This window comes from Falco rusticolus, chromosome Z (assembly GCF_015220075.1).
Source record: "Falco rusticolus isolate bFalRus1 chromosome Z, bFalRus1.pri, whole genome shotgun sequence".
In the NCBI taxonomy this organism is placed as follows: domain Eukaryota; kingdom Metazoa; phylum Chordata; class Aves; order Falconiformes; family Falconidae; genus Falco; species Falco rusticolus.
Genome location: NC_051210.1, coordinates 67,493,230 through 67,565,318, shown reverse-complemented (window position 1 = coordinate 67,565,318; position 72,089 = coordinate 67,493,230). Strand labels below are relative to the sequence as shown.

General features: G+C 39.2%; 1 protein-coding gene across 3 annotated transcripts; it reads right to left on the bottom strand.

Annotated features, from left to right (window-relative positions):
• Nucleotides 1-19,981: 19,981 nt before the first annotated feature.
• Nucleotides 19,982-48,387, bottom strand: EMB (embigin). Of its 3 annotated transcripts, none has more exons than XM_037374252.1 (11): nt 47,515-48,387; nt 41,873-41,959; nt 39,673-39,762; nt 38,336-38,425; nt 36,005-36,179; nt 33,308-33,396; nt 29,799-29,926; nt 28,366-28,648; nt 27,548-27,581; nt 25,566-25,639; nt 19,982-24,453 (listed from the first exon to the last, which is right to left on the bottom strand). In XM_037374252.1, exons 1-10 carry the CDS (start codon nt 47,597-47,599, stop codon nt 25,582-25,584), a joined length of 1,119 nt encoding a protein of 372 aa, XP_037230149.1. In that variant the 5' UTR covers nt 47,600-48,387; the 3' UTR covers nt 19,982-24,453; nt 25,566-25,581. The 3 variants fall into 3 exon arrangements, with proteins under 3 accessions (XP_037230149.1, XP_037230150.1, XP_037230151.1); XM_037374253.1 differs by having other exon boundaries at nt 27,548-27,578; XM_037374254.1 differs by lacking the exon at nt 39,673-39,762 and having other exon boundaries at nt 47,515-48,386.
• Between the last annotated feature and the right edge of the window lie 23,702 nt (nt 48,388-72,089).

Here is a 72,089-nt window from a genome sequence, read left to right as displayed (position 1 = left end):
CTTTTCATGTATGGACTCAGAAGGTGGCAGAACTGATACAGTACAACAAACTCTAGTGCTATAGTAACTAATATTAACTCCCAAAAGTTATTTTTACTTCACCTTTTTCCATTTCTTAAGAAAACTTTAAGTTTCTTTTGACACCTAAGTGCTTATGCCATTGGGATTTCCCCCCTTTGTAAATCATGTTTGTATGGTTACTGAGATTAAATACAGGAAGTAACAGTAGTTACGATCCGTACAGTTATTTCTAGACCTATTGTATTCTGAAAGTAACAGATCTAAAAGAACAAATTTCTAAAAAAAACTATTAATGGTAACTTTGAAAGACACCTCAAACATATTGAAGGATTTCCTGTTATTTATTTTATGTCTGGAATAGTGGTACCAGGCAGCTTGGTTTATAAGGAGATAAAGCTGTGTAATAGAAACTACAAAGTCTTTCAAAGGCAATCCTCTAGTTATGGTGTCGTCAGCACCAGCATATGGGGTACACTGGCATGTCACCCCATTTCTTCCTGAAAGACAGTGCATTGTACTTAAGGAGAAAGCTGATAATTAAAGCACAGCAGAACACATATATCTATCAGGAAGATTAAAATTAAAAATATATCATGTAGCATTTAAAGGAACATGATGTAATTTCTTGTGGATCTTTGATAGGCCCTAATGTATTTGTACCATCTGAAACCATTTCAATGGCAATAAAAGGATGCATAAACATTTTATATCTACCCTCAGTTGAGTTATTACAAATAATGAGACTGCTGTACATGATTTAGCAATGATAAAAAGCCTGCAGCACTCTATATCCTGTTTGCAAAATTACTATGGATAACGTAGCAGTTTCCTTTTTGAGTCTTATTTGTCTTTCTTTGAAAGACTAAGCATAAATTTGAAAGACAGACAGTGAAGACTTACTGCCCCCAGGTGTCAGTATGGGAATTCATTTCATTAGGAGGCAGCAATATCCCTTGAGGAAGTATCTTCCTTTTTCTGTCAAAAAAATTAGATTTTATGCTTTTATCTTAGGTATCCAAAGACTTTCACTTTGGTTTAGGATGTACAGTATCATTGTCAGAGTTAGAAATAATTTAGATTATGTCTCAGGCATTGACCAAATGCCCAAGCTGAATTTCTCAAGAAACAGTTTGTTTCTATTTTAACTGGAAGTGGGCAAACTTTGACTATATAATCTGTTATACTGCTAATGGTCTTGAACAAATCAAATCGGATCTTACCCAGCTTATAGTAACTCAGAGAAAAACTGCTGAGAACTGCTGTTTCAGATAAGAAACGGTGAAACAGGAAAACAACAATGAAGGAAGCATGATTTACATCCCAGAAGCACCACAAAAAAAAAAAAAAAAAAAAAAAAAAAAAAAAAAAAAAGCAAAGCAAGGAAAAGGAGTTATCCCTGTTTGATTCTCTAGAGGTTAGGAGAGTAAGGGAACTGTTTACACAATGGAACCACTGGAGAATTAGTGCTTTATGTTCTATAGTCTGCATACTCATTGAGTTAATTCTTTGAACATGACACTTCCTATATTTCCTATGTGACACATGAGTCACTGAGCAGGGAAGTATTACTGTGTGATGAAGTTGGGCTTCCAGTGGGATCCTGGGCTGTCTGGAAGGGTTGTGAAAAGGCAGGTTTTAATAGCAGTTACCCTTCACTACCCCAGGAATCTTCTGCTATCATCTGGAGGCACATCTGCTATATACAGATCCAGCGTGCCAGAAGTCTCTCCCACCTTGTGTGGTATCTTACAGATCAGCAAGCTGAAGCGCCTCTGCCTTCACTCAGGTTCATAGACTCCACTAATCACTCAAGTAGCAGAGGCTTGTGCCGTGAGGTGTCAAGGGTCCCTGCCAGGCCCATCTTGATAAAAGGGCATCAGATCAGCATAGCATTTTCTTAATGCATGTATGTTTATTTAAGATAACAGAAGCATATGTGAGCCATGCTATTCTGGACTACTTTAGGACAAGTTCTTTGTGATGCTCTCAAGATAGTCCATCTATGCTGGAAGGCGCAGTTTGCAGGAAGCTGTGATATATCAGGTGTCATTCTTCCCTTGAGATGTACAAAACCTAATACATTCACCAACATAAGACAGGGAACCATACATAGTTTTCTGTTTTTCGAATGACAGATTAATCAATGTTCTTTAACATTTGTGGTAACTAAAGTTTTAGATATTTAAAGGTTGTGTAACTATTAAATAATTTCCTAACCTACAAGAACATACTACTCTGACTATGATCCTTTCTGCACTCTATTTAGCAATTTATTTATAGTTTCAAACGGGTACAATAGTCTTAGTTAATTCTTTAACTAGACTATTAAGAGATCTTTCATAAAAGCAGTGCTATATTAATTCTAGAAGTATTTCCACTTAAAGAATCCTTAAGTCTATTCTGTATAAGTCTAATTTGCAATTTCCCTGGGAAGAAAGATGCTGCCTATACTGAAGATTTTATTCCTTAGTATCTCTAAATCGAAATAAGAAATGATACATACATAACACTAGATGAGAAATGTGAAGGCAGTAACGTTGTAGAGGATAAAACCCTACCTTTATATTTTCAAAGTGAGAGAAACAAAAAGAAACTCTATATTGACTAAACACAGTATCAGAGCTCCAATGCCTTTATTTGCCAACACTTTTCTACTTTCATCATCCAATTCAGAAGTTCTGCAGTTCTTTTTAAGTGCATGGATTTAAACCTCTAGCATTAAAAATAGAACCGAACATATTATACAAGTCCCTTTTATGAAGTTCACAGACTCACAGAGTGCTTGAGGTTGGAAGAGACCTCTGGATGCCACCTTGTCCAACCCCACTGCTCAGGCAGGGACTTCTACAGCCACTTGCCCAGGACTATGCCCAGACTGCTTTTGAGGATCTCTGAGGATGGAGACTCCATAACCTCCCTGGGCAGCCTGTTCCCATGATCATTCAGCCTTACAGGGGAAGTGTTTTCTGATGTTCAGGAGGATGCTCCTGTGTTTCGGTTTGTGTGCATTACCTCCTGCCTTGTCAGTGAACACTACTGGAAAAAAATCTCAGTTGCCTTTGCACCCTCACTTCAAATATTTGTACAGCCTGATGAGATTCCCCCTGAGCCATCTCTAGGCTGAACAGTCCCAGCTCTCTCAGCCTTTCCTCTTACGGGAGGTTCTACAGTCCCTTCATCATCTTAGTGGCTCTTCTCCAGACTCTGTCTCCAGTAGTTCCAGAACTGGACATGCTTCACAAGTTGCCTCACCAGTGCTGAGCAGAGGAGAAGGATCCACCCCCCTCAGTGTGTGGTTAAGACTCCTTCTAATGCAGCCTAGGATACTGCTGGCCTTCTTTGAGGCAAGAGCACCTTGCTGGCTTATGTTCAACTTGGTGTCTACCAGGATCTCCTGGTACTTTTCTGCAAAACTGCTTTCCAACTATTAGGCTGCTAGCATATACTGGTGCCTGGGTTTGTGCTTCCTTAAGTGTAGGGCTTTGCATTGCCTTTAGTTGAATTTCTTGAGGTTCCTGTCAGACCTGTCTAGTTCCCTCTGGATGGCACCATAGCCTTCTGATCTATCAGCCACTTCTCCCAGTTTTATATTATCAGCAAACTTGCTGAGGTATACTCTGCACCATCATCCAGATTATTATTGAAGATGCTGTATGGCATTGGACCCTGTGTGGACCCCTGTGGTACACTGCTAGTTCCAGACCTCCAACTAGACTTCATGTCACTGGTCACAATTCCCTGGGCCCATCCATTCAGACAGTTTTCAATCCACCTTGCTGTCTGCTCACCTAGCCCATACTTCAGCAGCTTCTCTGCGAGGATCTTGTGGGAGACAGTGTTAAAAGGCTTAATGAGTTCTGGGTGGTCAAGTGTGCAATACTCACTGCTCTTCACTTATCTACCAAGACAGTAATTTCATTTTAGGTTATCTGGCTGGTCAAGCATGACTTCTGCTTTCTGAACTTGTGCTGACTAGTCCTCATCACCTTCTAGTTCTGCATGTCCCTGGAAATGGATTCCAGGATTTGTTATTCCCTCACCTTCCAAAGTATTCCCAGGTGTTGTTTTTAAGTCAACATAATCTAAAGACTGATGTATTTCTGGGTACAGATACAAAACTTGCATACAATAGCTAAATTCTACCATAATTTATATGTGGGGAAGTTGTGCTACGAACAAAAACCCTAGCCCCTAAAAGGTAGTCACAAGTGCTGTCACACTTTTTAGTAAAAAAAGTAAACCCCCAACTGTTTATGTCTAGCAACCTTGACTTACTAGATGAATAATGTTTCCAAACGGGCTTTATTCTAAGGATTCCAGCACTGCTTAAAATAGTGCAGACAGACACATGTTGATTTTGCACAGGAGCAGCTGTTTGGAATGTGGTTTGTTAAAGACGGTAGGTGTTGTCCATCTGCGGGCTGGTGTGGAATGGCAGATCAGCCATCCTTGGATGGCCCCACATGGGTCAGTGACAGTTTCTATGGATGAGAGGCAGCGAAGAGATCTTCTGACAGCATAGCAGCTGGCCTTTGCCCATGTCCATTCCCCAAAGGGCTTTTCGCTTTCATTGCTTTTACGTTCTGTGAGCTCTGTGGTATAGAGGGAATTTAATTGTAGAATGATATTAGGGATCAGTGACAGCTCTTTCCATGATTCATTAAAGGCACTGGAAATATAACATGTTTGCAGAAAGATCTGCTGTTACTCTGTGGTCTTTCGTACAGAAGGAACTGCATTGGAAAACTATATCATATACCTTCAGGATATTGTACTTCTAAGCGGGCATTACGAATAAGCATTGAAGTCTTATCACAACTGATTCATTTACCCTCGCTATCTTTCCACCAGAAATTTTAGAAAATGCCCAGTGCACAGGGTATGCTTTTTTTTTTTTTTTTTTGGTCCTCTGTTCAGAAGCAATGAATTTTTACATTTTGCATGCGTCAGATTAGATACAGAGAATAAATCAGCACAGTTTTGCTGACTGAACTAGAGATCTGCTGGTAATTTGTGTGTGTGTGTGTGTGTGCGTGCGTGCATGTGCACTCACATGTGAAGTGTCCAACACTTGTACGTGCAAAAGTTAAAATTTATTATCTGGGATTTGGCAATTGGTTTGACTTGAAGTCAGAATTAAGTAATCTGTTGATGTTTTGTTGAGATGGTTTAGAAGACAGCCTTGTCCTCAGCAAGATGGCTGAATGGATTGATAAAGTCTTATTCCAGTGGTACAGAATAGAATATATAGATAGATGTAAACATGTATCGCTTTGTCCTTTGTATGTAAGTAAAGAGATTAATCAGCTAAAAAAAAGGGAAATAAGAATGTAACAGATCAGTATAAGAGAGTTTGTGTGCTTATGACATACTTGATTTTGACTTGATCAATTTTTTTTGTTTAGCACAATTATGTTCACAGTAAATAGTTATCTTACTGAGTTTGCCACCAGTACTAATTGCTTGTTACAATATGTAATATATCTTAGCATAGTTTTGGGACATTTTTTCACTTACTTTACAAGAACTTAAAAATACTAGAATCTTTAGTAAACACGATTGTGAAAGAGAAATATAATCTAGAAAACTATGTGAATTTGTGACCAAAGTTCTCTTAGTATTTAAGGCATCTCAGAATACTCATGAGATATGTGAGGCTTTTTTTAAAAAAACAGTCATACTTATTTATCTTGAATATGTCTAACTTGTTATATTCAGAATTAATCTTTGACTTTTCTACATCTTTGTTGTCACCTTATCTGAAATCTTTCCTTCTCTACTTCCAAGATCCTAGATCTTTTAGTCCCTGTATGCGCACTCTCACATGTTATATAGTTATCTTAGTCCGTTTCTAAAGATCACCCAGTTCTTCTGTATTTTATAAATATTTGTAGTAAAGCCATCTTTCCAAAAAAATCTTCCACCTTCACAGTCTATTTCAGTATTGCTGCTTTTAGTAGAAACTTCAGTCTGTTTACCTTTGAGCATTAACCTATTCAGTGTACATCGTTTTCTTTTATCACAGGCTATGAATGTGATTAATTGCAAAGTAATTGTGTCATGTCACTGTCAGACAAACCCCTTCAATAGAAATTGCATGACATGATACAATTTTGTCTCTGAATAAATAAATGCACTACTCACACCTAAACAGTTTACCTACTGCTCATCATAGAGAAACTATGGGATGAGAATGCTTTACTTGTTATGAAACAATTTATTTGCCTGTGATTTAACTAAATTTTCTGAAATGGCCCTCTCATTTCATTTGTTCATTGTAAGATTATAATTCAAGTGTCTTTGCAAGGACATTTAACCATCAGTAATCTTCCTCCAAGATTTGTTACCTCATCATTTTATCCTCCCTAATAAAAAAGTATGTAACAAGGGAATCCTATTAAAAAATCTAGTTCTGCAGAGCTACCAGCCATGTTCCTAGTACATTCTAGCTGCTTCTCAAAAACAGGGAGAAAATATGACTCAGTTTCAATAGCTCATCAGCTTTTAAATAGGTCTTTGATTTGAAGTAGTTGCTTCTGCTTTTGAGCTTGAGTCACACAGTAGTTCTAAAAGTACAGAAATAGTATAAATGTCTAAACAATTTACTGTCCTAGCTGCAGAACTACAAGGAGAGAGAATTTGAATTTTTTGTTTCTGCAAAGAGCATCCAAGTATTTTCTCTCCCATAAAGCCTATTATGCTAATCTTCATTTTTTTTAATTGAAAAATAAGATTAAAAAGAAGACTGAAGTATTATGTTTGTGCTTCTTATTACATACCTTCTTTATTAACTTTCAATCAGTGCAAGAACTATGTCTCCAAATGACTCAGTAGGCATATATAAAGAAAGAGATATGACATAATCCCTTCTAGGGAGGGAAGATCTGCTTGTTGAGATAAACTTGGTAAAAGACAGCATATACCATAAATAGAACAAGGTTTTCAATTTATGTACTATTGTTTTGCCCACTATTCCCACAAATAATCACAAAAATTGTGACACTTTAGGCCCTGCCTTTTATTGCTCTTGGTAATGTTATTTGTACTTTTATCCCATGCCCACCTTGGTTTAGCATATTTTAGTTTGGGAAAGCAACAGAAAAACTGTCAAATTAAATCACTATTTAGTAAACTCATGAATTATTCAGAATTGCCTGAGGCCCCAAAAAGCCCATAACCCTGTAGCACAGGTCATCAAAAGGTATTTCTTTCTCAAAAAGAAATATAACTTTGAGAGAGCCAGCCAGACAAATAACCAGAGAAGACAGATGTATAGCTTTCTGCCTTAACATCTGGGTTTTTTTGCTTTCAGAATGTAGTAAATCTAAGCTCAACAGGAGATGCCAAGGGGAGCAAAGAAGAAAAAGAATGAAGACTGGGTAGCAATTCCACAGAATATATTCCCAATGTTTCATAACTAAAGGTCTGTCTGATTCAGATATATTATCTTTTGATGCATTTTTCTTGAACAAGTATTTGTTCAGCTGTTATAGATCCTGCATAAGCTTTTAACATCTACAGCATCTTGCATCAAGAAGTTTGAAAGCTCGATTACAACGAAGTACAACGACCCTAAATTTCATACTGGAAGAGGCTACAAATACTTGCTCTGTATTCACCTTCTTTGTGCCACTTACAATTCAAGTTTCACATACAGGCCTCCTGAAAATCCTAACAGTCACTTCTGAACTGAAGAACCCTAGTGTAAGTATTTTTGACTGTTGGAAATCCAGGAACACCTGGATTGTGTGTACCAGGCACAACTAAGTAGACTATGGAGAGCATATGGTGGGTTTATGAAATCCTGAGAGTGAATGAGGAATGACTGTATTTTTTACTTTCCAACATACATGCTAGGAAACATTGAATGAAGCTATTGTGGAAAGGCTGAAAACAAACCAAAGGAGGTGGTCTTTTGCCTAGCGCTCAGGTAAACTGTGGGATTTTAAAGCCGTGAGCTGCTGTGGACAGTGAAAGTCTGCATAGGTTGAAAAAGCTTATGAACAAAGCAATGGGGAGAAAATCCCTTGCAAGTTAATAATACACAGACATTGCATTTGGCCAGTAAGACCTAGATCTGCCTGGTTTTGAAGGTCACATTTGGAAAAAGTACTGTTTGCTTATTCTGTTCTAGTTTTTCTCCTTAGGTGTCCACTATGGTCAGCCTTTAGAGCATGTATAGTGCGTTAGATGGACCTCTGATCTATGCAGCCCTTCGCATTAGTGGTTTCATGATTTTAGTTCGGCATCATTTTAGTGATGACTTCGCTTTCTGTAAACTTTTGCCAAAATTAAGAAAACATGAAAACTCAGATTAACATCGTGGTCTTTTATTAGGGACATCTAGGATGATGACTGCCTTCTGAAGACTGCAGAATTTTTGTGGTCTGTTGACCCATGAAGTGGGCATACTCTTCTAGCTGAAGTGGGAGCTGCCCACAGTTAATTAGGGTCTTCTAACTGAAAAAACCCTTTAGCAACATGTGCTCCTCTCTTTGCCAGCTCACTTGCCGTGAAGCGAGGATGCTGACAGTAATATCTTTGAAACAAATCTGCCCTTCGGAATTACTGCAGCAAACATTGCTGTTTCTTATAATGAAAATTTTCCACAATAGAAAGCTTCATCTGGCAAATATAGCTCAAATGCAGCTTGCTGTAAGTGATTATTTCTTTCAAGATTTTAAAATTAATGGGGTGCATTTTAATTTATCTTAAAGTCTAGCAAGAGCTAGAATGTGTACAAATCCAAATGCAGATGCTGGTTTCTCAATATACAGAAAAATCCCTTTTCTTTCTACACACCTAATTGTATTATTTGTTAGGGTTTACTAGAAAATAATGTAGATGTGAGTCTTTTTTCGGCTTTATCCTTCCACAAAATTATTTGCCAAATATTTTCAATTCCACCTGTATTGTTGAGATAGAAAAAGACCTTCATAAAAACTGTGAAAGCATCAAGTAAGTGTTGACGTATTATGTCTTCTTAAAACTGCAGTTTGTATGGTGATTTCTCCAGTGCAGGTATTACATATAACTCAGGAGGCAGAGGCTAACATTGGTAAGTGTTGTTTTGTTGTCCATTTTAAATCAGGTATCCGATCCTGTAATTCTGTTTGGCACTCTGAGTGTAGTAGATCTAGACCAGAGAGGAGAGAATGATAATGTCCAAATAGACACATATAATCCAGTGTCTGAACGCCTGAAATCAAACAAACATCATTAGTTTAAAAATAAAAGTGCATTTTAAACCTTATTTGCCTAAATACTATTATGTCTTTGACTTATGTGTTATAATTTATGCTAGAATAATTTGATACTGAGATTCCCATGTCTGTCAAGCTATTTGGGAAGAGGTTATTGCCTTGGAGAAGCCTGTCATTTAAAAAGTCAAAACCATGGATGTGACTTAACCTCACTAATGAGAAGAGGTGGATGACTGTCACGACGGAGGGCTGATTGCCAGTGCAGCTAAGCTGACCTTCTAGCTAGTTACTGTCAAAAGGGTGCCAACACCTTCGTGTGGGCTGCACCCTCATTCACCTGATTTTCATCAACTGTCTGACTCCCTGATGCGGTAGCTTCCAAATTTTTTTGATCACACACTCCATCAGTAAAAAATTTTTGAGCACACCCCCGTGATATTTGTATATTTATATTTTAATAAATCATATAAATTTACTACTGTAGTAATATATTATGTATACTATAAAGCATGCACAAAAATAGGGATTTAAAAGGATGGGATTAAGAGGACATAAACACTTGTTTTAAAATAAATTTTAAAAACCTTTTTAGTAGCAATACAAAAAAAATATTTTCTTCCTGAACTTCAATGGACTTTCCTGTGTGTGCACCCCACATTGGAGATCAGTGCACTTGTGAGTCAGATCACAGGCAGACACTTTTAGAAAACTAACCTTATAAAACAAAGTGATGGATTATTTTTTGCCAGATAAACTCTCTGAACAGGCCCACTGAGAGCTCACATAAGCACCAGTGGGACAGGAAGGGCCACGTCAGAAACAGGGAGATGTGACCATCCCATTTGTGGCAGCTTGGTCATCAGAGCCAGAGCATCAGCCTGCACCCTACCTAACTGCAGGAACTATGTCAGCCCAGAGTTCTAGGCTCTCTTTCCTTTTTCTGCTCATTTGCAAATCGGCTCTAATTAACCCTTCTCAGGACAAATTTAACTCCTGCGTATGACACCATTTTGTTACAATATTGCAGCCTTAGTCCTTGAACCTTGAGAGAAGCATGTACTGCGCTCCAGACACTGGGATTCGCAACGAGAATTATACAGTATATCTTTATGTTCTGACCTCCCTAAGAAGTAAAGCTGTGTATTACAGACAAGATTTAAAAGCATAAAATGAACTTTTTCTATCAAAGTAAAGGTTAAGAATGTGATTCCTCATTATAGGGCTCAAGTATACGGGGACTCCTTTGACTTGTTTCTATCCCCTTTACTTGCATCTTCCTGCATAGAGAAGCAGACAGCTCTATATATCATCATTCAAGCCAGAACTCCACTTTTCCTTCTCTCCGTACTTGTATGAGCCTTCTATACAGCCACAGTGGTCAGGGTTGATGAGCAGGACAGGGCTTCTCCTCACAGTTGCACTTCTATCAAGCCTCAGCATACCTTGCTACCACATGCACAATAGCACTCCTAGGTGTCACTGCTACTACAGAAGTGCAATGAGCAGTTTGAGCCTACCTGGAGGCTGAGACCTACAGGAGGGCCTAGTACCCACAGCACCAGGCATTGTCTCCTTTTTACCATTGACATTACATGCCTCAAAGAGATGTACAGAAAGATTCATCGTGCTGAATTCGGAACCACCTGCACCCCATAGGACATATACTGAGCTTTCTACTAGGAAATATTGAAGACAGTGGTACTTGGAAACTTGCTGCCAGCATATTTAAAATGCATAACTGCAAGAACTGTCAGTGAGATGAACTCAGACATCCATGTAACCTAAACTAATGTGTTTAATTTGGGCAAAAGTAAATTGACAGAAAGTCTGGCTTTGGGGACACTGCCCACAGCCTAATTCTGCTTCCTGCCCTGTAGGAAGATGCATCTGTTCTTACTGTCCTGTCTACACTGACATAATATAAACTTTTCTTTGGAGACAAAACTCCATTTTTGAGGGACTGGAAAAAGACAATGGCAAAATGGAAGAACAAACATCTTAAAAACAAACAGACAATTTGTAAACTTAGAGATTTTCTGTCTGAACCCTTTTTTATGGAATTAATCTCTGACAACTGATTTTGCTTGTCCAGTTCTGCAGACCAAAAATAATGTTCTTGCTCTGCTACTTCAACTTCCTGCCTCAGTTTGTCCTTTCCAGATTCATTTGCTTGGATTGAGAAAGCTATCAATTATGCAGCTTAGTCAATGTATGCTACTCCTTGCAGCTGTCAGTGCTATCCAAAAAGAGTCTCGTGTATATTAATGCTGTAATTTTATTAAAGCTTTTGAGCAAATAATATGATACCTGGTGGGACGCTGAGGAAGAGAATATAAGATATTAGGACTAATAAGTGAGAGTGGCGCAAACCACAGGATGATGGTGAAAGTCCTTCAATCATGTTCCAATTTCTGTTTCCTCATGGAGAAACAATATTACATAAAAAAACCCACCTTCAAGCCCATCAGTAACTTCAGCATCTCTTCAATAAATTATTACCAATTTGATATTTCCCTCTTTAATTGCTGGTTCATTATATAAAATACTAATTACTGTTCCTGCTTATTAGGCTGGACAGTTGGGCCTCCCTTACAAACATACTGCTATAAGATTTGTATCATTTTGAAAAGGCTTCTCTGAGGTAGCGGAGAAGTTTTTCTGAACTGCTGGTAAGTTGGAGAAGACAGTAGAAATTAAAGTGATTTCCTTGGTTAAGTCAGCAGACAGAGGTGGCTTGCAGGCTGCGCACTAATATATCTATGCTGTCTTCAGGTTTGTCAGCTGAAATTAATGACTCACTGCAAACTAGAAAGGACTGTTTTCAGTGAGCTGCTGGGGGATAAAACAGCTTTGCAAGGTCACATTCTGTGCACACTGTGTTCCTCATTAACCTCCGTCGGGCCTTAATCATCAGTGAAAAACAAAATCCCAGTGTAGACATATGATAAAAGGCAGTAGTATCTGATTGTATTTGGAAGACTAACAGGAGGTAAGTTAGCTTACTCTATGAACAACATATTTACCTAGATAAGACTTTGGCAGAACAAACCTGGTTTTTAGTGGAATTAAAGGAAGGAAAATATGAATATATTCCATACCCAAAAAAAGGTGTGGTCCTACTATATTCACTTTATAACATATCTTTTAAAAAAAACCCATAGATTTCATATGCATTTTAACTTGCTAATATCCATCAATATTAGCTATAAATAAAAGGTTTCTTTATATAAAATGATAGTCATCTAAATTATCTACATTCTTAAGACAACAACTTTTGTTGTCTTAAAATTTTTTTTTTTGTCCATTTAGACTGATAAAAGACAGTTTGTAATAGGTGGAAAAAGAGGAAAAAGAGCAGAGACTTCAGATTCTTTGCCAGAAGATAGCATACTGTGACCTTTACCCAGAACATCTTGGCCCAAACGAAGTCAAAAACCGTGTTCAAAAAAGTACCACATTGTGTCTTCATTTCTTTCAGAAACTTCAACTTGGTGTTAAATTTCTTCAGATAGGAAAGGAATTGTGTTTCTTTCAAGGGACTGAGAAGAAAGCACATAAAGCACACTTTTAAAAAACTCCATAAACATTTTAGAACTAAAGAGACTGCATACTAAAGAAAAGTCTGAATAAAGCCAAAATAATCAGATTTATTTAAGATAATAACATGTACTTAGACATTACAGTAGAAAATGTATATTTTTCACAAACTAGAGATTGGCATGTTTGTTTCAAATAACACATTCTTAACCAATGGACTAGAAAATGTGTGTAGTTCACATGATATACCTTGGTATGATGATGCTACACTAGTTATCAACACATTATGCCAGATGTTATACAAAAAGTATACAACATACATTATAAAAATACATAGTGATGTATCATATATATATGTAAAATATATTATTAAAATATGTAATATTTTGTATATTTTTCTATACAAAAATAACACAGTCCACTTCCCAGTGAGTTTATAGACAGCTATGAAGTGGACATGTTTTTGGCAGCCCCTTGAAGCTGCTATCTTTCTCAGAAAGGAAGAAGTTCCTGAGAGTTGCTCAGGAGTGTGTGGCTTTTGTGTTTTAGTCTCCCTGGTGGAATGCTCTAGGATCAAAATACATTTTGATTATGCCAATGTTTTTCAGTTTTGACATACTGTACTTTAAGAAATAAAGTACAAAATAAAACTATTCTGATACTTAAGTAACTGAATTTCCACAGGAAGCAGTCCTGTCTCCTGTGGCATGCGTGTTGCTATTAGTGGAGTCTGAATACTGGCAGAAAGAAAACTGAGTACTAAAATGGGTATAGAAATATGGAGATGTTACATAATTCTCAGATCAGAAAACACATCACTTAAAAGCATCAGAAACGAGTACGACGGGCACACTTGCAGTGTGAGTGCTATTTCACCTTTGCTGTCAGAGGCCCAGCTGTGTGCCACAGGCCGGTGGCTGCAGCTCCAGTGCCCAGGGCATCCCGGTGCTCAGGGCATCCCGGTGCTCGGGGCATCCCGGTGCTCGCGGCATCCCGGTGCTCGGGGCATCCCGGTGCTCGGGGCATCCCAGCTCCCGCCCCCGTAGCAGCTGCCGCTCCCCAGGCGCAGGGCTCTAAGCGCTGCGGGGCTCGGCAGAACAGCCCCCGGTGCTGAACCTGAGGGGCTGCCATCGACGGTGCGAGAGCGACACCTTCCGGCCAAGGCAGAGATTCGCACAACCCGAAGACACTCCCTGGCTCGGGTGGCGCAGTGGTGGCGAGGGGGGCTAATTACTGTCTCTCCTGCAGTCTCCGATTGCTTTTAAAATATCGATACTTAATTGCTCTCCACTGATATAATTGATCCTCCTAATGCTGACAATCTTAATGCTCCACTGCTGGTATCTGGCCACTGGTGTGTTAGAATTGGGCTGAACTAAATAAACCAACTGTTCAAAAGTGAAAACTTTTTTTTTCCACCCTTTTTTTATCCTAATGAATATTGATTACCAAAATCAACGGAGAGAATAGTACAACTCTAGTGATGTATGATAACGATATCTTCATTACCTTGTCCTAATACTGCATGGCAAGCAAGTAAGTGCTCAGCATGCCACAGACTGAACTTCTCATGCAACACAGGGTTTCATAGATTATGACATGGATGATAAATTCTAACACCCAGCTTCTTTCACTGTCTGAAAATGGATGGACAGCCTAGGCTGCTGAGTGTCTGAAGTGTGCCAAGATAATCTAGTTCAGATAAACTTTATTATTATTCTTTCCACCTATTGAATTTGCTGGAAGTCTTTAGAAAGTCACCACAAGTTTTACTTTACTGAAATGTTACCTATTAGAGGTAGGTGAGAGCAGAGGGAATAGAATAACAGGGGGTCTTGTTAGTTGACTCAGCTGATGTGTCGGTTCTGTACCTGTAGGTCAACTGAGACTTTAGGAACCACCATAATGGAGAAATACTACTCTCTTAAAAATGGTCAGGCACCATCAATAGCTCAGTCAAATTGGTGGTTTTCTTTAGAGTACTTGACCTGGTGTGACAACAGAAAGGGGGGAAATTAAATAAGAGTGACACCTCACTTCTTCACAGGTAGGATGGTTGGGGATGTCAGCAGTTAAAAAAAATCCCCAAAAAGAAAAAGAAATGCAATCCATTTTAGTAATTTATTGATAACTAAATAACAGACCTTGACTATGCTCTTAGATATGTTGGTGCCTTGCCATTGCTCTTAATTTCAGCAAGGTATACCTTATATACCTTTCCCCTTGGGGATCTTCAATTATTCACCAAACCATCATATGGAAATCACACTTCTGCTTATAGGATGTTTTTCAAATGCTGTATTAATGACTGCTTCCATAAATCTCTTCCACTATATTCTTCTCAGCAATAATCTCTATCTGCTCTCTTTCAGTAAAACCACTGCACCACATCTCATCCTAGGCTGCATTTTTTGTCTTTGGACCATGTTTCTGCAATTCTTCCTATTCGGTGATAACAATGATGAGTAAGTCTTTATAATTAAGTGATATTAGGTGGTTTCAGTGAGAAATTGAGTGACAGCATGTGTGCAAGTCACATTTCATCAGCTTTTTTTCACTGTCAATAGTGTCACAATGGTAACAAGAGAACAGTATTTTTACTTCAGTTACCAAGTTTGGATAAACAGGATGTAGGATTTCCTTCATTGGTACTATTTTTTAAATTGTCCAACAGTTTATAAATAATTTCCTGAGAAAGTGCCATATGTTTTCTGGCTGGCTTCACCCTATCAAAGTAAATTGTCAGCTGGCTTACTTGGTCCTTGCAGTCTGGGGTTGCACCGTTTGCCATGTACCCTTTTGTAGCATTCAGCATTGTGCCGCAGGAATTTCCTTTTCAGAGGCTGGGAGTCACCTGTTACTCAGACAGGCTAGCAGGGGCAAGGCGTGAGAAGAGAAAGACCTGGTTCTCTTTACAAGTGAATTTTTCTGTCTTTTTGACTATTTTAGAAACAGTTCTTCTCCGTTTCTCCAGAACAACAATATATTTTTTTTCTGGGAAAATTAATTTAAACAGAGGGTACACTGGCCAGTGAAATCATTGGTTTGACAAATGAATCAATAGACTTCCACCACTCAGTTCCAAGCCTCAGTTTATCTTTTGGTGTCCAAGATGCAGTAGGCAGCTGATGACCAAACATGGTCCCTCAGATGCCCTTTCTGTGATTTAGTTATTATACTCAGATAGGAAAACCCACTTAAAAGATACATCTTCCAAGCACTGTGCAACGTGAAGTGATCTGTTGTTATGCATAATTTTATTAAAGGAAGTTATAATCCTAAATTCCTATCTGTGGAGCACAAAATTATGAGAAGTTTATTTTGCTTGATTCCCTCCCACATATATAGAAAATAATTTAGCTCTTTTCTATGCAGACTGATTGACAGGAAGGTACTTAGGAAATACGACATTATGAGATGGACTGCAAATCAATCTCCCAGTTGGGCCTTAAAGTAGAAAACTATATTTAATCTTCTGCTAAGGTTTGTGGAAGAGATATGAAAAAGCAAGTAACAGGCTTAAATCCACTATATTGCTGCTTCTTCTCGCATGGAAAATGTTTAGTTCTAGAAATCACTCAAATCTTGAAAACTACCAGTGGCAAATACAGATTATTTGAAAAACTGTAAAATCCCAAAAGAAGCACATTTGCCTTACCTATTGTCAAATATTGATTGACTTAATACGTTTTACATTTCAGTGTTTCCAGGGGGAGGGGAAGGAATATTCAATGTATTTCTTAAATACTTGTTCTTATTACTTACGACCTCTGGGGGTTTGACTGCTGCTAGAAATTTACTGTCAATTAACTTGAATAGCAAGAAGCTTGGTAAGTTTATGAGAGTTATATAGGAAAAAAGAGGTTTTGTGGTCTGTTTCCAGCCAGTGTTGGAAGGAAGCTCACCCTTGTGTAGGGTCCAGCTGGGACTGAGTTAATGCCCTTCAGAGCAGCCCATACAGTGCTGTGCTTCAAAATTGTGGCTAAACCAGTGATGATAACACAGCAGTATTTTGGCAGTTGCTGAACAGTGCTTGCACAGCATCAAGCCCTTCTCCTTCCCACTCTGCCCCTGCAGCAGGTAAATTTAGGGTGGGAAACATTAAGAGAGTACCTAGCCAGTACAGCTGATCCAAACTGACCAAAAGAATATTCCATCCCGTATAGCATCCTTCACACCAATGAAAACTTAGAGAAGGGAGGAGGAAGCATGGACATTCATGTGCATGGCATTAGTCTTCCCAAGCAGCTGTTACACATGCTGAGGCCCTGACTCCCTTGAAGTGTTTGGACATTGCCTGCCAATGCCAGGTGGAGAATGAATTCCTCTTTTTGCTTTGCTTGCATGCACAACCTTTGCTCCCCCTGTTAAAGATCACTGTCTTTATGCAAGTCTTTTTGCCTTCCGTTTCCTGCCTGCCTCACAGGAGAGTGGAGCAAGTGGGTACCTGTGTGCGTATTTGGCTGTTGGCCATGGTCAAATCACCCCCACAGCTGCCTGCCTACCAACATGGAAAGTGCAGACTTGTGGGGCATGCACAAGAACACTTGAAGGATAAAGTGAATATGGATACGCAGTAAAATTTTGGACTGCAGTAAAGACCAAAGTAAAATATGGGCTGCAGTAAAAATTTGCACAGAGGTGATTTTTGCACAGCACCTAATAGCAAACTTCTTCCACAATTCTTCCCCTTATCCCACCTTTTTCCAGGCTCTTTTCCTTTGTATGCAGTGCCTAAAGTAACCCTTAAATGACATAAGACCTATGCTCCTGTTGAATGAACAATGAGCATCCTTTACTATAGGGGTCCTCAAACTGTTTAACCAGGGGGCCGGCGTGCAGATGCAGTGGCAGGCAGCCATCTGCGGCTGCTTGGTTCCCCCCCCAGCCCCCGGCGGGGGGGGTCAGGGGGTGTCTGTAAATACCAGGGGCGGATTGAGGACCCTGGGGAGCCATATCCAGCCCACGGGCCATAGTTTGAGGACCCCTGCTTTACTAGGTCTGATATACTTCATTATCAATACAAGCTGAAATAGCAGCTGATACCATTCTTTCTAAAATGTGAGTTAGGAGAAAGCTTGTCCTCCCTTCTCTGCACAGGCTTTTATTACTACCAATGCCAGAAAACAGCCAAGGAATGTTAAACTCTCCTAAAGCAGAAATCTAAAGGGTTACAGGAATCAACTCAGAATGTTCATTAGCTCCTATGTCTGCACTGTCAATAGCTGAGGCTTGGCAGAAATGAAAATCACCTGAACTGCTTTCAACCATAGGATCTGATTTCCTCATGATGGCATCTTCGTGTGCTATAGACAGTTGCAGTTCCTTCCATCTAGCCTAACATAACAGACATAGACCAGGAAGCTAGTTTCCCCAAGTTAATTGATCTGACAAATGCTTTCAGTTACTTCTCCTAAAGCAGGCTGTGCTTTTAAATGTGCAGCAAATTACATCATGTTTTCTAATTAGTATCTATACATATATGGATGGAAGGAAACCAGTAAGAACTTTTACATATGCCTTACTTTTCTGAACTGGTGGTTCTATCTCATGGGATTTCTTTCTTCAAAGCATTTTCCTGATTCTTTCTTATTACTTCTATTCCTTCATTTCTGTATCACAAAAGTTATGGTCACAGACGTTTGCATAGACACTTGCTGAGCAGAATCACTGCACCTGAACCTAGAACAAACCCAAGTCCTGACTGTGCAATTTATGCAATGCCTGAGCTATGTGGCAAACAGATTAGCTCACCAAGAGAGCCACATCACCATAAAAGCAAAGTAATTCCCAGATTTCAAAGAGTACCTGCATGACCTCATTCCTTCTGACAGTCTTAGTGGGAGCTGAGAATAACCATGTGGGGGCCCAATCTATCAGTTTAAAGGCTAATGTATTTTAGAGTCTTGGACATAATTATCAGCTCTTTATCAACAGAAACAGATTAAACAATGGTTGTTAAACAGTAGGGAAAGGGTACTGCTATTTTATTAGCACTACTGAGAGTCTTTCCAATCCATTGTATGGTTGAGCTGCCAGCTTTTTTTGAAGACTGTATTATTATATGTATTTTCCTTTATGGTTTTGAGAAGTATACATGCATTTAGAAAGACTGCAACCATCAACAGCAAAGGATAAAAATCTTTATTCCTCTCATTTAGAAGGCCTCAAAACTTTACCTCTGTCTGCTATTACTCTCCCTCTTTCCTACATACTGCCTTTTAAATTCTTATGGCAGATTTTTTAGAAAGACAATGAAGTAGTATTTATTACAAACCTAGACTTCACAATTGCAGTAAGTTGTCCTTCAAGTATCTTGGCTGCACATCCTACATCTACTTCAGAAGTGACTACTTATTGCTAGCAGTTAGCTTAGGCTTCGATACTTTTACCTAGACTGGTGCTGTCTGTACAAGAAATCTCAAGTGGCAGAAACATAGCTAACAGCACTCTATCCTCTTCCAAAGGTCTGCCTGCCTATCTTGCTATCCTGTGCTAGAAAACAGATACCACAAATATTCAAAACAACTTCCAAAAGGGAGACTTAACATACACTTGCTGCTGTGCAGTTTAATTAATCACATTTGAACTCTTCAATCAAATAGGGCAGTTAGCAAGGATGAGCTGTGTGACTTGACACACCATTAACATATACTAAGAAAGTGTCATACTAAACCTGTCTGTGATCACAGTAGAAGGCAGTCTAAGGAAATATCCCTAAGTCTCCTTCAAAACAGTAATTGAGAGAAGCTAGTATACATTTCAATTTGCAATCAGAGATGTGTCTCCATAGGAAGACTAACACCATTTAAAAATAATGTTTTATAAAGCACAAAGTATCAAAACATAACACTGTCTCAGAGGCTGAGATTTACCCTGCTTAACTCCAGCTTCCGTTTAGACGGTTCTTTTCTACTGGAAGATAATCCTTCCCTTCCAAGCCCCATTAACAGGAAACAGAATATGTTCCTAATTTAGATGTCCAAGTTAGAAGCGATGAACCTAGGCCAGATGCAGTATGTGCATTTAGAAAGGAATTACTTGGACATCTTTGGCAATTTCTACCTAGAAGGTTATACATCTGAGCAAAGGCAATTCAGTAGTCAAGCAAATAAGCAGTTTAGGTCTAAATTAAAATGTGTGGATATGGACAAATAAAAAGAAGTGACAGTCTGATTTTGTTTCTTAAAGACACCAGGCATATGTTCACTCTCTGCTTCATGGATTCTTCATGGTAAAATTTATTGGACTTCTCAGTAAATACAATATTATCAATTAACACTACTCATAACTACTCATTATTCCATATACATCAAACATACAGAGGCTGTTCCATTTTCTGTACAGATCTTACCGCTCAAGCAAAACAATAGAACAGTTGAGTGAACACAGAGTATAAAATCAGAATATAAAATAAGGCAAGCGTGATAAAAGCATTAGGTTTAGTAGTCTTTCACTAGAAAAATAGTTTTTGCTGTCATGTTTCCTCTGAAATTTTTAACAAACATATTGCAAAAGAGAAAAATTAACTTAACTATGGTAAACAAATACCTTCCTTCAAGGCACTGTTACATAACTTTTAATGTCAATTTGAAAATAATTCAGTAAGTCAGTTGATAGAAATATTACCCATGTAATAAAAATGGACAAAAATCTTTGTTTGGTTAATCAAAAGGCTGAACGGCAAAATGAATCAGATAAGTTTCTTTATGGAATAAAACCCAATCATTTTGACTAACAGAATAAACATTACAAGTTTGAAGTCTCATAAAATTCAACTATAAATATTAACTCAGGCATCAACAGTAGATTTAGACAACCCAGTTTCAGTAACAAGTTGTAAAGTTTGGAACTTGAGTTATTTTTCTCATAAAGAATTGTTTAATGCATTATATATGCTCTGGTATAAGAAAGTAACAAGAATGCAAAACTATTTAAAGCAAGTGGTAAAAAATTTCCAAGGATGTAACTTCTGATTTTCTTATGAAACATACCACTTGGCTTTGTGTTTTCACCTGCACAAGTGCTTAGCAGTAGCAGATTGTTTACAGTCACTGTACAGAACTTTACACAAACACTCTGAATGGCACAACCAAAAAAAGTTTTCCTACAAATTTACACTCTGTCTTTCTGCACACATTGAACTGCCAGTCATCTCACTCCATTCCTGCTGTCCCTCAGGACCCCTATGGAGTATCTGCAGGTCCTTTCCATGCCCCTGCAACCAGTCTCAAGTGGTTTCTTCCTCACTCCTTTCCCCTTCCTGCTTTTGGGGAGCTCCCAACTAGAACTGCAACATCATGTGACTAATTGCGGTCAGTCTGCACATGCTGGGTAGCTCAACACATAGTTGAGTGGTCCTCCGAAAAACTCTGCCTACACTGAAGACACCCATCGGTTTCTTTCTAAATTTAATTGCTTAGCAGTCAACATAGAAGAGTTTTCAGAGTGAGTTTAAAGGTAGCATATAAACCTAATTTCTTTGGCTGGAAAACAGAGGCACATGGATGCTGATTTCAATATCAGCATCAATACTTACACGTTTTCTTTCTTCTTCAGGATTGGCCATGTCAAATGACCTATGCCTAATTACTTAATCATCTTGACTCACTACTGGGTATTTCTTAGGTCTCCATCCTAAGGAAATTTTCACACAGTTCTAGCTGAGCTCGCAGTTTGGAAATAATATTTGTCACTCTTCACTAGGAATCTGGTCTCACAGCTGCTAGTGTCTACTTCGGACCTACGGAAAGGAGGAATTTGCAGTGACCAGTTTGAAGCATTAGGAACAGCCCTTCAAGATTCTTTTGCAGACTAATTTTTTCCTCTAGGACTTTTGTTAGTATAGAAACCAGTAACATACCACTTTTGCAAGAAAACAAGGATTTTGTCTTAGAAGACACAATTTGCCAAACAAATGCAGCTGTTATATGGGTAGGCAGAGTCTAAGTCAATTATTACAGATTAATGTTCATTATTAAAGCTAATTCTTCTGTGGCTCCTTATACTTGCTCTACCTGCTGTTTGAAAGAAATATCTTCAGAATTGTTTTGGCTCTCATTTGGTACCTCTTGGCTTGAAGGAGTTAAAAATCATTGCCTAGAGCTTTGGTTTAAGGTTGCCAAATTTTTGTCCTATTGAAGGCTATGTTTGCATAATAAACCAGATACACAAAGCAACTGCAGTAGGAATGTTGTCAACATACACAACATGTATTTGTTGACATACACACAAGAGATTTCCAGAGCTTCCTATGTGGCATGTGAACTAAAAACTATAGGGTTTATGCCTTTGGAGTTATGACCATTATGTCAGTTATGTAGTATTTACTATTTAATATTATTTACTATTGCCTTCCATAGAGAAACCCAAGGAAGTTTGAACCCAGGCAGACATACAAGGAATAAAACCACTCACCAAGATGAAAAAACTACTTGCCAACCTAAAACTAAACATCAAATGCCTTGCAGACATGGCGAGCAGAACATACTAGATGCAGGTCAAGACAAAACTACTGTTACAGCAGCCAATCTTAAACTCTAATACAGTCCTGATAGGAGGAACACATCATAGATCTAAAATCCATACTTAATGTAGGTTCTCCAGTTCCTGCCTGCATTCAGTGCAGCCCTTGTTCACTAACACCAAAAAGCATCTATTCATGTAATTTGCATATGTTGGCAAAGACTTCATACCACAATTTCAAGATGGGAATGCTCAGTGAGGGTAGCAATAAACTGTTACCACATCTGATTAAAAGGTGGGCTTTTTGCCAGATACTACCTAACCTCTTCTTTGTTGCAAGAGGTATTAATTCTGCTCTACTCAATCTAGTGATTTGATCTGTAAGCTTACTTTTTGCTACTAGATTTCCTACAAAAAAAATTGATACAAAAAATAAAATGTTTCAAACAATTAATATACAGAAGTAAATCTTTTTAAACTGCCAACATTTTTACAACAAAAATGCTGTTATATCAATGATAAATTCATATAAAGACCTGTAAATGCATTCTGGTTTTTATAGTGCATAGAAACTCCAAGGCAAAATACAATAAAAACAGTATCTTAGCAAGGGAAATCTTTATCACTGTTCAGCCCTTACAGTCAATCACTCAATGCTTATGTACTTCCCATTGTTTTTTATTTGGGCTTAACTTGCTGTTAAAGCTGCAAAATAAACTACAAAACCAAAAAAAATGTGAGTCATACTGGATTTTGTCCACCATCTCCAAGAGAACAGCCAATGCTAGGCTTTGGTAATTTCAAACCCATAAGAACAGTAAAATAGAAAAAATAAAGGGAATTAAATCTATTTCATCTTATTTTTCTGTATTCCTTTATGTTCAAAGAGAAACAACCACTTTGAGGAAATTGTTTAAATGTTTGTTGGTTTTTTCCTTCTACTTCCTCAGGGAGTTTGCAAATGTTGCCTGGTTTTTCCTTACATATTTTGAGAGAAGAAAATCTTTTGAAGACTTTATATTTGCCTTTCTTAAAATGGAAGTTTCTGTTATTTTTCTTTTGGGTTAGCAAGCAACAGCAACAAATGCCATCACCTGCTTTTCTATTAGCTGCACATTTTTCAATTGCTGAATGCATAATGCAACTAAATTGTGTAATTATGGCAATTAGCTCATCTAAAGCAAAGCCATAAATCATAACAGCAGTGTCACAATTTTATGTATTAGAGAATTAATTGTATTCATGTTGCTTATCCTGTTACCCTGAAAATTTTAGCTTCTCTGTGCTCTGAGTGGAGTTTAAAGAATAATTCAATATGCCACAAGTAGTAAGGGTACCAACTACACAGGATGTATGATAAGAACATAAGATACAGGTATATTGTGAAATCTGTGTTCCAAATAAATTATAATTGCAAAACTGGATTGGCATCTCTCAGATCCTGCAGTAATTTGTGCAAGCATAAATAATTTTCAGTTATATTCTGGTATGGTACTGTATCCCCTTTGCTTCTTTCACCTACTCTGAAATACTGCTGAATTTTCTGATCTGTACAGTATTTAAGTGCTCAACTTATTTAGAATTAGAATATAGTAGCACACAAATAGCAGGACATCTTAAGAAGATTTGGTATGTTCTGAATACTTAAGATACAATATTTCTTTCTCATTTAAATGAAGCAAAGAAAAGTTAGAATGAAGACACTTTACTGTTCAGAGCAAACTGCGAAACTGTTATCATTTCCTTTAAATCATGATAAAGATTTCCCTTTGACCATTTCTTTGGTAAAAAAAGCTGTGTCACATTTGCTTCATCTGCTATTAAAAGGTGTTTTCTTTGGTGGTGATACTTTTTGATCTTAAAAGTCCAGCTTTATAACACTTGGATAACAGGCTCATTCTATATTTCCTGTTCATTCAGTGAATACAAGGTTAGTTCCAATTCAGGACAAAGTCAAATGGATCAGTCATAAAACAGGAAGTCTGATCATGTAAAAATTGCCTTTTAGTAATAAAATGGCAATGGTACAGACAGCAGAGACCTAAATGCATTATATCAGAATACATTATCATCTGTATAAAATGAGCAGTTTCACAGCTACTTTCAAAGCATCTTATTTAGCTTAAGTGTAGAGTCTACTTAGAAGCATAGCAGACGTTTAAAATGCATAGCTGCATACATCTTCTGTAGCTTTGTGATGATTTCCACTTCTGTCGGCTTAAATCTCCTGGATTAAAAAGAACACACACATTTCCTTATAACATTCTATTATTTTGCTGCTTAATATTTTCCCATATTTGTTTGAAGATTTCCTTACAGTTTACATTTTACAATTTTTTGAATGGACCAATTTGCAAGTCTGAATCCTTAGTGATTCATCACGTGTCACATGCCAAAAAGACTGTACAAGAATGGGACTTTAGATCCAATATGGGATAAATGCTTGGGAACTTCAGTCACAGCAATCAACAAATACCATAACATGCAGCAAACTGAGGAAACAATATACTCTTAGAAAGCATTTGTTCTTGATTTTTTACTGATTTGTAATCTTTATGAGATTTACCTGACACTTCTCTTTGTTCTTTAAAAGAAAAGGTATGGAAGCAATCTTCCTCCAGGTAGGTGGCTTGTTATAGGGAAAAACAGTACCAGCAGTGACATGAATACCAAGTCACTCATACCTCTCATCTTGAAACAAGAGATTGTGGTGCCAGATGCAGAGGGGGAATAAAAAGAGGAAATTTAGAGTATGTAGGATTGGTCCTCAGCTTACAGACCATCCTCTGACAAGCATTTCCAGCTGGTGGAAGTAGAAGCAGCCTGTAATTAGACTGTAAAGAGGGCAGAGAATCAGGGAAGTTAATTATATAGCTTCCACAGGGCTACATACCCTCTGCTTCCTTTCTTCTACCACTAATCCTTTCAGTCATTATCTATTAAGCTGTCTTCTTTCCTAGACTGCTATAATCCTTGCTTCATATATCTGGTACTGTGACATTTCCCACTTGCATTCTTACTCCATAAACTCAGTCAGCACCCAAACTACAGCCTGAAAGAACATGATTTTGGATACATCAGCAATTCTTATGCATCTCAGCACCTACCCTGGCATTCACAGAGTGTTTCATGATCAGGAGCCAAGCAATTAAGCACTTTCTTGCTAATATTACATCATGAATGACTATATATTGTTTTACCTAAACAATGGTTCTATTACTATGTTGTTCCCACATCCAAAAAAAACCAGACTAGGGTGACACAGTGGATTCCTTTGTCCTTGTATTAGGCTGTTCAAAAGAAGAGTAAACTCTGGTCTCTGTTTCATCTCTAACTTACCTTTTTAGGAACCAGATTAAATTTTTCTGTGCCTAGTGCTACTGTTTTCCAGACCATTGCTTTCTTCAGATTTACTGTAAGAAAGAGAAGTCAAATTCCAAAACTCAGTGTTCAAGTATAAGATGAGTACAGTCATTCCACTCCCACAGTGCAATCAGAGTGCATCTAGAACTTATTTGATTTTCTTTTAGCATGAGAAGTTACAAAAAAAAAGATTTAAAAAATTTAAGCAACCAAAATACTGACTCTTAAAGTCTTGCAGCCAAGTAGTGAAGACTCAACACAATCCCCCTCAAAAATCCCACAAAGTTTTAACAGTGACTGTATTCCCAGAAGTGATTGTTGTACTATTATTTCATTCAACATATAGAATTTCTAAACAGAGTGAACGCTCTAATAATATACAAGCAATGTGCAGGTCAACATCCTCAGAACATGGGCTGGAACAACCATACAATTGCTTCTTCTGGAGTACCTACAACTAGCTATATGGTGTTGGTTAAAATCAAGACTTAATTCCCTTGCTCAAAAAAAAAAATTGTTTCTGAACCACTGGTTTCCCACCTAATGCACTGTTAGATGTGGCATTTTAATTACAGCCTCAGACAAGTTCAGCTGTGTATTACTTATCACTTGACATAAAATCCTTCAGAGATTCTGTCTGGTACACAGATCTATCTTCTAAACAGCCAGTAGTTGAAATGCCTGGTTCTTATAACTGAAAGGTAAGTAATACATATTTTAATAGATTTTCCTCAAATGCATTTATCTAAGATAGAAGTCTAAAAGATTAAGCAGCTGATCAAAACCACATCCTACATGTCATCAAGTAGGAAAAGATTATTTTAGTCCCCTATACTGTGTTACAATCCTGTTGTAATACAGTTTCAGCATGTTTATAAAAAGCAGGGCTGCACAACAAGCGCAATTATTCAATTTAACCCAAGGCATGTCCTCACTCAGCAGTATAATACCACACTATGTGCCCAAGACATATCCTCACTTAATAGCATAATTGAATTACAGCTTTAAAGCTGTTTAGATAAGGGGGAAAGCACCAAAATGTGTTTCTAGCTAGCACTAGAAAAAGGAATAGGAAAGTGAATACAACAGTGAAACGGAGAAGGTAACTGCAGCAAGAAATTCAACAAAGGAGAGACAGTGCTACTCAGAAGGACAAAAAGGGAGACAAACATAGGAGGAGAGAAGGGACTGAGGAGAAGAAAAATGGAGTGGATGGGACACAAGAAGAGGAACTGCTAGGCTCCATCTTACAAAAGCAAAACAGGACAAATGAAGTGACTGGGCTTCAAAAGGATGGGCAGGAGAGAAGTATAGCTTGTTTTAATAAGCAAGCTTTTAGAAATGCATCATACTAAGGATGGGGGGAGGAGCCAGTATGGGAGCACCAACCCTCAAGCAGCAGGACAGCAGAAGTGCCTACACCTACTCCTTTGGCTCCAGTGGTGCAACCACTCCTGCGCCCAAGCTATTGGCACTATGAGAGCCCACCCACTCCACCCCCCTGAGAAGCTGGAGTTACCATCAAAACAGCCAATAATGCTAGCTCCCAAAACCCCAGCAACTACAGGCTTACCTAGGATAATTAGGGCTTTGACCACATGCAAGTGAGAAATTTATGTTAATAATGACAAATACAATGTAGGAGAAAAGCTTCAAAACCTCTTTTATAGAATTTCCACCTGAAAGTGATTTTCCTCATAGTTATAGCCTTTTAGAATGAGGACACATGGTGCTCTCAACAAAAAAAGTGAAACATCTTCCAAACACCAAAATGAAGTGCCAGACAGAAAATATCATTCTGCACACTCCACAATTAGGAAGTCTTAAGGAAAGGAATAAACTGTACTTTCGCATTTATCACTAACCCTTACCAACTAGGTCAGTAACATATAATTTTATACAACACTAATAAGCAAAAGAGCAGGTATTTATCTATAGTATACAAATTCTTCACTTACAGTTGCTCAATTTGGTCAAATTCTTTTTCATCTGCTGAATAACAGAAAAAGGATTATATAAGGTCTTAATTTAACAAACACTGAAAGAGTTCTGTTTAATTATATTATTTACTCCATGTCTAAGCGAAACAAACTTATTTTTTCATTTTATTAGTTTTCTTAAATGTGTAATTCAAGTTATCCATTTCTCTATTCAGTAGAATTACCTACAAATTTGTCAAAAGCTTACTGTGATCAGCTTATTAATCCGATTTTGATACATATATTAGATAATGTATACAATTTATACATATATGTGTAAAATATAGGAAAATACATGGCATATATATGCATAATATATACATATCTATACATTGATTTTATATAGATCACTTCTGTTTCATTGTGCACGTCTAGTTCAGCTTACCTGCATGCACCTTAGATTCAGCAACCAACACTAATGCACTCTGTTTTAATGCATTTTCCCTCCTTACTCAGTTTCTTGACAGAAGTTTCTCCCATCAAGACTACTAGCTCTTGTTTCCATTCCCAAGCACTCCCCCAAAAACTATAGCCTCGAAACTCCTTTGTCTTGTGAGGAAAAAGGACTAAATCAAACCTTTTATGGGGAAGTATTGCTTATTGAAAGCAATACCTGAATACAAGACTATGGAAGAGATTTAAAAATCTAAAATAATGGCAGTGTTCTTGACAAAATTATTTTGTCAGAAAAAATATAGATGTGAAAAGCACACAAGTTCATATATGAAGTGCTATGGGTCACACTTTTCTACCTTTGGCTACAGTTTCAGTGGAAAGCAGGAAACAAGACTACTTACCTGCACATTTCTCCTTCTTTTTTGAATACATCTCATACAGGAAAACAACCGTTACTAAAACAATAACTTCAGCCACAATTGCTAGAAAGGGTTTGAGAGGCACCATGAGGGATAGAACTTTAAGCTTCAGCTTTCCTTTACTTTTCCCTAATTCAAAACCAGCTTCACACCAATATATACCATCGTCTTCCTTGGTGAGCTTCAGTATCTTCAGATGGGTTACATTGGCAGATACTCTATTAATTACATACTTGTCTGCCAGCAAAGAGTCATTAATGGCAACCTGAAAATAAAATATACAAGTCTCACTAATGCAGTAAGAAATTGTTTAATCAAATTATTTATATTATCAACACATAGTTCTTCACAAAGATGTAAAATGAGTTAAGAACAAGTGGCATTTGTGATGCATGTTTAGTCCACCTCCAAGGGAAGAATTTCTCTTTGGTAGCCACCCTGGTTCCTTTTACATTTAATGGACAAAAATACGCACTTTTAATGAGAAGATTGTCTGACCTGTTTTAGTCTAAGATCAGATGAAAGTTACTTTTGACTCTATTGACTCACCACTGACAAAGGCAGCCTGCAGCGTCAGGATCTAATCTCCAGGTTTCACCACAGCACAAAGCATGCGCTTTCAACGAAGTTGTACTGGGAATGCTGCTTCACTGGGAGTTTGCTGATAGTCTTACAAGTCAGCGCTACTCTCCAGTAGTACTGGTAAGACAGATCTTTACCTCCTCAGTTGACAGTGCTTCCCCTAGAAAAGGGGCTAGAACAAGGTGGCTATGGTCCCAAGGCTAAGGGGGATCCTGAAGGATGGGTATGTTAAGGAGGCAAACAGCTGAGGGAGATTTTTTTCCTGAAAGCCTTTAAGCCAAGAGGTGAAGAAGATATTTCAGCTCCTTCAGAATCAAGTGCCACAGCAGTCTCCACCACAGAATTACCTCCTTCAGGTCCAGTGCCCCAAAGAGATCATACAAGCTGGGAAATACAGAAGTAAGAGAAGGAACATGCTCCTGTTCTCCTTCAAGCCTCCAATGCCTTACATGTCTTTAAAAGAATGTCCTGCTATTAGATTTTTTGGAGTATTCAATAGTAATATTTGAGCAATATAACCATTACTTGATTTTACTGTATTAATATATCTCAGGACTCACCTTTGTTTTACTGCTGTCTGGGTTGTAAGAGTATGACAGGGACTTTTTGGAAAAGAATCATCATACAAACCAGAACAAAAGCTACATCCCTGTAACAATGATTACATCCGAATATCACAGATTTTTTTTCCTATGTACAGAAATTTACATTAACTTAAGTGGAAGTGCAATTTATAGAGCCTACAGTGAAAAGTCATTGCACTTTACCAAGTGTCTGTACCCAGTTTTTACCATACCATATTGTTTTACTTTGTCAACAGATGAAACTGTTACCTGTTCACTTCCATTGGTCATATACCAGGTCCAAGCAGTGGGAGTATAGCCAAAACTTTTACAAATCATCACAGCTGTATCTCCTTCATAACTGACTATGGGTTTTTCTTTTCCTTCAATTTTCGGTACTAAGAACAAGTAGGAAGAACTCCATCAAGTTACAGGTACAGGTTGTAATTACAGTATTACAAAAAGATAGAATATATTTAAATATCTATTTATAGTAGTCCATGCATTTTCTTTTCCCTTAAGAAACACAGATGATTCTATCACTCATGACACTATGTAAATGAAGAGTCATTTCAGCCTGATATTCCATACACAGAATTTGTACAGAAGACTACAGGAATCCTGTTCTCAATTGTTCCATGATCTTAACAGTTTCCAATACTGAAAACCAAGTGATAATCAGACTGACTTCTATCCTTGCCCATTTCCTCCTTCCCCTCCTTGACAGCTGTGAGCTACATGCATCAGTTCTGGTACACTAGGAACCAACACTAATTTTTCTACAATTGCACTCAACCCGCAAAAACTGATAAAAGTCTATTCCAGCCACAATGCTGCCACATTAATAGTATCTGGCAAGTTCTGCATGCAGAGAACTTCTTTGTAATTAAGACAAAACTGCAGACAGTTTTCTAGTTACAAATGTTTTCTGAGCTGAAATAATGACTTCTGGGTGCATGCCAATAAAAAGGACTTTTGGTCCAATCTTGCTAAGGACAGAACATGGCCACAAGAAGACATCACTTTATAGCTTTAGAGCTACTTGTCCCAACCATTATAACTGCAGATGCCCCACAGCCTTCCAAGGGCAAAAGCCTAAAAAAAAGGCTTTTTTTATACATTGAGGCACCCTATAGATAGAGCTGAGCAAATATATCATACTATATTATGTATCTCCCCTTTTTCTCTCTTTATCAGGATGTTTTCCTCAGATCCATTTAAGTTTTACTTCAAGTTTCATTGTTTTGTGTTAGTACAGATCCAGTACATCTTTTAAATTATATTGTTCACGCTAGACTAAACAAACCAAGAATTTGCTTTCAGCAGTTATGATGGAACAATTTGGAATAAACTAAGATTGTTCTCATTCTCTCCCCTTCTTGACTGGCTGAGCACAAATTAATTTTCCCAAAGAGTTCACTTGAGTATTTAAATTTAAATTTCCATTCCAAAAATATATAGGAAGCCAATTTGTTAACAAGAGCACTGCTTATAGCCTCAGAATTCACTGCACCGTACCTCAATCCAGCCTCACTACACATGGAGCGAGACTTCACTAATACTTGTTTTAATCATTAAACGCTATACTTCTGAAGAGTAGTGACCAAGTATCTTCACTGCTGTCAGTAAAAGGGACTAATTTACTAACTACTGCCACCTCCTTCACAATTCATAGAGAAAAAAAGTACAGAAAAAAAGACTGGAACATGAAAACAAATAAACCCTTACACCCAGCACAACAGGTTTATGACAGTCAAAAAGGTTTAGCCATGCTGAGCAACACATGTGATCACATAAGCTATGATTAAGAACATGAATATCCATCATTAATTCTGGAATCTGGCTCTGTAACAGAGTTGTTAACCTTGAATGCATGCATGGAAATAATATGCTTTGTCCCAGGTAACTTTGCAATTAGACCACACAGAATTTGGTAACAAAACAGTGCTGCTGCACAGAAAGCAAACAAACTGCTGATGAGATGGACAGATTTATACCAGCAGATTTCCACACTGGTTTAAAGACCAGAGTTGTTTCGTAGTGCATGTACCTGGACAGCTGCTTAAGGATCCCTGAACAAAGTGCAAACAAATTGATCTATTCTAGGTTTCAATATAGCTATTACAGCACTTCACACCATTTAAAATATCCATGAATGGTCTCCATGTTTAATAATTTGAAATTCCTATAAGCATCTCTTGTTTTCTGCAGACTTGGATAAAAGCTTAACTCCTCAGTCTGTGGGGTTATGCCAAACCAGTATCAGGGGGGAAAGGGAGGAGGGGTAACATCCAATAATGCCCAACTGCCTAGTGGAAAAGCTATTTCCGTTAGTTACAGCAGTGATGACTTTAGCCACTGAGTCTACAACCCATCACTCATCTTTCAGTTTCAGAAATGTTCTTTCTGCATTGACTGGAAGATTCAAGGACTTCTTTCTCATTTCCTTCACTCTTGCATTAATCTTAAAAAATATCAAGCCAGTACTTTTTATGGCATCAGAAGTGGCAGCACTCAACCATTGTGAAGCAATTCTCCTGTCTTCTTGTAATAAATCAACTAGTCTTATGCACTATTCTGGGAAAAGATGACTTCCCTATTGAGTCATTCCTGCCTTTACTGAAATAGTTATGGTATACTTTCAAAAGTATAGATTAAAAAAGTCAAAGGAGACCTTAAACAGACCTGGGTAGCCATTTAACTAAACCTTACCCACATGTTCACATGAAAAACATCATTTTTAGATATTAAAAGGTCTGATAAACTGCAACTTTTGTCTGTCTTCAGTACTGCAAGCCAGTCTCCCCTGGCTGAAGATTTGAAAGCAGGTGTGAACATTACTACTTGGTATCTGAACATACATGAGTTCCCCCAAGTGACATGACCAGATATCCCAGTGGACAACGGCAGCTTGCAGCACTGAACTACACAGAGCTGCTAGTTAGTTCAGCTGAACTTAGGGGTAGTTATTTGAAGAGCTAGGGTTTTAAGGAACCTGTGCTCAGGGAGAATCTTTTTGATGTATCAGTCTGGAGCTTTCGCAGATCAAACACTTGCCTTGCTCTTTGCAAGATCTGGATGGTGGGAATAGAGAAGGAAATAGCGGTCATTGAAGATAAGGGTTCTCTGCAGCTTATGTATGTTTCATTTCTGCATGTCTTCCATTCAACTGAACTTTGCCTCCTACTGGCAGGGGCAACATTATGAAGAGAATACAAAACAGAAGGAAGGACACTCACACTGCCCAGTGAAGCACACTAGTTTTAATGTGAGCGCTGTTCTCATATAGAATGAAAGATACTCTAAAGCAGTAATTTGGTGTTTCAGAAATACAGCTGAATTTGCTCAAAAAAACTGCCTCCTTTCTGCTAATCATCGCTCCTCTTTGTAACACCAAATCTCAGGCCAAACTTTCAAGTCATTGGCTCTGCTTTTTGAAAAATTTACCTAAGACACCATCCTTTCCTCCCACCCCCCAGAAAGTGGTAAGTATTCACTCCTGCTGTAAGGATGGAGAAAGAAGGGGAAATCAGTTACTCCGGAAAAAAAAGTAGGCTTAGACATTCTTTTGGTTGTTAGCAAATTTTCTTCTAAAAAAACTTTTCCTTCTTGCTTCAAAATTCTTCTTCCCTCCAAGCTATAGAAATGCCTTTAATAATGATTCTCACTTAGATTGACCAAAGTAAGTTAGTTTCCACACTATCCAGAAACCATATTAATACTGGATTTCAATGGCCAAGTGAAGAAAAATTTAATAGATTAAGATTAAATACAATTACCTTGTAAATGAAACACAGCACTGATTTCTTCTTCACCTTTCAGAGTACAACTGTAGCTTCCCAGCTGACTGTTATCCCAGATCCTCAATCTGCAAGAAATATTTCACCAAATTTGTTTTTGTTTGTATTCTCTTCTGTCCTACAGCTATCAGTGACTGCTAATTAACATTCTAAAGAAACCAGCAGAGATCAGTAGCAGAACAGAGAACATTACTGAAACACTAGGATTCAGGTTAACATCAAAACACCATGACATTTTTAATAAGTCAGAAGAGCACAAGCAGACCTGGCAACATAAATACCATTTTCACCCTTGTTGCTCACAGAAGGGCAAACATGTTCAGGCAGTAAGATGTACAGGTTACCAATCTAGTTCACATGGTGAAGCCGTATCTATACAGCCTATCATATGCAGGACTTCAAAAGAGATTTTATTCTTTCTAAAGCCAGTCAGTCAATTGATATGGAGAAATAGTGTGAAATGGGGACAATGGACATTGATTGTGATTGTATATGTCTGCCCAGGAATGTGGGTATGGTGACTAGTCATGGGTGCGATGTCTGGTCACATAGCCACACAGCTTTGAGGACACTCCTACATTTTGGAGGAGACGCTTGCCCTTCCTCCTCTAACAAAGGGGCTATTTAAAAAAGAATGAGAAAAGGATGAGAGATATTCCAATGCTATCTAGAGGGAGGGAGTGCTAAGTCTCCTTGCTGGAGAAGACCGCTCCTTGCTGGAGAGGCAAGGAGACGATTGGATGGTCACAAGGACATGAATCACCACTCCTTGCTGGAGAAGATCTGATGGTCACAAGAACATGAATCACCTACAAACCTCCAAGACCCACCACATTCCAGGCAAAGGACTGATAAGCTAATTAACATACGAAGCGGGTTTAGGTAACGAATATGTATAGGCATTAATTGAATATTCATTTGTTTTATTGTATAAATGTGAGATGGTTCATCACTTCGGGCATGCACACTTGTGGAGGAGCGATCCCCCGTGCATCTGCGCGCAATAAACATACCTACTTTATAACTTTCGAGTTATAGAGTCTAATTCCGCACGTCACAATGACTAGCATAGGTTCAAGACAGAATAGTTTTAAAGAGCTGCATCTAATGAAGTCCAGCATCTTCTCTGCTGGCAAACTATACATCACAGGCATCTTGAAAAATATTTATGTCGTTGTCTTTTTGCATATGGAGTAGCAGAAAAGTGACATCACATCCTCATCGCATTTTGTATCATAAAAATTTTATATAAATATTGTTGATGTTAAGAAACCAAAGCTATACAGAAAACAACTGGAGACTACCCAGTTAAAATTAGTCCATTTACAGATATTTTTTTTTAAAAATCACAGTAAATTGTAGAAAGTTTTCTTCAATGTATACAATATTTCTTCAGTCTCTGCAGAGGTTTGAAAGAGTTAAGACAACATTTAAAACAATCCAAAACATCTTTACTGAAAGCTGATTCCTTCTCTGTTTCGCTAATTATGAAGGAAAAAAACTGGCCACTTATGCCCGTCAGACTTCTGCAAAGCAGAACTGGGGTGGAAAAGAGAATGTGGAAATAGAGGTATTTTAGCATTCACTTACTGAACACAATTACTGGAGTTCAAAGAACTGTGTCCTTAATTCTATATTCTTGCCTTGAAGAAACCTTGTTTTCCAGCACTAGAAAAAGAACAGGAGCTCTTCCTTCAGGCTTGAGGTAACTGCAACCCTTCTCTTTCCTGCAGCTTCAGTATGTCAATTATGGGCATATATTAATCACCACAGAATCACAGAATAGTCAGGGTTGGAAGGGACCTCTGGAGGTCATCTAGTCCAAAGCCCTGCTAAAGCAGGGTCACCTAGAGCACATTACAGAGGATCACATCCAGGCAGGTTTTGAATGTCTCATGTCTCTAGAGACGACTACTCCACAGCCTCTCTGGGCAGCCTGTTCCAGTGCTCTGTCACCTTCAAGGTAAAGTTGTTCTTCACATTAGGTGGAACTTCTTGTGTTGCAGTTTGTGCCTATTGCCCCTTGTCCTGTCTCTGAGCTCTACTGAAAGGAGCCTGGCCCATCCTCTGACACTGGCCCTTAAGATATGTGTAGACATTGATAAGATCTTGTCTCCAGGCTGAGCAGGCCCAGCTCTTTCAGCCCTTCCTAACATGCTGCAGTCCCCTCATCTTCATAGCCATTTGCTGGACCCTCTCCAGCAGTTCCCTCTCTCTCTTGAATTGGGGAGCCCAGAACTGGACACAGCACTCCATGTGCAGCCTTGCCAGTGCAGAGTAGAAGGGGAGGATCACCTCCCTCGACCTGCTGGCCACGCTCCTCCTAATGCCCCCCAGGATCCCACTGGCCTTGGCCACCAGGGCACACTGCTGGCTCATGGGCACCTTGCTGTCCCGCAGCACTCCCAGGTCCTTCCCCGCAGAGCTGCCTTACAGCAGGTCAGCCCCAGCCTGTGCTGGTGTGTGGGGTTGTTCCTCCCTGGGCACAGGACCTCACACCTGCCTTTGTTCCTCTCTGCCCAATTCTCCAGTCTGTCCAGGTCTCACCGAATGGCAGTGCAGCCTCATGGTGCATCAGCTACAATTCTCTTAATATACATATAACTAGTATTGAGTAGTGTATATGCATGTGATAAACTCAGAACTTGAAGTCAAAACATAAAGATCGCTACTTACTGGATGCCCCAGCTGTTTTCAGTTTTGTTGATGTGTCTGAGTGTTTCATTTCCCCACTTCCAAGTGACTTGAAGACTTTTTAAATGAGAGTGTTTATTGTCCAATCTGCATGAAAGCTCAATTCTAGTTGCACGGTCTAAAGTGATATTCTTTTCCGTGGAAGTACCAGAAACACCTAAAAAGTGTGAAGAATTTTATGAAAAAAATCTTTCATCATTTTCAGGGAAGAGATTCAAAGACTGTTTGACACATGCTGGATTACAGGTGGATACAGTGTGCTGCCGTTATACTTTCCAGGGTAAGAAAACCAAAATCAGTCAGTGTTTGACACTGATTTTCTGAAGTCATAAATTAGTTTTGATACAAGTCATTACAAAAACACAGTCAGTCCATCCTGTAGGTAAACTTCCTATATAGAAACACAGATACTCATTTCACTGAAAACAAGATAAATTATGTAGGAGCATAAGTCTAACAAGCCAAAATATATTAAGTACTACTTAGCTCTCAGAGGGAGCAATATATGCTTGCCTTTTTGACTTCACATTTGGTATTAAAAAAAGCAGGATTTATTGGATTAAAGATATTAGTGAGTTATATTTGTAATATCAAAAGGAGCTAGATTTATAAATATAAGCATCCAGGCTTTAGCCAGATGCAGATTTTCATGATACTGAGTGAAGTTATTGGCAAAATCTAAAACCTTAACACTGTTGGATCTGGCCTGTCATGCTATAGCTACTCAACTTGAAACGAAACAGCCTTCAAATCTATTTACGGCTGCCTTTGCCTTCCTAGTGGCAAGCCAGTAAAATTACAATGTGAAAACTTTTAATACAGTAGAAAAAAATGGATGCTTTTTTAACAAGCTTCATGACCGTAAAATGTGCATATCCAAAAAGTAAGTTTCAACAGCACATATCTTCTCTGAACCAAACAGCCTTTTATAAGAGAACACTTGACTTCGTACCCATCAGCACTGACATTTTATTTCATAATTGGCCTTTTCTTTCACACCTTATAGATACAACTGTGGTTAGCCCTCCTGAATACTCTATGAAAGCTTATTCCAACCTCACCTCAATCCTAGACCCACCCTGTAGTACCTGATGATCAAAGTGCAGCTGTATTTCAGTTTAATTTCTTTCTCAGAGAAAAGGAAGTTTTAAGGTACAGCTCACTGACTTACTAATGCAAGTCATACCTAAGAAGCAGCAAAGTCTGGCTGAAGTGGAAGTACCACATACTCCCATTGAATATTTGAACTTTACTGGATCTGGCAGAGATATTTTCAGCCTGCAAAACAGTGTGCCCAGAACTTCAAGTCCCAGCCAAAATATTACAGATCTGTTCAACTGGAGTAAAACTTAAGAGGAGCAACACCTTAGTCTTTCATAGCAGAGCAAAGTCAGATACAGCAACTCATTTATTAGAGCCACTACACTCAATGAGCCAAGCATAACTCACCTTGTTGAGGTTGTTTATGATCAAAGGAATTTTACAAATGGAATTGGTTTCACAGTAGCAGTTTTACAGACAGATTAATTGCACTGGCTAAAAATAGAATCCGTACCTTTTGATATTAAATATATACACTTTAAATTAATAGAACATGAAAACCCTATGCTGTAGAAGATTAACCACAAGCAAGACTGATATCTGGGGCATCTCTGTACTAAAAGCAGAAGTACCAGAGGAAATAGACACTACCTCAAGCTTCCTGCTAGAAGAAAATACAGCATAAATGCTGTGCAATTTCATCCTTAAAATATTGCACCAGTACTTTGCAAAGGAGTCCTAACTGATCTCCTCCAATTGAGAGAGATTTTGGTTAGATCAGTTTTACCAGTTGTCCAAGAAATTAGTTATAAATGATTATTTGGCAATGGGGAACTTCACATCTACTTTAGGGAGAGGGTTCTCTTGCCTTTTCTCCATGCTTTAACTCTTGAAATGCTGCAAAGCTGACTAACACTTTCTGGTTAGCAAGTACCCTGGCTTGCATGGTCTCTCCAAGTAGATTCATTAGTGCAGAGAAGTTGTCACTTGAACTGATTTGGAGGAACAGATAGCCATAAGTTAGTTTTACTTGTTGTTTTAATGAAAAAGTAACAATTTCAAAATCACTGCAAAATAGTTATTAGAACACAATACCCAATATGGCAACAAACTTACTCATATTTTCTTTACTGAGCTCATGACATGCTCCCTGTGAACATTTTAACTTTATCATGAAGTTGCCAGCCTAGATACTTCTATAATTCACACAAAAGACTGTGTGTAATCACAGGCATTAAATATATTATAACTGGAAGAGAAAAACACACTCACCAGGCAGGAGTATCTCATACTCCACAAAAGTGGCATTAGACACGTGCTCTTTGGTTTCCTGCTTGAACTCTTGCGTGGTAAGATCTGGACCTAACAAGGTTGTGGCGGGAAGCAAAGTGTTATGTTATGATCCTGTAAAGGTAATCATACAGGTGAATGTCAATGCAGTATTGCAACTGAAAAATCTTATAGCAATCTTGAGTGGAGGCGGCAGGGAAAGAGGACCTTGCCAAATGCTGACTACTATGGGGATCCTTTCATACAGCTTCTGTGTTAACAACCAGAATCTTAAAGCAGCAGTGTTGCATAGTCACTGATAGAGTAATTATGCCATTTTAGAATACAGTTTGTATCTTTAATATAATAATGAATTGTGAATGTCAATTCTGTAAAGTTGTAACTATTTCACAGCTTAATTTAAAGAGTCACTCATAGCTTACAAGTGGGTCCCAAAACTGCATAGCACTATGCCAATATGTAAGTAGAGCTTGGAAAAGTAGTAAGCTTTAGAAAAATAAGAAGAAACAGAAGGAAAGAACACTGCCATTCCCAAAGCCACTACAATTTAACACCACACCCAGAAAGCCAGAGATAGATGCAGCTCTAATGAATGCAGAGGCAAGAACACCCTGTTCTCCCCTGAACACAGAGCCCCTCACTGCTCCACAAAACTGTTATACTGCAGGGAATACCCTTCCACACACAAAGAATACCAATATTGACAATCATCTCCCTGACTAAAATACACTCCTTTCCTTGTGTGAGGGAAAGACATTTATAAGGTTTAACATGGCCAGCAAAACCCCCTTTCTATAGGGCTATGGATTGCATACTCTTCAGAGACTACCTTTATAAAGCTCTACAAAGCTTGATACAGCTATCAGGCAGGCAACTCTAAGCATAAACAGTCTGTTCCCACCACTATACTTGTTCTCATGCTCTGTGCATTTCAAGAACAGAGCAAGAAAGCAAATTAGTGAACTGCAACTTTAACAACAGATGTAGCCCAGCTAAGGAAGCACCACCCTTCCACATCCACACACACAATTGTTTCATTAGTATTGTACTATGTGCATAAAAGTTCCTAGTAAACTGAAGCACACTGTGGGAGAAGACATTACAAATTAAGCTTAAAGGAAAGGCCAACTCAATAGTTAGAGCAAATTTTATTTTTTCTGTTTCCAAAGCTACTTTCTACACAGCTTTAAACAAACTGTCTTGCTAATTATCAACTAATAAATCCACCATAACCACATGATTAAAAAATATCAAGGTAGAACCTTAGGACAACTGATATTTAACAATTTAAGTAGAAGACAAGATGCGATTGCTTTTACCAGGTACAGATACATTATGTCCGAATGTCAAATGATCTGAAGGGCTCCCCTGAGTTTGCCTGTTGACAGTTCGTGTAGTTGTCATGGGCTCTGAAAGGTGAAAAACTAAGCTTATCACAAAAAAAATGAAATTTCTCTCCATTTAGTGATGAAACAAAAGAAATAGATTACACACACCATGGTAGATACAATGCACTAAATGTTTTAAGCCCCACATTTTACATGCTTACAAAGTAACTTTATTATCTGTTATTTTATAATGCATTTCAGAAATATATAAACAGCAATTATGGATTGAACCTGCCTATTCATAGAGCATGATAGGAGAAATTATTTTTTTTTGTAGGAGGAAAGGAGCTTCACTATCTCTCCTGTCCACAGATTGAGAAGGTTACCACTCACTGTTGGGAAAATAAAGAGAAAATTGGGCCACAGCTTCAGCTTTCTCACTAAGAGAAGCACTGGGTGGTGCTCACTGATCACTGCAATGCAAACAGTATCTCTGAAAGCCTAGATCTTCACAGAATTACTTCTCTTTTCCTGCATAGAATACTGAACTTTGAGGTAATTTTTTTAAACACATGCCTCAGCTGCAGTTCAGAGAATCTGGCTGTGCTGAAGGAGGTCCCTGCTAGTGATTTGATCTAAACGTCTCTGAGCAAATATAAGCAGAGTTACCACATGCCTTCCAAGTTGGTGGCCCATTCTGTAAAGCAGTTTTTTCTTTATCAACATGTCACTTCACAACACAAGAAATGCTCTGCCACAGGCAATCAGCTTTTTGCCTGGCTGTCATACCTTCCCCTGTGCTTCAGCCAGTTAAGTAACAATAAACCTGTATATCAAGGTGGATGATGGAGAACAGAGCTTCAGTCTAGTTCATCTGGTGGTTAACAGTAGACTGCTGTCAAATCTCAAATACCAGTCCAAAATGGCTTTTTAAGCAAAAAAAAATTAAGCTGTCTCCTAGCACTAGACAGGATGCCCTATTAGTCTAGACAAAAGCACAAGCATGCCTTGACCTCTGCCTGATGGAGACAAACTAGTCCAGGTGTTTACCCCTGAAGTAACTTGAAGGCTAAAAGTTCTGGGGAATCTTCCTGTGTCTGTGTGTGCAAATAGCCCATGAGCATGCCAATGTTCCCATGGATCACCCAAGTTTAAATCTGTCTAGTACACACATCATATGGCTTGTTACTAAAATCCCTCATGGTATAAAGTCAGAACATGCCAGTGCCTGTTCATAAAACTAGACACCCTTTAAAAATGTCTTGCATATCAGTAGGATCCTCATACTGACTTTTTTCTTCAATTCACATATCAAATGAAAATAGTCAGGTAAGGTCATATTAGACGAAATACTTTGTGTATTTTAACTCATATGTGTATTTCTGTATGGAAAGTGTTACTGAATCTATTAGCTACAGCACTCCCTCTAGTTCTTATATACATTGTGCTAAAAAGCTCTGAACAACAGGTAAATAGCATTACCATGTCCAACAACAAAATTGTAGATTGAATAACTTGTCAGAACTGCTTGAGTTTATGTATAAATACCTTAGCCCATGTTTGATTTGCACTAATATGAGCTTTGGTACATCACTGAATTTCTGCTTCTCTGATCTTTATGGAGAACAGAAAGATGGAATCAACAATCATTGGTTTCTTCTCCAGCCTCAAACTTATCCTCTACTCCCTACCAAAACCACAATTAAGGTCTAGAATATGGCCAACAAAGTGTGGGGCAACAGGTTTTGACAAATCCATAACAAAAGAAATAGACAGATGAAGCTAGCTGGCACAGTGATGCAAGGGCATTATTAAACGTCTCACTACAGAAAAGCATAAGGAGTCATCATATGAAAAATTATCAGGTATAAGTTCCAGAACCAAACTTCCCACAATGGTTCCAGTTTGGGAGTTATCCCATCTCCAGGGTCATTGCCTGCTTTCATGGTATATATGCATAAGGGCAACAGATCACACAACTGGCAGTTGAATAGCTTCTTCCGGTCCTTGAGATGCTTACAACAAGCTCTTGTAGTGGCTTTAGAAGGCCTAGATGGTATATTTACTTCTGTTCCTTCTGAAAAGTCAATTTCAAAACATTTCAGCATTAGAATGTAAACTTTATATGGAAACTTAGTATCACTAGGAAAAAGTTATTATAGCTTCAGGTGTACTGAAATAAAACAATTACCAGGAGAAGAGACATTAAGTCCAGTTTGCATCTTAGTCAAAGAGTTTGCCTGAGAGTGGCTGGCATCTTGTGTTGTCACAGTTGGATCTAAAAAGAAAAAAGGATTTAAAGAAATGTCATTCTCTCTCAGTTGAGCTGAGCTAGAAGTATCTAGCATGAAAAGAATTCAAACAGAACCTCCCCCTTCCATTTTCACACACACCCCCCAAAGTTCTGAGCATGTACAGCCAAAATGAGCAAGAATTATTTTTTAGTAGTTCTTTAGCTTATTTTAGGCAAGAAATTATTGAAGAACAGAGGCAGTATTTTTTACCTCTAATTTTTCTATACAGATCTTTTCCTGTAGTTAGCCAACAGTCAGGCAAAGCCATTCTCGGGAATATTCCAACAGACCAATAAAGTTTATAATCTGTAGGCAGATCGGTCTTGTTTGTAGGCTTAGGCCACCACAGCTTTTGACAATTACACTAGTTAATTTTAAACATACATTAGCAGATTCACTAACAGAATATGAACCTAATCATAACCTTACATGTCCACCCCGTTTTGTGATACAGTGAACAACCTCCTTTCCTTCTTTTACCCTGGTAAGCAAACCAAAAGGCATCTGCCAAACAGACTTCACCAAGTAATACTAATGACTACTTCCATTCTCCTTAACACCACTGCAACTCTGATTCTGCTCCTACAGTAGTCAGGCAAGACTCTAGGAGTCTGCTTTATATTGACTGGAAAAAGAACAGCGTGGGAAGAAACAAAAGACTTGCTGCCCTTGTTTCAGCTGGGACAGAGTCCATTTTCTTCTCAGTAGCTGGTGCAGTGCTGTGTTTTGGATTTGGTGTGAGAATAATGTTGATAGCACTGATGGTTTTAGTTGTTGCTGGGTGATGTTTATATCAAGTCAAGGGCTTTGCAGTTTCTCAGGCCCTGCCAGAGGAAGCTGGAGGGGCACAACCAGGTCAGCTGACCTGAATCACCCAAAGGAGTGTTCCATACCATGCAATGTCATGCTGAATATATAAAGCTGGGGGAAGAAGGAAGCAGGGGGGAACTTTTGGAGTGATTGTATTTGCCTTCTCGAGGAACCATTTTGCATGATGGAGCCCTGCTTTCCTGAGATGGCTGAACACTGCCCTGCCAATGGGAAGCAGTGAATGAATTCCTTGTTTTGCTTTGCCTGCACATGTGTGCAGCTTTTGCTCTACCTATTAAGCTTTATCTCAATCCACAAGTCTTCTCACTTTTGCCCTTCCAATTCTCTCTCCCATCCCACCAGGGCAGAGCAAGCAAGTGGCTGTGTGGTGCTTAGTTGTCAGCCAAGGTTAAATCATAGCACTTGTTTAGTTTGAGTATGTTGCTGTTGTCACTCTTCTATTAAGAATTCAACATCCCTAGATGTTTTATAAAAATTGAGATGCTTGCTCCTTCCTACCTGTTCCCAAATTGGGGTGGCAGAACTAGTTAGCATAAAACAAACATTACCTTTACATGCTTAAGTACTCCAGGACATACTCTACTGCCATAACAGTTCTGAGTTTGAGGAAGAGTGCATCCTGCTATCTCATATAAGCAGCTTTTAAGCAATATGGCCAGTGGTTACACAGGGGTGGAAAAGGACATTTTTGCTGTTGTGACTACAAGTCTGGAAGGGGTAATAAGCTCTGCTAGACATCTAAACCAGCAGCAAGCATAGATGAAAAGTAAACCACTAAATAATACTTTGTGTTCAAACTTGTTGAGAACTACATGCCTTCAGCAGAAGGCAAAGTCAGCACCCTGCCAGTTCCTACAAGTGAACAACACTACTAACACTCCTACCGCATTTCAGCACTACAGGCATAGACAGCCTACAGAGTCTCCCACTGGCACCTCCAGCACACAGTTACTCCAGTTACATCAGAGTCATGCCTGGCTTGCACCATCTGCTTTCTCAATCTGCCCATCACATTTCAGCTAGCTTGGATCAAAAGTAAAATGAGGTAGTCAAAGAATATGATGAAGAAATTAAGCATTAGTGGTTTTTAACAAAAGGCTTTTCACTCTTCATACTTGTTCATACCAGTGCACTGGTCCCACGGCCAAGTGTTCCCTCCCAGCCCTTCACCCAAGCAAAGAAATTAAGAAATCTCCTCTGTCTTGAGTATCTGCTGGCTTATGACCAAGCCAGTAAGAAGACTGAGTCCTGTTCTCTGCTTGATAGATGTGCTGAGAGCAGGAAGAGCTATTAAGCTTCTGATATTCATGCTAAGGTTGAAGAAAGGTCCATGAATTTTTATATCTACAGCATCTTGAGGCATTCTAAGGATGTCATGGATCACCTGACTGTCAACTTAGTAGATGCATCACCTGCACAGTAATTAAAATCCCCAAAGATGATAAATTTAGAAGGTGCCAGTGCTAAGTTGCACAGCAGTCTTATGTCTCAGCAAGGAAGGCAGATAACCTGCAACATGGTTTGCATACTAATAGTGTTCTCATCTTAGCTTTCTTCCTTGATTCACGTACCAAGTGAAAGCAGTCAAGCAGTGTTATTTCTAGTCTGCAGTGCTTCCACATCTCAGCCCTTATCTGTCCATATATTAAAATACATAGCACAGAGATAAGATTGCACCGCTCTTCTCCTCCCATATACACCTGCTGAACAGCATCAGAGATCAAGATGACCCAACACTGCATGATTAGTGTCATCAAGCCAGGCAGTTACAGCAAGTAAAGTGCAGTAGCTTCTCAAACATCTAAGTCATGGCTGTGTGCCTTAGCCTACAATTGATTTGCATTAGATTTAGTCAAAGTGTGATAACTTGCAGAGTTCTTGATGCCCTGATCTTTATAGAAGGAGCAGGTGAGACTATGAGGTCATTAATTTATTTTTCTGCCTTGCCTCTGCTCCATACTGCAGCCAATATTTGGAGGATGAAGTGTGGATATACAACACTTCTTATCACCAGAACATTTCAAGCTTTAAAATCTATTTGCTGCCTTTCTCAGCCAGAAAAGCAGCTGAACATGAAAAGCTTGAGATATAATTTGTCTTAATTTAACATCATTAATTTAATGACAATTAATTAAATAGCAATTTTACACTCTGTGCATGCACACAAGCATTCAGTAGCATCCAAAACCAGCCACCCGAAACCATCTTGTGCCCCTAGAAAAGGCAAAAGCTGCAGGCTGAGCTCTCCTGAGGCAGAGAATCTACAGGAAAGACTTCTAAATGCTCCTGATAGAAGCCCTTCCCTCAGGGCAACCAGAAAAATCCAACCTGGAAGCAAAGTCTGTAACACATGCCTCTACTCATATAAGCTTTAGGGGCAGAAGCTGGTAGATAAGATGTGGCGAGCCTTCTTTTTCTAAAGGAATCTGGCAGCACATGCTGCAACTAGATTAGGCATCCACAGCAGTAATCAAATTAAAGCAGCAAACTAACAGTGTTGTGACATTTTGTTAGAAACTACCCTCAACTCAATGCAGAATAGAAGTGATTATTTAAATTTTTCAAAACCACCAAGTTACAAGACTAAATGACAAAAGTAACAGAAGAATAAGAACTCTCCTCAATCTACTTACTTCAAAATAAAAATCTAAGAGGCCTCTTGTACCTCCCTTAGGAGCCTGCAGAAGGCTGTGCAACCCACCTTTCTGCAATTCAGTCCTTGCACATCCAGTAGCTTTTACTGCAAGCATTTCTTTTGATGGAAGAAATCTGCTGAACCCTCACATCTCCAGAATGCACACTGTTTCTGGACTTCACTGGAAGACAGTTTTAGTTCTCCTCCCTCCAAGAGAACATGAACTTAGCTTTGCTACACGTGTGCAGATCATCCCCATGCTTGACTAGCTTTTTGCTTATTTGGTTAATGGCCAATGTAAAACACACTTCCTCATATTTAAATCAGAACGGAAATCACAGCATGAAGCCTCCCTACCTAGTTCATACAAATAACAGCATCTAATAGAAGTATGAAAAAAACAACTTACCTTTATACAGATAGAGGATACTAAAGCAGGTGGCTCATTACTTATGTCTGCTCAAAACAAGACATTGATCCACCATTGCAGGAAGATGGTACATTTGTGGTAATTTTGTTGAGGTTTTTTTAATTGTGGGTTGTTTAGGGTGGGTTTTCTTTGTTGGTTTCCACCCCACCCCATCCCCAGAAGAGGATATCATTGCACTGGTGGCTTTACATGAACTTAGAATTGCTTCAGCCACCACTGGCTACAATTTTCAGCCGCAAGTCAAACATAGATACCCTGTGGCTAAACTGCCGTAACATGGCTCACACATTCCTACAAATTATCAGGCCACTTATAGATATAGAACTTTTTGATCAATGAAATTAACTGTTAGAAAGGATTTCAAGTTTTATGTGTGTGTACATAAATACATATATATATTTTAAAGAAGCTTTAATAACTACAAAGCGGAATTGCCTCTGCACGCATACATAAGTATATGTATTTTAAACAGCCCTTGGGAACTGCAAGACACATTTTCTGTCCTTTCACATAATGTGAAACTACAACCAATATTACAGAAGTTACCATGACACAGGGAGCAATACTGTGTGCCTTTCAGTATTAGGAAGACCAACAGAGGCACAAACAGGTAACTACTTAAGATATCACAGGCTGAAAATGCTGCTGAACGACTAATTGTGAAAGTCACAGCAATAAGGTTCACATGCACACATTGGCAGAACTTTCAGCCTTGGGAAGACATGCTCCAACAATCGCACCTTGCACAGCAAACATCGGCCATCTGGTATTTCCTATCATTACCATTCTGCACCATTCCACAATGCTTCAAAACAGGGATTAACAACAGAAATCCACTTGTTTAAACTCCTATTGCCTTAGAAGTGCCTGGCCTGCTCCTGAACTGCTGAAAACTACTAGAGGTAGAATAGGGCCCAGAAGGCTCAAGTCCCTCTTCCTTCACCGACTTTAAATGTCACATTTAAAAAGACAGTATTAAATCCTCCAGGCCACATGCCTCACACCCTTCCAGGCGTACTGATATTTTGGTAACGCAACTTACCGATCCGGGTTGGGGGGGGGGGCTTCAGTAATGCTTTGCTTCAGGACAGGGCAGCGACAAGCCGCCGTGCCCCGGCCTCAGGCGCTCGCCGGTGACTAACGACCCCCCGCCGTGAGGCGCCAGCCCGCAGCGCGACATCGCTGCCCGCGGGTCAGCGCCGCAGCCGGCAGCCCGCCGCCCACCGGCACGCACAGGCGGCCACGCCACCCAACGGCGACGTTACCGTTCACCGGAGGACGGCAGAGGAGGGGTCCCTACGTCCCAGCAGGTCTACCAGAAACCCGAACGCTTTTTTGAAGCTAAAGACAAGAGAGTACTGGGAGGCGGGTGCAGCGCTGGGGAGCTCCGGGCACGCCGAGGAGAACAGAAACGCCTCAGCCGTTCAGATAGGCAAGGCCGAGAGACAGCCGCCTTGCCGGGCCACCGCTTCGTCCCCCTGGGGAGCCAGAGGGATGCTTCAGGGCAGGGAGGCGCTTTGCTCAGCCGCAGCTCCCAGGCGCTGCCCCTGCTCCCCGCCACCCGAGCCCATCCCGGCGCCGAGGGCGGACGCGGCGGCTGCGGCGTGACAGCCGCCCGGCCCGTGAGACGAGGCGGCGTTTACCTGCCGGGCTCCCGCCCGAGAGACTGAGGCAGAGCAGCAGCAGCAGCCGCAGCCCCGGGCGCTTGCCGGAGAAGGCGGCAGGCATGGTGCCCCCGCGGCGGCGCACCGGCAGCGGGCTGGGCTGAAGCGGGCCGCTGCGGTTCTGCGGGGCGGCCGGCTGCCGCAGTGACGACAGGGATCGAAACCAAGGAAAGCGGCCCCAAATCCACGAACAAGGCAGACCAGGCAACGACCGGCAGAGACAGGCCGGGGAGCCGCTGCAGGCACAACCGCTCCTCCTCACGGTGAGGGCATATCACTGCCGACGGCGTGTGCGGCCCCGCCGGCCTTTATGCGGCGGGAGGAAGGGCGTGGGTGAGCCCCGGTGGCTAATTGGAGAGGCCCGCACAGCTGATCCGGCCCGAGCCCCGCCGGGGGCAGACGCGGACAGAGCGCCCGGCGGGGCTGGGACGTGTCTTACTTTTTGCCGAAGGTGGCTGTGGCCGCAGGACCACCTGGGCCCGGCAGCCGGCTCTGGCCGCGTCTGCCTGGAGGAGGCTGGCGGGGGCAGAGCGCAGCCCGCCGCTGCCCTTTGGCTGGTGATCTTCTGGAGAGCCCAGCTTTGAGGGTCAGTGGCTCCAGGGCAGCTGGGTTATACTGTATGAGAGCTGTGGCTTTTCACATCTCTTGCTCTGCATCTCCTGGCTTGGGTGGCAATGCCGGGGGAGCACTGTTTCTAACAAATGCTTCTCCGGACTTTGACTGCATCTTAGTGCCTTTACAATCACAATTTAATTGCTTAGACTGTTTTGATCTGTGTACATATGTAGTAAAATCACTCCTATATGTTTATATTAAACGTATGCATTTCTGTTTGTTGCTCAATAAATACCTGAATTTGGATCTTGCAGTATAAAATCTGGCAGGGTGGCATTCTCTGAAGAACAGCCCCTCTGAAAGGGTACTTGCTGTTTCTTCTCTCCCACCAAGATAGTTATTTCAACTAATGCAAAAGTTGAGTGTGTAAGGTTTGTATCAATGATGCAAAAAGGTCACTGCAACTGAGCCTTTACATCATCTTAGCTGGCAGAGCTGTAGGAGTTTATGCAGAGCAGGAGTAAGTCAAATGCCTTGTGTGTTGATTTCCCAGCAGTGCGCATGTTCATGCTGCAGTGCATGTCCTCCAATACCAGTACTTCAGATTAAAATTTTCTGTCATAAAACCTCCAAATAAATATAACTAATGGCAAAAGACCAGGAACAGAATTGTTTCATTAAGCCCTTGCTGTGTGTCACAGGAAGGCTCAGGATTCCTGATGGCTAAATGGGACCATGTATAGATAGCAGCCTTCCTGGTTGTTGAAGGAATGAACACCCTTCATATACTTGGAGCAATGGGATGGAGCCTTCTGTGCTCCAGCTTTAACGTTGTTTAGCTCATGTATAAAAAGTAGGAAGTCATGTATGTGAGTAGTCAAGGCACAGTGATGCCTATACAGCTGTAAATCCACTACTTTAGAAATTTATCTGCAACCTGTAGTTCTGTGGTATGGTATGACAGACAAGACAGTACTAGTGTGCTCTAGGGAGAGATTGAACCCCCAAGAGCTTTGTTAACCTGCCAGCCTGCTAAGACTGCACAGACTGATAGGATTCAAAGAGAGAATCCAAATCAGCTAAGGCTGTTTAGGAATGGCAGAAGACCTTCAGCTTTTAATGGGGAAAAACTGCCTGGAGCTTGAAAGCTGTTTTATGTGAACCAGTTAGACCTGAAGAGGCTTATCTCTTGGGGGGTTGGGTAGGAGAAAAGGGTGTGTTGGACTGTCATTAGATAGGAAGGGGCTGATTTGTACCTCATTAGCTTCCCTGGAATGGGTGAAAAGGAAACTTTATGTTCACCTGATTTAGTAGTTGTGTATGCAGCACCTTTTGGTGAGGTAGATTTTATCCACTTGGAAACCATGTGGATGGGTTAGTGTGGGGCAAGTCTATGGGTAAACTCTGCCAGCTGGCAGGAGTGGAGCTGCTAGGACAGTCTGATCTCCCTTCTAGCTGTAGCTTTATCAGTTTTTGTTCAGTGGAAACTGTAGAGATTCTGATGGAGATGATTTAATCTCAGATGACTGACTTGAGATTATGTCGTGTAGGGGACTGGCTTCTGTCTTTCCCAACAAATCATCTTGGGTAAAGCATCAAAGCAGTCTGAAGACATGATGAATACCTTTGCAGGATTCCTTCTGAACTATTCTTCGGGGCTTGTCTGCTAATGGTACACTCCACACTTACCTAATGCTGAATGGGAAGAAACCAAACAATTATTAAACTGCTTCCAAGGGAGCTGTTTGATCCTGGACTCATGGTATGAGATACAGAAGCTGCAACACAGTGGAAAGGCAAAAGGCAAAAAATACACAGAATTTAGAGGAACAGATTGAGCAAAGAAACAAACGGCCCTTTAAGGGTTTCAGTGCTCCAGAGTTTGCCTTACCATAATAATATGCTAGTACTAGATTATTCCCCAACTACTACTGCTGGACTTGTAGATCATGGAAAGTGTAGGAGTGAGAGATTTCAGAAAATAGAAAGTTACTGATAACACATTATGAGAAAGTAGAATATTGTGGGTATTTAAAAAAAAAACCTGTTGTCATATTTGCTTGCATTTGGAAACACTAACTGGTGAGTAATTAAGAATTTCAGGAAAAGTATGTCCATCTAAATTTTACATACTAAGACTAATCTGCTCCATCTATTAGCATCCAGCATATTTTCCTTTTCTCTCTCAAGATAACTCTTCTCTCTTAATTTCAGAGAGAAACTGTGACTTATTCTCACATGGTAATTACTTGACAAATGTGATGTTTATTTGGAATAAGGATTCATATGTTGAACCATACTCTGCCTTGTAAGAAAACGTTTATATTTAAATAAACCTCCAGTACAGGGAAATTGCTGGTTTATTCAGCTGGAAGATCTTTGCCAATTTTTTTTGTGGCACAAGGAAAGTAAATGAAACTCTGAAAATTGCTGTGACATGGTGATTATTGGCTGAAAAATCTGGATGATAATTTGTACTTTTACAGCTCCTTTTCTCCAACAACCAAGTCTGTTCTCAAAGCCCAGTCTTTTGCATTCATTTATTTCTGTTAATAACTAAACAGTGAAATAACTAAAGGACATACTCGATCCAGTTGTTTTCTTGGCTGGAGGTTTACTTTTTATAAAAGGCACTCAAATTGTGAAAAGGTGACTAACGTATATGTGAGAAGAACTGGGAAAAGGAAAAAACAGTTGAAAAGGACTGAAAAACTCTTGAGGTGACAGTTCAGATATGTTTCAAGGATGGTTCAGAATTTGAAGCTGATTCAAGATCTTTTTAGATTCTAGCTAGATTTTTTAACATTTGTGGAACCTCTAATGAGACATTTGTTTATGGGTGTAGAATTCTAAATTCAGAAAGCATGAAAATAAACAGTGGGAAATGGAGAAACAATTTAGAATTACTAGGTCTTGCAAGCATGGCCAAGAGATAATTTTGCAAGGCCAGGAGATAATGTGCTACTAACCTATGGACCACTATCAAAAAGATGTGCCAGAGTAGATGTTATGCAATGTCTCCAGGGGTTCCACTGTTATGCTATGGTAACAGGTTATAATAAAAAAAAATAAAATTCAGAATGCACGTGTTTCTGAAAGTCAAAGCAATGCTAGTACAAGACTACAAACCAGAATTTTATTGTCTTCCCCAAACATTTATCTTTTGCTTGCTCTTTCTGAAGGATTTAACTAAACTGACCTGGATTTAAAATTACAGGGCAGATTATGCAATGAGCATACACTCTGCAGTTGCCTACTCTGCAATGTCTGCAGCCCACTGAGTGGCTATAAACCCCAGTATCTCTTGTCACCTCCTCAAAGGGAATTTGCAAGATTAAGCATATAATCCCTATTGAGAATCCTGCTATTTATCAGATGTTTAGTGTCATGTTCTAAGATCTGAGCTGTAGAAGAAACAAAAATGTGGGCTGTAGTGCTGTAGAAATATATTTCTTAAAAATCATAGGTGGCTGCCAGTACCAATTATTGAGATTGGCAGTACTGATCATACAAAACAGAATATCAATTGTTATTGTGGGGGGTCTGATTTTGTGCAGGGTTGCAGATTATGCAGTGTAGCTCTGCTTAGAAGAGGCTTTGTTCACATGGCGAACACACCATCATCAGGAACTGGCAACCACAAAGTCAGCCAAGTAAGATTTTTGGCAAACAGTTATTTTTGCCTTTCTGCCTGCTTCCCCCCCACCCCTCAATCCTGAACAAACCTGACGTTTTTAATGGAAAATATAATGAAAAACAGTATTTTGTTTAAAGCACAATTTAGATTGAAACCTTACGACATCTAAAGAATTTTCTACAGTTTGTTAGTTTGTAGAAATAAAGTTCACTGTGATATCAATGCATACAACCCCATCACAGGGTTTGTCTTGCAAACTGTTGCTTTAAAATGTGTAAAAAATAGCTTTAAATATCGCAAGCAAGACCGGAATCTGAGGGAGGTAAGATCTTTCATCACAGTGATATACCTGGAAAAAGTAAGCCAGCCTCTGATGTGAATACAATTTGAGAACAATTACTCTGTGTAGTTGTATTTATGCTGAGGGTGCACACTCACCTACTGTTTTAATATCAGGAAGAAGATTTTCTTTTTCACTAATTCTCCATTTTCCAACCTTTCATACTCTTAAAAATAGTTTATCTTTTGTTGCAAAGATAAAAAAATTATGAGAGGCCTTGCATACAATAAACTATACAGGACAGTCTCTTAACATTCTGCTACTGTATGTGCTCAATTGGTAGCAGCAATAAGTGGGAGCACTGAATCATCTGATGAAACAGACCTTGTTTACACCACGGAAACTGGGTGACCTGAGGCTCCTGCTCTGGTGGAAGTAACGGTATCTGCTGCACAAGATAGTAGTTTTCCGGTTTTTGAGGGTGTGGTGACCTAGTGCAGGCTTTGTCTCATTCAGCTGACCCATTTTATGGTTTTCCTGGGCTGTGTGTTTTTTTTTCAGGTAGTTGACACAAACCTAATTTCTCTGAATTTGTTGTTGGTTTTTTTTTATATGGAGATACATTTGTAATGCTGACAGTAAAACCTCAAGATAAGACAGTGTAAACTAAGCAACAAGTGACCTAAGCCTTCTTGATTATGTTCCTGATGGAGGGAAGTCATTCAAGTTAAACACCACACCATGTATTTATTAGTCAGCTTCACTAAACTTCAGAAACTGTATCTCTACCAAGCATCCTTTGACTTTCAATATTTTTTTTCCTTTAGTCTTTGTGGTTTAGTTTAGAAAGAGAAAACAGTGATTCAGGAAAAAAGTGGAGAAAGCTATGTAACTAAAACTGTTTGAAATGTCAAGATCCTGAGTTTGTAAACAGGTGGGTTTTTTTGCTTTTTAGTTCTTTTCTCTCTTAAATAACAGCTAAGGTTTTTCTCTGAAAAAAAAACAGGACTCCAGGAATGCGCAGAAAAAAGAAGCAAGAAAAAGGATTGCAAAAGTTGTGATAAAATCTTCGGCACTTGTACTGAGTGTAGAGTCACCATAGCCAAACTGAAGAGCTGAAGTGGGAAGAACTATGCTGTTTTTGATCACTTCATAACTTTGCCAAACGCAGGCAAGATATGTCCCTGTCCTCATCAGCACAGAGGCAGAGACCTCAGTCCGTGTGCATTGGAAATACCTAACAGCAGTGACACTGAGTGAATGGAACTCTCCTAATACTTAAGAATCCATATACTCCTTGGCAGAACCATGCCACCTAAGACAGCACAAGCAAACATGCCCTGGAAACTGCACACTACAGGAATATACCCATGTTTCTTGTACCATACTATTTCTGTTACAGAAAAAAATCAGTTTCAGAATTTACCAGAGTGATAATTCTCATAGATTTTAATTCACCCAAATGCAACATCTATTTAAATGCTCTCTGAAATAATGCATACTGAGAACTGAATAGCTTAGTACTTTAATTAAGAGAGTATGCTGGTCCAGAGTGAAGTGTTCTTAGGTATTTTTCTTCCAGTGGCAAGGAAAACATTTTAAAACAAAGCACCCTGCAAACATTCATAGTTCTTCACATGTGGAAGAGCTTCTTTCAGAAATGTATTCCAGTTTTCCAGTCTGCAAATATTTTATTTGAAAAAGTGGAAATGGCATGTAGCAGAGTTCAGACAAAGGAAAGAAAGCCATCAGAACTCTAATATAAATAAACTTTTTTGCAATAAAAAAGAGTATCAGAAGTCAGGCTTTGTATGTCTAGAATTTGTGGAATACTTATTTGTACAAAACTATTTTCTCTTATTGGCTTTTTCATCCTGACTATGCATCATAATCCTGCAGTTTCTCTGATGCCTAAAGTGGTATATGCACTCTTTGGCACATGAAACATTTTCACCCAGAGCTGTAAACCACTCCATCAGAAGTGTCCAGTGGGGTCTGCAAGAAAGAAACTACTGGGCTGTGAGACAGTCACCTTATGTATCTTTTTAGTCCTATTAATACATAAATTTTATTTGACACTGGTAATAATGGAGTTAAAATTCCTTTTTTTAGCTGAGCTATGTCACACCAGAAGGGTTCAAAGATGAACTTCTGAAGGTGACTTTTTAACAGCTGATTTGTTCTGCGAGGCATTTCCACAAAGGAATCATCAGGGTTATACTATAACTTTAACAATGTTATCAATATTTCCAGGGGAAAAAAATAAAAATTCAGTGAAAGAAGCCTAAAATATATTAGTCTGTAGAATGTGAATTTCAAAGTGGAAAAAAATGGATGGTAACAAGTAGCTTTTACTTTTAGGTCTGATTCAGCAATTGTTAATATATTTCCAAATATTTCTGCACTCAGTAAGCCTGAGGAGGATTATGCAAAGATAACATCCTAGTTGAGTTTTACCTTTGAATTAAATTTAAAAAAAAAAAACAAACCACCAACAAACAAAGATTCCTTATGAAGAGAAAAATGTGCAGAACATATCAGTAGTGAAAAATCTACAAAGGTAATGTAAATGTTTTCAACAATAACTCATATCAACTTATCCTGGCTGATCTGTGAGGTTTATTTCAGGTTTTGTAAACCCCACAAATGCCAGGAAAAAACCACAACTTTTTGTTCTTCATTGTTCCAGCTTCCCCTGCAGCTTGTTTTGGTTATGACACATACTGGAACCGAAAGTAAACTGTATTGGAGAATTTCAATTAATAGTTTAAGAAATAGTATGTTGTAATTATGGCATTTGGATTAATTTAGCCACAAGTTAGAGTTAGTAAGACACCTATTTAGACGAAGAAATTTTTTTTGTTGTTGTTTTTTAAACGACTCAAGAAGAAGAAGTAAAAAATTACATCTGACATTGTAATACTTTAGAAAGGATATTGCTAAGAGTTATGTAATTATTTACTGGAAAATGAGGTTTTAGAGAAGAATGTAAATTGGTCTGCTGCAAGGATGTTGGGTCATTCTGGCTACTTAGAGGTGTCTTACATTCCTCTGACTGACTTGTCACGGTGTCTGAAACAAGTCTGTCAGAAGAAAGTGTGATGTCTCCATGTGGACCCTATTCCCATGCTTGACAAAATTTAATGTGTTTGTCCTCACATCAGCCTTGTGTGTAATGTTAGCTCTGGTGAGACAGTAAGTGGCTTACCTTAGATAACCCAGGAAAAGGGTTACACTTGACTGTTCTTTTCTAGCTTTTTCTGCCCTGTGCCAGGTTCTTTTTGATTCCCCAGGATAAAGCTGAGTAGATAGAAAAGACTACTTGGGGTGCACTGAAAAAGGCAGAGGCCTTTCCTGGTGACCTGTTTTAATACTAATCTTTCTTTCAGGAGAGAGCAAGCCATGCCCTTTGTACAGACACCATGCCTGGACTCGGCTTGGGAAGAACTTGAGTAGCCCCCTCTAACAGAAAGCATAGATTGCAAGGTGAGCATCTGAGATTGCAGACAGCTGTGTGAACATGGTGATTTTGATGCAAGCAAACATTTGTGCACTTTTACACATTGGCATTACATTGGAAATCAGATTCCAAGTACGAGTGACTGGAAAAACTGTGGTTGCAACGAGTTCATTATTCTCTAGGACTTCTGCAGGGTATTTGATTGTTAGTAGATCTCTAGGATTTAATGGTTACAGTTCTACTGGACTTACAGGTAGTATCGTATATTAGCAAGGACAAACACTGTTTATTAAGCTTAATCTTGTTACAGAGATGTCTTCTCTAGGTTTTACAAATAAACACTGTCCAGCTTTATTGTAAAAGTGCTCTGCTCACTCCTACATTTGAACTGTCCAGGGACATTCAAACTGGACATAAAAAAAATTAAGTTACAGTTTCTTATTGGTACACACTTCTTTTAAACATGCTTGAAGGTTTAATGAAATGATTTCAAGCTTCTCACAAAGTCGCTAAACCAAAGCTTATTAATTCTAAGTTTTCTTCTCTTGGTAATACACCCTTGAGGATCATGGTGTCTCACTATCACAATGCATCAAGCCAGGGGCAGTGCAGGTGTTAATTACATTTTTTACAAAATTACAAAATCATTAGGTAGTTTGTACTTCACACAGAGACCATGACCTCCATGCAGTAAGTTAATTGAACCTAGTAATAGGAAAATAGGAGAATAAATCTGCATTGCAGAAGTCGCTGCCAGAAATCTGTGACTAGAGTGGCTGGAAAATACATAATCCTCTTTTCACATGCCTTTCTTAGTCACTGTTCTACTTAATCTTGATAAGGGGGATAGGACTAGATGACCTTTAAAGGTCCCTTCCAACCCAAACCATTCTATGATTCTATGAGGGTATGGACAAAACCGCATCATCTAGTACATCCCAGTTTATCAGTGCAGCATAATTCATCACTATCTCTACAGCTTCTCTGCAGCCTCATCCTTGAACAGTGAAAGAGAAACCAGTTCTAAGGCATCTGTCATGACAGTGCACTAATTTTTCCAGTCGCTGTGTGCCGCAGAAGTTGCTCTGCCCAATGAAACTCCATGAATCACATCTTTCCTTCCCAGTAGGAAAAAAAATTTACTTGTGCATTTATTACTTTTTTGGTAGTTTTCTCTTTAGGATTTGTATGTTAAAAAAAAAACCTTTGCACTCTCTAGCAGACCTTCAAAGCATACTCTGTGATTTCTTAGGCATAAGCAATACAGGTGTTATTACTGGGGAAACAGAGATCCTTGCAAGGAAAGCCCACCTCCAGATGGGCTTGTAGCAAGGAATATGTTACAGTCTCTACAACACTTAATCTAACAGACTGGGTGATGACCTGTGCTGGTTTTGGATGGGACAGGTTAATTCTCTTCATAGTAGCTAGTATGGGACTGTGTTCTGGATTTGTGCTGTAAACAGTGCTGGTAATTCAGGGATGTCTTAACTATTGCTAAGCAGCGCTTACACAGAGCCAAGGCCTTTTCTGCTCCTCACACCACCCACTCAGCAAGTGGGCTGGGGGTGCACAAGAAGCTGGGAGGAGACACAGCCGGGACAGCTGCCCCCAGCTGACCAAGGGGATATTCCATACCATATGACGTCATGCTCAGCATATAAAGCTGGAGGAAGAAGGAGGAAGGGGGGAAATATTTGGAGTGATGGTGTTTGCCTTCCCAAGTAAACATTACACATAATGGAGCCCAGCTTCCCTGGAGATGGCTGAACACCAGCCTGCCCATGGGAAGCAGTGAATTAATTCCTTGTTTTGTGTTGCCTGTGGATGCAGCTTTTGCTTTACCTGTTAAACTTTCTTTATCTCCACCCATAAGTCTTCTCACTTTTACCTTTCTTATTCTCTCCCCCTTCCCACCGGGGTGCAGGCTGTGCTTAGTTGCTGGCTGAAGTTAAGCCATGACATGGCCTTTCAATTTTCTCATTTCACACTCTTTTTTTTGCAAAAAACGAATCTCTTTTCATGTACATTTAGTTGATGTCAGAAGAAAGGGGGACATATTTTCCTAAAACACATACTACATAACATTCTGTAACACAAAAAATCCACACTTGGAGCTTTTCAAAAGAGACAGGATCTTGTAATGGCAACCTGAAGTCAACTGAAGCCGGAAACATCAGTTTCCAATGCTTTGTCTGTATGCCAAGTATGCAGCTTATCTGATTCACAGTATGACTGTCCACATTTGTCCTAAACAGGCATCCTCTGTAGTTCAAAAATTTAAAGTTCTGGGCTTTTAAAAGGGAAGCAAAGTACAAAAAAGGGATATCTCACAAAAGGACTAGATTTCTCTGGGAACTGAACAAACATTTTTCCAGAGGATCGCTACTGAGAGGCAGTGCTATCGAGTAGCACTTTTATGTCTCTCATTCAGATAAAGCCTTTGTGCAGTGTTTGCTACTTTTTAACTCTTACAGCAGAAAGTAGAGAAAAATGTTTTATCAACTGCATTCATGTTTCTTGCTCTCTTGTTATAACTTACCTGCAATAGCTTTTGCCATTTTTTGTGTGTGTGTATACGAGTATAACTTGAATAAAGAAGTACAGTCATCAGTTGTATTTCTTATTGGAGAAGATAAGAAATATGAGTATCATCCCCTCAATGCTAAGTTTATGTAGTATTTTTTTCTTCTTACATAAATACATCACTTACATACATCACTTCTTCTTACATAAACATAGAGGGAAAATGCTGTCTGTAGAACACTATCAGATCATGAACTACAGGCACAAAAAATGGCATGTGGGAAATATGCATTAAGCTCTTCACAGTGTCTCTGAGGTAGCAGTTTTACTGTCAGTAGGCACTGACCAGGCAGGAATGTGTTTGGGACCATACTAAACAGTAGCATATGATTCACTGTCCTATTAGGAATGGCTGAATCTCACCCAAAGTCCATGGACTTCTGGCATGGATGAACTTGGACTTGAGTGCAGGTTTGGGTCTTATCTGGAAGGCAGTCTAGATGTATCCAAAACAAGCCATGCTTATATAAAACCCAGATAACAAGAAATATACAAATAAGGCTTAAAGCAGAAAAGAAACCTTTCTCCAATGCAAAATTAACTTTTTGTATGATAATGACAAGTCTTTAGCTTCCTTTCACAGATAAGAGCAATCTGCCCTGGAGCACAGCTCTGCAGGAAAGGAAGCCTCATCTTTATAGGTTTCTGCTTCATTATCCCTAGGCAACTTCACTGCTGATAGCAACATGCTGACTTGCCATCATGCTGGATTCAGTAACAGTAGAGAGGGTAGATGGGTGGTGGCAGCTATTTTATTTTGGGGAAGAAGGTGATCTCTGCTTAGCTGGGAGATAAATTGACTTTTGTCATTTCCACTAAACATATTTTTAAATCACAGTATCTGTTTTCAAATCAGTAAGCTTTGTTATGCTAATAAGAAGAAAAGTGCATGTATCTGCAGCAATTCAGTGGTGGGTTAAACTGGTGTATAACAGAAATCACATGTTAAGAAAAAACTTTCCCTTTTAAAGACAACCAAGATTAACATCCATCTTGAAATCACACAGAATCTGCCCATCTCTGAATTCTCACCAATTCTTGTTAAAAATATCTGTCATTAGAAAATGATAAATTAGAACACTGGGTTTGTTTTTACTTCTTTGCACTTTCTGCTGCACTTTATGTAGGGCCCATTTACACTCTGGCTAAGCGAGTACACGGCTGAACCTCAGTTCTGTCTAATGAGCTAGGAATATCCTACTCCTGGCACGCCACCTAGTTTCCTCTGCAGAGAAACTCCTGGGACTACAATGTCTGGTACTAAACACAAGTAAGAAACTGATAGCATTCCTCTATTACAATAAAGAACTTTCTTGTACTTTTTTGTGCATGATCTCCAATCAGTCCTAGATTCCTACTATGTTTTGTTATCACCTTGGACACTCACACATTTTCCTTTCATTTTAAAGCCATCTTCCTTCAAAACAGAAGAGCAGCTTATGCTTGTTTTCCTTTCTCTGAGCTTACTTTTAGGTAGGACATATGTAAAAGTGAATATTCCAGTTGTTTTTAAATGTTTTTAAATGTGCTAAGATCATCTATATAGAGTGCAATATGGTTGCATTCCATATAGTGCAATAATGTTTTGTGTAAAAAGCTCAGAATGCAACAAGACCTTATAGTGCATTATGTAGAGCACCAAATACTTTTACGAAGGTAACAGCATTCACTCATTGCTGTGACAAGCTAGTTTTGAACTGCTGAGCTGTAAGATAGAAGGAGAGGTGATCATTCTCTGGGCACCTACAAACTGTGGTTTTAAATATAAGAGTTTTTCATTGATCCTTGCTAGGACATACCTGCATGTTTAGATGTTTTGGGAGATCTTGGATTTTTTAAGCAGAGGTGACAGGAGTCACGTGAGACTGGTTGTAGTAAATCATATGTTTAGTGAAATGTCATAGTCATAGCATCCATGTTGCTAATAACTGAATTTTACTGAGAGTATTGAACTGCTGAAGTGTCAGTTTTCTCTGACTTGCATTATATTGTTCTGCTGAGTATTGCATAAAAAAATAAAGCTGTGATACAGTGAAGAAGACATACTGAAAATGAGCACCTTTATTGTATGGGTGGTTTAAAAGGAGGTGTGGAGAATTTATGGTCAAAACAGGAAGGGCTAGAATAAGAAATTAACTGTGTGTTTTTATAGGGGTCCTTTATTACCAGATTTGAATGCCATTTAATTATTGATTACTTCCACAGTGAGCTCTAATAAAGAAACAGAACTGGCACTTAAGCTTACAAAGAATTTCAAAAAAGCATCAGAAATACCATGGTCATGAAGAACTAGTACAACCATGAAGAAAGCAAGCAAACTTTGTTAAACAGAGTGTTTTCAATGGAAGTTTGAAAAGGAGAAATATTTTCAACTGTCACCAACCAGTGTGTATCAGACCCCTACTTTTTCCTCAGTCAAGAGAAACAGCCATTGTAAGTATGCAAGATTACATCTAAGAAGGTCTATTTCCCCTTGATAGCAAGCTGCAAGATGATGAATATCAGTTATATGACTAGATCAAGAACTGTAAATTTTTTAACATGGTCTCTGTGATTTTTTGATGTTATTTCTGATAATGCTTATATCAACTCAACTTTTCCTTATGCCTATTATAATTGTAGGTTGGATAGTGACAGTGTTGGGTCTGTTTCAGACACAGAAATCTCAGAGAAGACTGAATACTGAATGTTGGCAAAAAATTCTTTATGTTGCAATCAGGACAAAATGGAAGAGGTGACCTTAGAAACATGTTATGCCTTGGCTCTTCTTTATGAACATTAAAGTGCATTATTCAAACGCTTGAAAGCTGCAGTTAATCCTGGCATACCTGCCTAAATGCTACTGAGGTCATCCCTGTAACCTGGTAATTAGCAAAATCTTTTTTATCTAAAATTCTAGAGTTCTAGTGATGGTGATAAATAAATTGTGAAAAAAAAATCAGCACAGGAGCTTTTGAGAGCTTTCATTTATTTTAAAGAGGGTAAAAAAATGCAAAAGCATGTGTCAGGTCCTTAAAGGTTATTTGGCGCAGCACCTTAAACATCTGTAAGTGCTAGACGCTTTATATGATAGACAGTATCTAGCAAAACCAGTGGGAAAGCTAGGGAAACCATGTTTAGGAAAAAAAGTTCTGTGTCTGTGTCTCACTATTTCTTTGCATACCTTTCCCTATGTGTGAATTCAGCACCTACTTATTTCTGTATTTTTCCCTTGTTGCACCTACCCAAGCCTCCATGAATTCAATGTTTTCTGCATTTTCCTTCATGGTGAGAAAAGCTGGGACCTGAGAAACTCGTAACTCAAAAGTTAAGACTTGTGTCCTTTTTTCCCTGTCTTCATTTGCACGGTTATCTCTCTATAAACCAAATGTTGTTCTAGATTTTGTTTCAGTTGTTTATTTTGTTGAAGCAAGGAACTCATACTCCTGCACATGAAAATCTGCTCACTTGTCATTATGCTGAATTTAGAATGGCCTATTCAGTACTACCCTCAGCAATTTGCTATTCTTTCATACTTGTAGTCTGTCAGCATTTGTATCTTCTCAGGGCTTACTCTTCTCCCCCTCAACAAGGGATTGTCTTTTCCCTATCTCTCAGGCTTCTCCTGACTCTCTTGTCATGTTAAAAAGGGTGATTTCCTTGAACCCTTTGTATTTGATCAGCCTGTCAGTTTCCCAAGAAAGACAAGACCCTTGTGTCCAACCAGCCTGTCCGCTACCTGAGTTTTGACAGGTCACTGTATCGGAGGGTGATTTGAGTAGTCTGTTCAGGGACTCCTGCTCACAACATCATGGAGTCAAATCCTTTGTAACAACTACTCAAATCTATGGAGACTTACACAAAGTGAATTTCAGCTGAAGATTTTTATTATACAAAATGCAAGTTTATGACAGGATAAGGTTTAAACATTGCCAGTGATAATATATTGACTGCAAAACAAGCTTAAAACAATACACCTAGTAAGAGCTAATATGAGTTAGTCACTGAATAAAGTTCTTACCAAGCAGGCATCCCTATGGGAGAGAAGACAGGTTCAGCCTGTCAACTGATGCCAGAAGTTATGATGGAGTCTTCTCTAGTTTCTCCCCTTCCTACCTTACTTTTACACTTTTTAATTCAGATGGAGCTTGAGTGACTCTAGTCTTACATATTTGTTACTGATAGGTGTAAAATTCTCACACTTTACCTTTAAAGGTACAGTCAAAGAAAAATATAAAGCACATGCTCAGTGTGGGGTGGTCATACCTTGGAGGCAGGTAACTTTGGGATGGAGGTGTGCATTGGTATTACAATGAGGTTATAATGAGCAAGGTTCATCTGAGGAAAGTAATTTCGCCACAATGGTTGGCTCAACAGCAGACGTCTTCTCATACACTCTGTGTTTGACAGCTGCTATGCAGCTTATCAGCTGTGGTACTGTCAAGTTCCCATTCCTGCAGGGAGCACAACAGAGCCTGGTTGCGAGGTCTCCACTCTGCTCCACCCTCAGTTATTCCTATCAGCAGGTACTGAGATGGCAGGGTGTGTTGCTTAGGGAGCCATAATAAAGTAGATTCCATGCATGCCAACCATCCTGAAAGTGGTAACTATATTTTACCCTAAAAAGCTTTCTGTAATACTATGCTTCTATTAGGTGACAGTTTATTCTAATTTCCCCCGAGGTAATTTTCCCACACACTCTTCAGAGCTTTGTCCTTTTAACAGACTCCCTTCTGTCCCAGGTCCAAGAATGAAGACAATGCTTTTTTATTTTTTAATCTATTTGGCATTATGATTTTTTTTTCATTGTTTTGGTAGCTATGTTTGTACAGACACTTAAGAATATATTGATTTTCTTAAGGAAGAAGGTAAAGCAAATCTGCCTTTGTCTCTTTAGTACTGTACTTAAAGTACATAATCAGATATTGCAAGCTCATTCTCAAGGCAGGAGTTATTGATGCCAACATCCCAACTAAACTGCCCTTTCTACATTTATAGTTAGAACAGATGTAGAGATCTATCTGTCCTAGAGACTGACCCTGACCTAAATTGGTTGATGAATAAGAAATTGTAAAATGACATGTGTCAACATACAGAGCAGGATAAAATCCCCCTGTTGAGGCAGCACTGAGATGGGACTTGCTTTTTCACCATGGCAGGCTCCAGCCCCATCCCTCACTCCCCACCCACTCTGCAATAGCTTTTATATTTGTCACAGCATAATTAAAGATTAATTGGCCTGAAGAGACAGGCTGAAAAGGAGCATGAACCTGTGGCCATGCAGTCAGAGTGCTCATTGGGGAGTGACTGAAAATACTCTAAACCCCCTTTAGGTACTTTGTTCAGTAACTTCTTGAAACAACATTGGGAATCCAATTTTTCATTTAATTTCATATTTTCAATTTTACTTTCAGCATGAAAGTCTTATCCAGTAGGTATCAAGTCATGTTTTTCTGGTAGTGAAAAACAGCCCTGTGGTGGGAAGCAGAAGAAGCCCCGGTGGCAGAGGAAGGTGCCAAGCCCCAGTCCTGAGGTGTTCCTGGCACTCTGAGTAGCTCCAGCACCTGCAAGTACCAATCTCAGCATTTCCTCACAAGTCAGAAAGCAGAACACAAATGGAGTATGAAGCCATAGAGGCAGTGCCCTCCTCCTCCCTCCACATATGAGGCCTCTCATGTCCTACCTGGTACCTATGTGTGTCAGGCCCAGAGGGCACCAGCAGGTCCTGTCTGGCCCCAGCCTCCCCCAGCCTGCCCACGCCCCTGTTTCCACCCAGACCAGGCTGCCAGTCCCTGCCTGGACCATGTTTTCAGCGTGCCCACCTCAGATCCTGCCCTCAGCGTGGAGGTTAGGCCCCCACTGCAGCTTGTCCCCATCCCAGCTCCTCTTGCTCCTGACAGAGCTGCCGGGGGGGGTAGGGGGGTGGGCCTGGGGCTGGCAATGGGCGCTGTGACCAGACATCTGCCTCCTTCAGGTATGTCTTTATTTCTCATTTTGAGGAGGTGGACAGCCTAGGCACAGCCCATAGAGACACAGGTGTGAGAGGCCAGGGAGGGGCCAGCATGACAAGCAGTGCAAGCAAGTGGTGGTGCCCGTTGTGTGCTAGGCCCCACTCCAATCATTCCATGAGCGTTTTGTCTAATGACAGTTTAATTAGTAACAGACCTTGGAGCAAAGACCAGGAAGAGGCCCTTGTGAAGTTAAATCCCTTGCATGCTACTGCCAGCCACTAAAACCCAGTTACTGAGTGGGGACGCTCAGTGGGGCAGCCTCACTGGCATGGTGGGACAGGCTGCTGGGGGCATTGCCCTGGGTGAGGGGGTGCCTAGCGGAGGGGACTTCAAGCTGCAGCCCTTTCTCCTGCTGATGGGAACATCCTACCTGCTGACCTCCAACTCTGGCTCCTGGGACTCACTATGGGCCTGTTCTTTGGCTATCCTAAATGGACTTAGTGTTAGGGGACTGGCCACCTTCGGTCAGGGAGCTAGTCCTTGGCAGTGCTAAAAAAACATGCCCCGAAACACACAAGGCACATGGATTATAGTGCAGTCTGAGCAGGGAAGCTGAGCACCCCAGTCCTGTCAAAACGAACATGTGATGTACAGAGTTAGCCCTTTTTGAGTAATGCCTATCAAAGGCACAGCCCGTGGCACCCTGCGGCATTTCGGTGTCTTCAAGGTAAGGTGCCAGCTAAATGGTGTTTTCAGGCTGAGTAGGTAATTCTTCTAAATGCCATTCTTCTAAATGCCTATGTGAAGAACATCTCTCTTCCCTGGATCTATCTTAGCTTCATACTAGCTGTTGTTTAAATTGTTACATACCTCCTAAGGGTTACATTTTCTCTAAAGTACTCACATAATAATCTATTAAAAAAAAGTAATCTTCCATTGCCTCAAGACAGGCAGACTCTTGTTATTGTCATTGTGAATCTCCTCCAAACCAAAGCATTTTTACATAGTTCAGTCTTTAAATGCTGTCTTTTATTCTCATTCAAGAAAGTCTAGATTTGACAACAGTCCAGTATTTTACTATTTCATTTTATCTAAAGAAAAAAAGTCCAAGGAGAAATATGGTAGTTTTTATTCCTTCAATTATGATACTTTTTTTCTGAAGTAGAGCAGTGAATTCTTGCTAACAACATATAACTGAAGAAAGTTAAGTCATCTTATCTGTAATTTTAGTGTTTTAGCAATTTCTGAAGTAAAAATACACCTGTGTGTGTAATTTTGCTCACTCACTACTTTTAAGGCTCAGTCAGAACTGCTTGTGTTGTACAACAGTCAGCATTTTGCCTATACTTTAATGCATGCAATTTGTCATCAGTTTGTGCCTCTTTAGGGCTTGGCAATGATTTCTTAAATAATCTCTTCTAGATGCAGTGTTGCTTTCAAAAATTACTTTTCCTTCCTGAAGCTCCTTGGTAAAAGGCAGAAGAAGGTATAGTGGCAGAAGTATTACAAACTAAAGCAGATGGCATTTCAGTTTCAGAGAATATAATGAAGCTTGCACACAGTGTTAATTGTCCCATAACCCAGTGCGTTTCTTGCATCGTACTGAAAATCAACTAGACTTTTCCAGGAGGGAGAATTTTCACATAATTTAACAAGGTATCACTAAAATAACATACAAATAAACAGAATCATTCCAAACTGGGAAAACTTGGAGAGGTCAATACATGATCTAATCTAAGGACTTTTGCTGGTGGTGCTGTTGAAGCTGTCTAGTCCTTTCTGATGACCATGTTGAAAATTCTTATGTAACTCAGAGAATGTAAGCAATTCCAAGTACTGAAACATCAAGATATGAGAAGAGTTGAGTCATTTACACCCCTCAATCAATTCCTTTGGGACCTGTCAATTACATGATTAAATCAGTTTTGACCAATACATCATGGTCACGTAAGGATAGATTTCTCCACTATCAAAAGTGAAATAAACTGCTGTGGCAAAAATTTACATGCCATTTCAGATCAAAGGATAATTTGAGTGGTATTTTTAATGATCTCTAGCAGGGGTCCTCAAACTACGGCCCCCCAGGGTCCTCAATCCGGCCCCCGGTATTTACAGACCCCTCCACACCCCCCCGCCCCCCCCACCCCCCACCAGGGGTTGGGGGGGGGAACGAAGCAGCCGCAGATGGCTGCCTGCCACTTCATCCACGTGCCGGCCCCCTGGTTAAACAGTTTGAGGACCCCTGATCTCTAGCATAGTTTCAAGACTGTTCTATTTCACCAGAGAAAAGTGCTTATAGTTCACTTTAGAGAAGGAATGAAGTATGTGCTACTGTAACGGAGTAAGTAACGCTGGTCCATATATATGGATGGCTGTTTATTAACTACAAGATGATAGTTTAACACAAACCTCTCCTACTTGGTTTTGCTTAAACTACGGGTGGTCATGTTTCTTTAGATACCCAGGAGTGATTTTTCTCTTTCTCAAAACAGAAAATAACACTATTTATTAATGATCTAATTCAGAAAGAGGAAATATCTCATTTATATGAGAAAGTACACTAGTATTTGAAAGTACATGAATTTGAAGCTATATTGCGGGGAAGTTATTGCAGGTGCTTGCTTACATTAAGACATTTAACCATATTGTTTTTTAAAGATAGTGTACTTTACCAATGGAACACTATCAGATAAGTTTTAAGGTTAAACTAGAATATCAAAGTTAAACTATGATACCAACAAAAGACAGCTGGACTCCATCCGGTCCTCCATACTGTTCCTTAACCTCAAAGCACTGACTTTGACTGTAGCCGAAAAGGGTATTTGTAGCTTCTTTTCTGCAACTACTCCTCCAATGTATTGTCTACCAGCCTGGAAATAGTTCAGTCACTAGGTCCATGCCTTTGTTTTACTGCATATTCCAGCTGCATGTACTTCATGCCTTTTGAAGAAAATCTGTAATTGCTTTTTGTTTTCCCCGCTTCCTGATACCGAAGGAAATCTCTTTGCCCAATGGAGTTTAAGTCTTCTGTACAACTGCTGGCAAAGCTCACAGCCTGGAAGACAACAGTAAGAGAAACAGTGAAGAATACAAGAAACTGAAGGCAGTTGCAGGCAGAAACAAGCAGATAGTCTGGGGACACCTGCAGCCCACAGCAGACTAGGAATCTCTGGTTACCTCATGACACTTGCAACTAGTCCGATGCAGGAAGCAGGTTCCAGAACATATGCCTACGCTCTAGTAGGACAGACAGCTTGCCTCCAGCAATTGAGAGAGCAGCTGAGGCAGTGTACAGGAGCCTCATGTATACAATTAGCTATCCCCCAGCTCTGAGTGTTGCAACTTTTGCCATGTGCTATTACCTGTAGCAGTGATCAGCACATTGATGAGGAGACAAGGGGAATGTTTCTTGGAAGAAATGCTCTAGGCCTCAGCTTCTGCTGTAAAAGCAGTTGCTTAGGAAAAAAAATGTATGATGTGAGGCAACTTTTAAATTAAAACTAAACTATCCACTTTTGTTGTCCTTTTGGCTTATGTACCTACAACATTCCCTTTCTTGTTCACCTGTTGTGTTTAAGCCCCCCATATTCCCCAAAACCCTCAATCCTACCCATCTCACAGAATACCCCAGACAAAAAAAAAATTGCACCAGTCAGCTTGACAAGCAGTCCTGTGTACAGCAAAAAGGCAATTTTTAACTTTCAAAAATACTGAATATACAAGGCCTCAGATATCTAACTTAATAGTTCTGACAAAGGGCAGTGGTACTTGCACAGTTCCCTTCCACTCAGATGTCTATTATTTGCTATGATCTCAGAAACACATACGTATCAAGGTGGAATTTAGCAAATCCTGTCACTTCAAATTCTCTTCATATTCTGTAGTATGAAGTTATGAAACATAAACTTACTCCTTTTTCCCCAGTTATTTCTGGATGTAAATCATAAAGTAAAATGCACAGAATAAAGCAAGCTGCAAAAGGCTGCGTAAAATGTTGTATCCTTTGAACTCACTGGATGAAGTTTGTAATACACTGCTTTTACCAGTACAAAATATTTCAGGATAACCTGGGTAAATTGGCTAAAACCTGGAGATGAATACTGCAACAGATAAAGACTGAATACAAGTATACAGGTCTCCATGCTTGTTTCTTCCTGAAGAATTAGAAACACTGCGTTACTTTCTTAAAATGTTATATGACCATAGGACAATACATAATTTAAGAATGTGAAAGAATTTAATGGGCCATATGCTACTAAAGGAAATGAGTTTCTGAACTCACAGTCAAATGCTTTTATGGAGAGTAACTATGTCTTTTTTTCCCTGTTTTTCTGAATTACAGGTGGTGTTTAAAATAATTTATTGGACACTATGCCACTCCTCCCTGGGTAGGAGGACAGAAGTGAGGACTGGTCTTAACAAGGATTGCTTCTATGGATCATGCAGTGGGGAAACTCATGTCCTCAAAAGTGCTTGTGTCTATTTAGGTGGAACAAGGACATTTTTTATTCCAGACTGTGAGGCGGCAGTTGCTTGATTTGGTGCTCTGTGCCCTCATAAGCTGGGACCCACAGATCTGTTCCCAGACTATCTGGAAAATGGTTTAGAGATGCAGTTTACATTATCACAGTGAGCATTCCTTCTGGGTTAGTTTGTGTCCTTGCCCACTAGGCAGCCTCCCTCTCCCCAGACCCAAGGTATCCTTGCCACCTCTGTGGTAAAGAAGTAACTGACATAATTGCATTGTGTTATTTAGCCTTCTGTTTTCTAAAACTCCACTTTGTGATGATATGTTGTGTCCTTCTCACATGAACTGTTTCATGCAGTACAGCTCAACTGGCATTTTTAGGACCCCTGATGTGAAGTGACATATTCTGTACTTCAGTAGAAGGTTTATATTTTAGACTAGAAGATTTATGTTCTCACCTGTGCAAGGGATAAGTAGACTACTTGACTTTAATCAGTGTATGTGAGATCAGATTTGGACTTGGGAAACTTCTCAGAATAGCTACAGCCTATCAATGGTGGTTGCAGTGGTCCCGTCCCCTCTCTTGAATCAGCATGATGTGTAATGTATCGTTTTGCACTAAACCACTTCAAGAGCTGATCTTGTTGAAAATTGATTTTTACGTATGCCTGTTTTTTTGTTTCATTCCCCACCCCAGCTCACTGTGGGTTTGCACAAGCTCCAATGCTGGTCTAGCAAAAGGGATTTAAAGCACAAAGCCAAAAGTAGTGGCTTGTGGTGGAAGCTTGAACTTAATCTGTGATATTTCATCACAATTTTGGGGGAGGAAGAGGGGAGGGGAATGAAGGAACTACCTTCCTTCATTCTTGTAGGCATATTGCAGTGGCTGTTTTTTAATTCACATATAAATTCACATTTAAAGTTTAGTCTGTTTGGGGTTTTTTCTTTTATCTCTTTATCCTCGTTTCTCTTTGTTTCCCTGCTTGTGCATATGCTTAAAAATCTTTGATTTTTTCATTGATCTTATTTTCACCATTTGAGGAACATGGGCCTGTACAACACTAATAACAATGTCAATCAAATATTTTTTCTGAGAATTAAGGATTTCCAAACTCCAGAGGTGCTCAAACTATGCCTCATTTTCCTGGACATTCCTCTTACTTATTCCTTCTTCCTTCTTATGGGTATCAGAGTGATATGTGAACAATTGCTCTTTTTATCAAGTAATAAAAATGCCTTCTAAAGGAGATCTTACATTATTTATTTTGGTTAATTTTATGTATACTTATTCCCCAGCGGAAAATAATCTCCTTCACTGAGTAATCTGGCTAATGTATTCAGTCCAAATATGGGAAAGTTGAGTTGAGTTCCTTCCTTTACAGGAGACAGATCTTGTGCTTCTAAACAGCATGTCATAAATACACATGTCTCAGACGAATGTTCTTGCTCTGTGCTTGTAAAGCTGTTTCTTTTTTGTCTGAACCAAAAGTGCACTGAGCAAGGGCCTGGAATCCTCCTGAGTGACTGTTCAAACAGAGCTGAAGGTTCAAAGGCAGGAACAAAAGCAAACCTGGCTTCTGCCAAGGATTCTAGGTAGGAGCTAGGGGAAACTTCTAGAGTGGAGTGCTCTTGTTGAAGCTGTTTCACCTTCTAGAAAATACTTCAATAAATGTCAAGAGGCCAAGATGTGAGACATCAACATGAGGTCTCCTTAGGCCTCACAAGCTACAAAATAAAAGGACATTTCTTCATAGCACAGTTTTATGGCTTCTTGGTTTTCCTCAAATGAGTGTCCCAAAATTAAACTTTTTGTTTCAGGCTTAAAAATATCAGTTTTGTGTTAAATGGACCAGAACTTCTCTATCTCCCATTTCAGTCACAAACAGAGATGACAAAAATGTTTGGCTTGATGCAACCCAAACATGATTTTCCTTCTTCTTTGATTCCACAGCAGAATTCAAGTTTAAAGGACCTCAGAATGCTGAAGACCTTCGCCCTGCCATTTTTATGAATATATGCATCACTTCTTCATTATTTAAACATCTTTATGTGAACATCTGTAAAGTACTGCATTGCTGGAAAACTGTTCACTCTAAGATTTTAATGATTTATGAGACTTTATCTATGATATGTGTTGGAATTATGTTACATAATATTGTGCCTTTCTTGACCATGTAAACAGATTAAAATATTATCGAGCTCAAATGAAATACTAATACTGGCACCAGAATTATCATGGCTGCATATTGACATAATCCAATAAAACAATCCTGCTGAATATTTTTTAAAACAAGCAAGTATAAGGTGTGGGACTATAGCTAAATTGGAAGGGGTTTGTAAATGTCTCCATGAAGAATTTTGCTTACTATTTACCCAGCTCTGCTCTTGTGACTGAGTTTACTGAAATGTGTAAATCAATGCTGAGTATTTTAGGAGTCTATCCAGCTGTATTTCTCTTTTAACATACTCTTATCAGTATGAAATACTGTGTCAAGAGCTATATCTGTGTAGTTTACAGAATTTAGATAATAATGTAGGAATATAAAAATTTAATTCAATAAGAAAATAAAAATAGAGTTTATAGTATAGAACTGTCCATAGCTGCATAAAAAAAAAATCATCAACACAAGAACTAAGATAAATCTCCTTATGTAATATTTCATCACTGTTTTGCACACCAAAACTTCATAGAGCATCTCTGTAAATCTGAAATAGTTTAAAGACAATGATAGACATATTAATAATTGATTTTGGGGAATGGGAAATGTATAAAGAAAAGTTTGTTAAAACATTATCAACTGATTATTTTATGGGAAATTTCACCCTTGAAATATTTGGAAAGATGTATGTGTTAGCACCATAGGTTTTCACCATTTTGAAAGAATAAAAGGAAAGCATCAAATATAAAATGCTGTATAAAAATGTAAAATAACTAAAATTTACATCTAGAAATCAGTAATAATGACCTAGTTTCAATTGTGGCTATTTTTCTATGCTGTTCCCACAGATCAAGGACAGTTGTATGATTAAGTTAGTCTGTTTACACAAGAATATACTTTATGTTGTGAATGTTAGAAGAAATCGGTCTCACGCTACACAAGTTTTAGTATAAACACACTCTAAGCCCTTATCAGTCACAAAACAGCCCATCTGCATTTTATAATATATTGAATTAATGTTTATGGGTGTTGGATGGAACAACATAAATACAAAGTTCAACCAAAACAGATGGGGCTCCAACAGGATTTGTAAAACGGGTTACTTCACTGCTGGTAGCCTAGATCTCATTTTAGAGAAAAATCAAAGCAGAATTGAGGAAGAAGAGGAAAGAGAAAAAGGTCACATGGAAGATTTGAAAAATCTTAATCCAGAAACTTTGTCTTTTTTTTTTTTTTCATGTTTTTCCTCATTAATTTTGTGGTTTTGAAGTAATACGGCACCCCTCTGGACTAAGGTAGAGGAATTGCCTACAAAAGGATATCTTTATTTTACTTTTAGGATATAACCTTGGTCTTATTGCATGTTTTGTGTGTCAGGGAAGGAAGACAGCATTGTGAATGCTCAAACCCTAACACTGTATAGGCATTGCTTCATTAATGGTTATATCCTAACCCCCTACCTCACCAAGGCATTTATGA

Coding starts and splice junctions, on each gene's coding strand:
- EMB (XM_037374252.1), bottom strand. CDS start 47,599: ATGCCTGCCGCCTTCTCCGGCAAGCGCCCGGGGCTGCGGCTGCTGCTG. Junction 39,763..41,872: donor ACTTAATGTCTCTTCTCCTG/GTAATTGTTTTA, acceptor TTCACCTTTCAG/AGCCCATGACAACTACACGA. Junction 27,582..28,365: donor AAAGAAGGAGAAATGTGCAG/GTAAGTAGTCTT, acceptor TCTGTTATTCAG/CAGATGAAAAAGAATTTGAC.